This window comes from Protopterus annectens, chromosome 9.part0 (assembly GCF_019279795.1).
Source record: "Protopterus annectens isolate FY-2018-M chromosome 9.part0, PAN1.0, whole genome shotgun sequence".
NCBI lineage: Eukaryota > Metazoa > Chordata > Ceratodontiformes > Protopteridae > Protopterus > Protopterus annectens.
Window position 1 is genome coordinate 778,049,234 of NC_056743.1, and position 72,089 is coordinate 778,121,322.

Genomic DNA, 72,089 nt, shown 5'->3' on the forward strand with positions numbered 1-72,089 from the left:
AAAAATGCCAGAGAATTTGAAAAGCAAAGTATATGAAACAGTGGTGTGACCAGTACTACTATATGGTACAGAAACTTAGGAAGTGAAGGTAGAGCAGCTGAGGAAGTTATAGGTGATGGAGATGAAGTGTCTGTGATGGGTGTTAGGATGCACACTGTGGAACAGTTGAAGAAATAAGGACATCAGAGCAGAATCCTAAGTTCCAATTGCAGAGGTCAACGAGAATAGATTACAGTGGCCTGGACAAATGTGCAAGAAAGCAGATGACAATCTGGTGAAGATTTGGGGCAGACAGAAAGAAGACAAGAGGAAATGAGGGTATCCAGCAAACAGATGGATGGACTGTGTGACAGAAGACCTCTGACAGTCAGGCCTGACTGTTGAACTGAGAGAGATGGTGACAGTTGATGTGACACCCCAACCCCATGTAGAAAATAGGAAAAAGGGACTTGATGATGATGATGATTCTGATGATTCTAACATCAATGTCTACCATCATCAGTCTCAGCTGTTTTCCTCTGGTGATAATCATCTAAATACTGGCCCACTTATAGACAAGATTACTTTACATCCTAGAAAAGATAACTGGTTAAAAGTGAGCAGCCGAAACAAATCTCATGTCAGTGTCTGAACCATTCAAAACAAAACTCAGTGATCTACAACTGCATCTTCCTCTCTATCTTCCCTCTCTTTCAGATGAATATTTTTACAAATTGTGAAACATGGTTGAAACATTCAGACAAGGACTCTTACATTACTTCTCCAGGATACAACATTCAACAATGAGCAAGCTCTAGCACCCCAACGGACCTAGACAGCTATTAATTCACACAGACTGCAGAGAGGAAAATCCTGAGCATATCTAAACAATCCTACCTTGGTTTGTGATTTACTGTGGTGTTTACTGGTAAGAGAAGTTTTCTTTAAATTTATATTGTATTTGTTATCACTATTTGTAGGTAGGATGGGATAGCTTGCTAACAAGACTTACTTTGATTCATACTTTGTTGTTTTACCTTTAATTTCACTGTTGGTTGTTAGAAAGGGAGAAGTTTTAGATAGGCAAGCTCTAGCCACCCCAAGGGTCTTAGACAGCTACAAGTTCACACAGACAGCAGAGAGGAAAATCCTAAGCATATCTAAACAATCCTACCTTGGTTTGTGATTTACTGTGGAGTTGACTGATAAGAGAAGTTTTATTTTAATTTATAGTTTATTTGTTATCACTGTTTTTGACTGTTTGTATGTAGGAAGGGATAACTTGTTAACAAGACTTACTTTGATTTATATTTTGTTGTTTTACCTTTAATTTCACTGTTGTTGTTAGAAAGGGAGAGGTTTTAGACAGGCAAGCTCTAGCCACCCCAAGGGGCTTAGACAGCTCTAAATTCACACAGACTGCAGAGAGGAAAATACTGAGCATATCTAAACACTCCTACCTTAGTTTGTGATTTATTCATCCTTACTGTTAAAAGAAGTGTGACTGCGAGTGATAGTGAGCAGAAGCTACTGAGCGCCTTTGTGCATGACGTAAAGGGATCACAACATTTGTCTGGCTTGCAGAACTTGTATGGTCAGAACAACTTTACTGTACCTAATTTATTATTTAGTTGTATATTGCTAGTGTGATTTTTTTTTTTTGTCATAGTTTATCTAAATTCTCTTTGAATTCTGTGGTTACTGTTTTTGATTATTCTTTTCTTTTACAATATTTTATTCATTTGAAGCCAAATGTGGATTCCTTAAATGAGTATGAATTAAGGATTTGCTAATGCACAAATATCTTGTACAGTGTAATAAACGCCATGCATATTTAAAGGAAACAGCTGATAACACTGGTAATCTGTGTTCCTCGTGTCAAAAGTTGGATGATTTGCTTACCATTGCTAGAAGTAAATCTAGACTTGATGATGATGATTGCACTTGTCATGGCTTTGAGAACTGATGTTTCATATATTAATGACTGGACTGATGAAATAAATCTTTTTAGATATAGAGCAAACTTTGGATTCTGGATGCAAGTATTCAGCAATCTGAGGATACAGTTTGTTTAGAAGGAAACAAAAAAAAAGAAAGGAAGAAGTTCACAATAAATAAAGAAGAAAAAGAAACTGATGAATGACTGTAAAGGAAAGAGAATATGTAGTTAAAAGGACATCCCTTTGTTAGGTAACACACAGGTTACTGGGAATGATATTTTTATATCAGAAAACCTTCAGTCTACAGAAGAAGGCATTACTTTTCCAACAGAGAAGGTAGAAAAAAAGAGGCAAGGGGCAGGTGAATAGGAATAAATCAAAACTGAACATGGAAGGATGGAAGAACATTACCGTTAGAAAAAAGAAGAGAAAGACAGATGTTGACTGCATTACTCAAGCTGTGTATTTACAATACACACTGGATGACAATTTAATACACAATGAAAACAGTGGGATTAGTAAGACTAATGGTGAAGGAAGATCTATTCTTCATAACAATTAACAGAGCCGATATTACTGTATTAGAAGCTGAAGATGCTTCAGAGCTGACCAGCAAAGATATTCTTGTAATTGGAGATTAAATTATTAGAGGAACTGATACTTATATTTTCAGAGAAGATAATGAACATCAAATAGTGTTATGCTTGCCAGAAGCAAAAATAGAAGATGTGAGACAAGTCTTGGAATGCCTTAATGTAAGGAAGTATGGATCCATTTTTATTCATGTTGGTACAAATGATGTCATCCGCAAGGATTCTCTGACTGTTAGTAGGGAAATGACAGCTTAAGATAGTATAACTTGTACTGGTGTTAGGACATATTTTTCATGAGGTCGCGGCGGTGCAGCGTTAGTATTGTCGCCTCACAGCAAGAGGTTATCCCGTTCGATTCTCGGCTGGAGCGCCTTCTGTGTGGAGTCTACATGTCCTCCCCATGGTCGAGTGACATTAAAGACATGCAAGTAGGTGCGTGCGTGAATGGGTGTGGCTTCTCTGAAGGTTGGGCTTCGGGCTGGCAACTCGGCACCGTAAAAATTCACTGCCAATCATTAGTGGACCGGAGTTCCGCTGTGGCGACCCCTAACCGGGAAAAGCAGAAAGACACAACAACAACCTATAGAAAGGATAGTCAGGTCACTGTGAATGAAAAGTTTTTTGGAGTAAATACCCACATAGAAAAAATGTCCTTTTTTTTTTTAAAATGGAAATGTGCAGAGCATCCAAGCCTAGTTTTGGCCACACGTGTTCAGACAGAATGGCATTCATTTGTCAAGATCAGGGAAGAGAATTTTTGCAGCAGATATTTTGCAATATTTGACAAACACTAGGCAGGATTTCTGTCAGGTCAAAAATTTAACAGTTCACAGCAATATTTGATGCATCTCTGATGGTTGTTAATGCTAGGAGCATTAATGAAAGTTTTTTTATTGGAAAATTTACTACAGTCCCACAAGATTGATGTTATTGTTTGTGAAACATGGTTAAAGAACAATGACTGGAAACCAGTTCTGTCAGGGTATAAATGTTTTTACTGTAACAGACATTCTAGCAAAAAAATCAGGTGGAGGTGTTATGATGGGGGTTAAAAATAATTATGAGACCTGTGATTATTACATGTTCATTTATAACACCAATACTATAGACTGTGTAACTGAGACAATAAAGACAACCCTGGAATATGTAACAATTGTCAGTGTATAGACCACCAAAGTCAAGTGCAGATGACCTAGAGGACTTCATACATTTCTTGCATGAAACACAGGAGGGAAGAATAATATTAGATGGGGACTTAAATTTACCAGTAACAGACTGGAATTATATTGATTCAATGTTAGTAAGGAAATTATTCACAACGTATATTCAGGAACAACAATTGCTTCAGATTGTAAAAAATACTACAAGGGGACGGAACATATTAGATATTGTTTGTGTTCCTAAAGAAATTACTGTTATTTCAAGTTTTACCACCACTGATGTGCAGTGATCATGGGGTTATAAATTTTAAATTTGTTACTAGATAATTCTGCCAAACTGAAATCTAAATCAGTGCACAGAAGGTTAATTACAGATTATGTGGAAGCAAAGCAGTTACTATGTAAAGCTAACTGGAGTGAGGTGTTCAGTGGAAAAACTACAGATGGAATGTGGAAAGTTTTGAAAGAGAAATTGAGTGCAAAAAAATCAAAAAAATATTTAACATCAGGATCTAGGCATACAACATCAGGGGGATATATTTCCATAAGAACAAGATAACTGAGTAAGATGACAGATAAAAAAACTGAAATAAACAAGCAGGACAAAGAGATTAAGCATAGCGTGAGACACGATCAAGAAAATTTTGAAGAAAATGTATATAAAGATATTGAGCATAATAGGACATGTTTTATAGATACATAAGATGTGGAAGGAGTAAAGACACACAAACTGATAAACTGTGTGCAGATTCTAAAATTTATTCTCAGACACAACAGATTATAGATATGTTTAGAAAATCTTATGCAAAACATTTTGGCTCCACAAAAAGGGTAATAAGTTGTCCTAGTGACATCCAGATAACTCCAGATACTGGAATCAAATTAGATTATACTGAAAAAGAACTGTGCAAACTGGGTCCAAACAAAGCACGCAGAGGAGACGGAATTAGTAACAATGACCTGAGAACACTTCAGCAAGAACTTATGGTACCATTATATGTTTTATTCACTAGGCCATATAAATATGGAGAGATTCCTCAAGATTGGAGACATGCACTTATTAAACCTGTCTTCAAGGGAAAGGGGAGTAGGACAAACCCAGAGTCATATAGACCCTTATGTCTACTTTCATGTTGTAGAAAATTAATGAAGAAGGTAATATTGGATAAGTTATTGTCAGGTTTATATCACATAATTGAAATCCCAAAATATTGAAGACCATAAGCTCGAACTTGGAATTTCGAAATGTGATATAATCGAAAACTCAGAACAGCAAATATTTCCCAGGGACAAAATTCACTGTTCCGAGAAACACACACACAACACAAGCACACCAAAAAAGTAATCCACACATATACACTTAAAATCCTACTTCTAACCTTACACTAAACCGTACATACACTACTATCTATCCACTTACCTTAATCTAAACCCTAACCCTAAGGTCCCTAACTATCGCACACTCACCTTACCTGCTCCCTAACCCTAAGGGCCATAACTATCGCACACTCACCTTACCCACTCCCTAACCCTAACTAAGAGTAAAAAATCCATGAAGTCGCTACTTGATTTGATGACACATCTAGTGTTGATGCAAAAGCGCTTATCTTTTCTTTTACTTTGTATTAAAGTTTTATTCAGTATTTGCCATCTGCCTAGCCAATTTTTTATTTATTGTGTGTTTATTTTCCATTTTATTAGTTACTGCTCCTTTTTGCTTTGTATTAGATAGAAACCATGAAAAAGAAGTAAAAATCCTTAAAATTTCACGAGAAATAATTCCATCGAGTAATAAAACAGTTGGTTGTAATATATATAATATTTTGGGTAAAATAATCATTTAATTTAAATTAATCTTTCTTAAAATTGAAAATATTGAGATTATTATTGAAGACAATATTAACATTTGTATAAATTATTACACCTAAACACGTTTTCTTAAATATTTTTGATTTATTAATAAAAAATCTATTTTGTTCTCATTAAATTTAAGAGACAAATTCAATTAAAAATAATTAATTTCTGAAATAGATTTCTAACAGCTATTGTTAATAAAATATCAACAAACAGTTGACTTTTAGATTGGTAATTTGTTGAGATTTCAAAACCTTCAGTTAATTGATTAGCTGTAATATAGTTGCAAAGGGTTATATTACAACATCCAAATAATAATGGGGATAAAGGAAACTCTGGTTTGTTCCCCCATATATTGTGTTTTAAAATTGTGATATATATGGGTCTATTTTAATTTTAGTTCAAATCTTTCTGAAGAGATTTAATAAAAGTGATAAATTCTTCTGGGAAATTAAAGAGCATTAATGTTGCAAATAAATATGCCTAATCTACTGAGTCAGATACTCTCAATATCAAGAATAATTAGTCCTAATTTCTTATTATGAATGGCAAAATCTATTATAGTTATTACCCTTTTAATATTGATCCATGTTAGCCTGTCTGTTATAAAGCCCATTTATTTTTTATCATTCATATTATTTAGAATGCCTCAATCTGTTTGTTAGAATTATAGTAAATATTTTATAATCTATATTAAGTAGTGAAATGGGTCTAAAGGAAGAATAGTAGATTTTTACCTTTCCCTCCTTTTAATATTGGATAAATTAAAAAAACTATCTTCAAGAAGGTAGTATAAGATTTTTGAATAAGAAGAAAATAAAATGAAAGTTTTCTTTGATAAATTTTATAATATTAGAAGAAAAAAGTTTATAATTCTCCAACATTCTCTTAGTTAAACCTGGGCTTTCCCATTTTTACAGTGTTTAATAGTTTCTTTAATTTTATTTATTGAAATTGTTTATTTAATGTTGGCATTGAAAGTTCTTTGATAAGAGTTATAATATTAGAAGAAAAATGTTTATAAATCTCTGGCATTCTCCCAGCTAAACCCGGGCTTTCCCATTTTTACAATTTTTAATAGTTTCTTTAATTTTGTTACTTAAAATGGTTTATTTAATATTGGCATTTGACTACTATTCATTTTTATAAACATTTACTGTTTAAGTATTTATTTATTAAACTTAAATTTATTCAATCTTTTTTCTCTTTGTTTACATCATTATGAAATTTTAGAGTGTTATGTCATAAAGATGTAAAGTATATTTCTTAGTTATTGGGTTAACGTATCAATTTGTGCTTTTTTATTAATTGCCTTACTTCTACTTACAAGTCTAAGTAAGTTTTTGGAGACATTGCATAACTATTTAGTTTGATTTTTTTCAAGTGCTATTTCAGTTGTATGGCTCAAAAGATCTTGATATTCTTTAGTTAGCTTTGTAATCTCTTCAGAAGTATTTGCTTCCTTTTTTGTTGAACTTATTTAGCATTATGTAGTTTTTCTTGAATTTATAACAATTTCTTGTCCCATTCTTTCATTTTATTATGACACTATTTTTCTACCTTTTCTTTAATATGAAGCTTTAAATAAATAATCCTTTAAAATGACCTTAACTAGATCATTATCATTAAAAGATAAAAACTCTTGAATTTATTTATTTAAACATTACAATATTTTAGTTTAGTCATATAAGTGGGTATTCATAAGGTAACATTTTCTAGGAAACATTACTGAATTTATAATTAAAGCATTACAATCAGACAATGGAGAAATAAAGGTATTAAATTTACCTGTTTGTCAGACAGATCATTTGACATATAAATTGTATCAGTTTTCATTTGCATGTCATTCACATATGAATAATGCATGAAATAAAGGGAATTTATTAGTTTCAATCCAATTTTTAAGCACAATTTTGCTAGACTACTATCAGAAGTATCATTAAAAACAATTGAAATATCTTGCCATGACTAATCTCCTTTCTTAATAACTTTGTAATATTTCCAAGTGATCCTTAATACTTTTTCCAGTACCCAGTAAAAATTAGCATAAGAATATAACTTATTACTAAAATCCAACACAAATGATACTCTGGAGTCTCAGTGTGGTAAAACAAACACAATACTGTAAAAACAAACCATCAAAGGAGAAAATATCACACAAAAAACACTTATTTATTATACACACTGTTAAGCAGTTTCAGCCTCTCTGGCCTTCATCAGAACATCACTAATAATAAAATTAATCATTTAAATAACCTCTCCCTTGTCACCTGACCCTCCTCGTCATTCAAATGCTTCAATCAAAAAACTATAATAAAAATGTATTTCTTTGTCAGTTTTTTATTACAGCATAAAATCACTGAAGACAAATTAGAAGCACTACATGCTGCATTTAATTGCATTAAAGCTGCACTTTACCATAAGATATGAACTGTAAAATAGACTATAACCATACCATTTCCAAGTTAGGCATCGTAAACACCTAATACTTTGTAGTCTAGTCAATTATTTACTAAATATTTATTAGTCTACTAGTTTTTAAGCAAAAATCTTCTTGAACAGCTTTATATTTCCTAAATAATCTAATATTAGTTACCACAATCCATCTATTCATCCATTTAGATGTGTTTGTGGAAATATGATTAGATTCTAATTAACATTTCTATTTAAAATTAGTAAATAAACACAACATAAAATAATAAAAATAAAGGCAACCTGCAGAAATCAAAACTTCTTTCTCATTTCCAGAGTAATGCAATATGAATGCAATATGTATTAGTATTTTCAAAAAAGGTGCAATCTTTCTTCTTGTTTACTTTCTTTAGCTTGTAGCACATATCATGAGGTGACATCATGAAGTTCCTGTATATTTAATTTTTATTTCTTATTTTTGTGTTGAGATCTATGTTCCCCATTCATACCTCATGGACATTAAATGCCTAAAAATAATCAGTAAGTAAAACGCACGAAGAGCTGATTTTAGCAATCTGGAAGGGCTATTCCTATTTTTTTTTTAAATCAAATGGTTCAAGTATTCAATGAATGATGTAACTGTTAAATGCCAACTCAGTATCAAGGGGAAGTCAACATTTAAACATGTCAAAACAAAAAGAAACATAACTAGTTAATGATTACACATATATTTTTATCAAATATTAAATAAGTACTGAACAATCAAGGAACCGACAAACACATGGAAGTAAATATAAGAGCAGGTTAACATTTCAGGATCATCACATATCAACTAAGCACTGATAAGTGTTAGCTTTAAGGAACTTTGATGTTATAAGACTTATACTGGATTTATGAATAATTAACCAATCTCGTATTAAAAGAACTAGAATCAAGATACTTGTAGTATCAAATAGCTAATAATATTTAACATAAAGAAAATTTATTGACAGAAAAAACATCCTAGAACATGTTAAAGCAATAATCTGTTAGCTGAAAATTGCAGTAAGTTATTCTAGTAAGATATGAAAAATATACTTACATACATTTAGACTTGTTTCATACCAAAATAAAGTAATTAAAATAATTCAAAAGGATATGGGTTAATTTATTTTTCTGTACTATTGGACTTGACATTGGTTTTGCATGAATTATTTTCCCCTGTTTCTAAAACGATGAAATGTTCTAGTCTATTTCTTCAAAAGTAGCAAGGATTTTTTAATAAAGGCAGATGCTTCTTCTAATGTATCGTATATCGTGGACCCCTCCTCTAGACTGATTCTTATGCTGCAGGAAACAGTATGTTGCATTTTATACCTTTTTGTAGTTATTTAATTAAGGGAAGAAAAGCTACCCTTTGTGACATCACTTTTGTGGAATAGTCATTATTAAACCTTATAATGTCTTCTCCTATTTTAATAGGAGGATTTGATCATCCTGTCTTCAAAACTAAGTCTTTTTCCATACTGGAGACAAATATGACAATAATAGAAGTTGAAGGAGCACCTTCTTTTCTTGACTGGGATAAAAGGGATCTATGCACTCTCTCTTTGCTGAAGGAAAGTGACTCAGATAGGTTTAATGTTTTTATGAATCCATGTAGTAAAGTTTATCATGTTATCGCCTTCATATTTTTCTAGTATTCCATATATTTTTAAATTATTTCTGGGTCTATTTTCAATGTCATCAATCTTGTCTACAAGCCAATTATTCTGTTTTAACTAAAGTTCTATTCACATCTCATTCTCATTTTATTCTCCCCTCTTCAACCATACAATTTAGCTGTTCTCCATGATGAATTCACCAGATTGCTCAATAATTCTACTTGTTTTTAACAGTCTTCTTTGAGATTATTCATTACGTCAATTCATTCATTTTTACAGAAAGATCCTGAATACCATTCATTATAGCATGAATTTCTGTGTGCTGTGGTGGTGGTGCTGCGGTAGCGTAGTCGCCTCACAGTAAGACGTTGTCCTGTTCGATTCTCAGCTAGAGCGTCTTCTGTGTGGAGACATGCGTGAATGGGTGTACCTTAATTGAAGGTTGTGTGTCAGGGCTGGCAACTTGGCACGTAAAAATCTACTGCCAATCATCAGCGGACCGGAGTTCCGCTGTGGCGACCCCTAACCGGAAAAAGCCAAAAGACACAACAACAACATAGCTTGAATTTCTGTCTTCATAATGGATTCTTTACTGTTCTTTTTTGAATAACTGATAATGCTGAGATTCTTTGTAATGGTATACCAGTACATTCTGACTAGAAAAGTTGCTGATTCCAAGGATGAAAATTAAATAGTTTTTCTTGTCACTTCAAATTCTTGAAGATGAAATTAAAAGGACCGTGAAAACCTATGTATAAACTTAGATATTTAGTCAGGAAACTACTGAAGTTACAGAACTTTTGACAGCTGCTGTCTTCACTCAGCCATGTTGGCCAAATCTCCTGCTCCTATATTCTATCTGAAAATAATGACTCACTTGTCAAGGAACCCTTACTGGCTTTCTGTGATTATGATATCAGAACTCATTATTCTGGACAATCTTAACATTGATAGAAAACAGTCACCCATGGATCCTACTTTATGGCTTTAACCAGTTCATAACCTTCATGACCTAAGTCGACAGAAAGTTTGCAGAGAGAGCACTGTTGACTGTATTCTCACTAGTGGTCCCACTAGTTCAGCTGATATAGTTATTGGTCACTTATCATTATTTGCAATTTAGAAACCCTAACAATTCCCAAGTTCAAATATTTTTTACCAGAAATATGAGAAACTTCAATTACTTTAGTATTGACCTTGTTTTGAAATATAGTAACTGTTCTATTCTCTTCAGATTATCTTTAACTGAGGGACCAAGCTATTTTGGTTCTGTCATTGTCCACAACAGCATGGATCTAGTGTACAAATCATTTGTCACAACAGTAAAGCTACCACAGATCACTCCTGAGCTCATGGTTGCAGTGGCAGACAGATAATGCATGGGCAGTTTGTCACCGAACTAAACTGGACTATAATCACTTGTTATTGAGAGAGAGGATGTAGTAAAGTCAAGAATAGTGTCATGTTAAGTAAAAAGACTGAGTACATTAACGGACAGTCTATATGCTAACAATCCCAAGAAGCTCTAGAAAAGTGTCAGCCATCTACTCCATCCATATCATAACTCAGCACCAGCCCCTTGTCCTCAGTTTAGTAATATTGAGGTGGCTGACCAATTCATGCATCATGTTCATGACTCAGTGCAACAAGTTATGTCAAACTCACAACTTAGTCTGTTTTGTTTCTCTCTCATCCACTTTTCACTCTTACAGTTGTTGTTAATACAATGTACAAGGACAAGCACAAGCTCAAACCAGTATCCCTTGCCCTTGATAATTTGCTTCCAAAATTCCTGAAAATTGCTATAAAGGCCATTGTATTTCCTGTCCCTATCCTTATAAACCATTCTATCAAAGAAGATTATGTGCCTACTATATAGAAGCATATCCTCATTGTTCTATTACATAAAGCTGAACTAAACATTTATCCCTAATATCACTCATCGCCTCCAATGAAAATAGACTGTTATATTGCCCAGATTGTCCCCTTACTGTCCAGTGTCATGGCATGAAGAGCTGCGCAGATTTGTTAATGTCTGGTCAGCCAAAAATACATTTGTTGATACTCACTAACATGCTTTTTGTTAGAAAGCTTTGGAAGAATCACCCCTCTAAACCTGCATGTACTTCTGAGAAAAAAAAGGCTTCAAATCTAAATTAAAGAAACACCTACAGCTTTTTAAAATTTTAAGTGTGGCAATACTAAAGTCCTTCTCTGTCAATTTCCACTACCAAGGTTATCCTTTATATGTACATCACTGATCCCCATATTTGCAAATAGCTTATGTTTCCAGTCTGTATTATATTTTCAAATACTTTCTACCTCCTTTCTCATAAATCATTTATCCATCCACCTACAACCACTTTTTCACATTTTTGCACATGGGGTTGGAGTGTCACATGAACAGTAAAAATCATTTAGAGCCAATGTTCAGACCAATGGGTGGCTTGCCCTGATATGGTTGTTCACCCATACCAAACACACATACATGCATACTCACCCCATGGCCAATTTAGTGTGTAATCCACATATTGTATGTCTTTGGGATGTGGGAGGAAACTGAAGTACCCAGAGAAAACCCATGGAAACACAGGAAGGGCTTGTAAACTCTGCACAGAAGACATCCCAGCACAGAAGGTACCCTAGGCAAGAATCAAACAAAAGAACCTCTTACTACAGAACATGCTTCATCCTCCTGTAGTTTATGTGTTGTAATACTTTCAGGGTTTTTTGTGTTAATGTCCATGCATTTGTGCTATGTATGTGCATCAGCATCATCTGGTGCAATGCTTCTTCATTATTAAATGTTCGCCTTCACCTCCTAGTTTAATTTACTGTACAGATTATTTCTCATGCTCTGTATATATTGTAATTGATATCTTTAATTTGTACAAAATACATTTTGTGGTTCAAGCATATTGATACTTGCAGTATTTCTCTGCTACTTATCATTTTGTTTCTGTTTTATAAAGTCCTCAAAAAAATTAGAAATGTTCTTTGGAGTTAACCACTTTCCCTATGAGACACAATGTGGGACTTTTGAGGATTAAGTGAATGCACCTTTACACTTGCTTCACTAACTCCACAAACCTTTTAATGCACTAAGAATAAACAAACATTTTAGGATTGTGGGGCTTGCCATAGTTTAGTGCCAGTGTACCAGTTCTTGTTTAAATCCTTGGTAGCATATTCAATTTTCATGAATTACAGCCCTGGGAGATTATCATATCCACTAAATGAGTATGCATTCTAATTTGTTTTTTAAAGAATGAGTTAATCCCAAGAAAACTTCATGAACATGGTTTTGTAGATGTCTAACTCACAATTATTATAAGGACCACTAGAGGGCAGCATATGAACAGTAGTCAATACCTGATGAAACCATTCCAGTATATAACAAAAAGTAAACTTGAGCCAGGTCAGTGTTAAGTGTCTTAGTTTTAGTTGGGGATAGCTGCATATCATTTGTTTCTCGTTGCCAGTAGAAAATATATCATTCATAAAAATGTGCAGAATGACGGTATTTTGCCTGTTAGAGAAATCAGAAGAGATCTTAAAATATTTGGAGAGAAAAATGTTAAATAATGCTTACTATAATTGCAATATAGATTTACCCACCAAAGCCCAGATCTGTAACATTTAGGTAGGGAGGAAATGCTCTTCTGCCCTTGAGTTGCATACCATAATGCTGCACAACATTTGTACTTAAGGGATGATGATGGTAAGCTTTTTTCACAGCATTAAATGTGACTGCTGCCTTGTTCTTCATACCATTCAAGGAATATTGTGATGAGCAAACTACTTATTTTATCAGATAGGGCATACATCCCTTTAGGAGTTGAAGTGTGACATGTCTATAGCATTTCCATTTTCACTGACAGGTTCAAATCTATTGGACAGCCTCATGTTGTGGGCTCCAGCAGGTGGTATGAAAAGAGGGTTTCCTATCAGGTTCTGTATCAGACTAATTTATAAGTTTGAAAAATATTGCCTGATGAGTTTTACATAATGATGACTTAAGGTAAAGGAGCAATGTGTTCCTTACATGCAGAGACTGGACTCTTTATCTCTGGTTCTTATCTGTTCAAAAAAATAATAACATTCAGAATCATGTGGGCGGCCGCAGTGGTGCAGTGGTTAGCATTGCCGCCTCACAGCAAGAGGTTCTCCAGTTTGATCCTCAGCTAGGGTGCCTTCTGTGCGGAGTCTGCATGTCCGCCCTGTGGTTGCTTGGGTTTCCTCCGGGTGCTCCGGTTTCCTCCCACATCCCAAAGACATGCTGTAGGTGGTTTGGACACTCTAACTTGGCTCTGGGTGTGAGTGTGTGCGTATGTGTGCCTTCTGTGGAAGGTTGGGCGCCAGGCTGGCAACTCGACACAGTAAAACTCCACTTCCAATCATGAGCAGACAGGTGATCTGCTGTGGCGACCCCTAACCGGGAAAAGCCGAAAGAAGAAGAATAACATTCAGAATCATATGAGATCCCAAATATTCCATGGTATCTTGGGAACAATTTCAAGCTGAGTGTCAAGGGAAAATACTGAGCATCCAAATAGTTTCACTAGGCATCAAAGAAAATCATTCAATTTTTATTCATTCTCTGCTGTGCAGAAAACGTAAAATTAATTTGTATGGTCATATCTATATCTTCTTGATTACTGGGATAAACTTATTTTTTAAGTGAGCTGCTGAATAAGCACAGCAATCATATATGATACTTATTTTTGAGGACCCAGTTCTGAAACAAGGTCTGGCCTTCCTCAGAATTGTTTATGGCCAAGAAAGTTGAAATATCTAATAATTAGAGATGTATCACACTGTACAATTAACCTAAAAAGGCTGGTGGTTTGTGAACTATTCAAATCATCTGAATGTTTTTCTGCAACAGATATAGTTTAGTAATCTGAGCTGAGCATGCACATTGCCTTACTGACATGGCACATATGAATCACATTAATGTCATTATTATATTAACTATAACACAGTATATTACAGCATATTAGGCCACTTTCTATAATAGTTACTCTGAAGACAGTTAATGTCATTTTTGTTCACCTGAATGTTTTTAACTGTATTACCTGATTGTTAGTTCACAATACAATGAAAGCAGCATTCGTACTATGTGCTGAGCTAGTTTCAGAAGAAAAAAAAAAACAGTTATATTAGGAGAGAAAAAAAGAAGTGCTTCAATGTGTGGAAATCATGTCTAAAGAGTATCCATGGTATGCTGCTGATAAATACATCAAAAACTAAGCCTATGAGATTTGGGAGACATAAACTGAAAGGTAAATATTTAATACAGCACACAGTGATTGAAACTGTAGACTCGTTTAAGGACCTGGGTATATGGGTAGATTCAGCTATGAGTTTTTCTAAGCATATCAACCAATTGGTTAATGATAGTTATAGAACTATAGGATGTATAAAAAGATTTATAAAGTCTAGGAAATTAAAAAGAATGAAGTCATTGTTTGTTACATTAGACCCAAACTTGAGTATGGAATAATATGGAAACCCTATAAGAAGATAAGCATGAGTAAACTGGAAAGAGTACAGCGGAAATTTAACAAGGGCATCCGTGGATGTGAAAATCCAAGTTATTATGAAAGACTAAAATATCTGAACTTGTTCAGTGTCTCTTACAGATATCTAAGAGGAGATCTTATTCAGGTATATAGGGCATTTAGGGACAACTACCTCTGGGAATGTTCAGGGTTATCAAAAACTACTAGAGACTCATCAGACAACCTGTGTAGAAGATTCTATAGGAATGAGATGTGTACTAATTGGTTCTCAGAGTATCTGATGCATGGAACAGACTATCAAATTACATTAAAACAAGCACTAGTTTAGATGTTTTTAAGAACAGCCTGGACACTTATTATGGGAACAAGTGTTTTGGTATATTGTAAGCTAGAAGGGCATTTATGCCTGTGCTTGAAATATTTGTATGTATGTATGTATGTATGTATATGTATGACATATATCCTTTGGTGGGTGCTTCTAAAGCTGTATTTTCAGATTTACATCTTAGTTGTGGCACATTATTCATTCAGTATAAACATGTCTTGTGGACCTAATAAAACAAATAGACAACCTGTAATAGTGTTATGATATTAAATATGGTATTTCAAAGTACTCTTTTTTCCAGGTGTTGATAACTTGACTGCTGAATCAAGCCAAAAAGTGGTTAGCAGGTATTATACCATGACCCCCCCAAAACGTGCATGCTGATTGGCCAGCGTGCCCGTTGTAAATCGAGTTATACTAATGGAAAAAGGTCCGGTCGCCCGGACTTTTTTCCATTAGTATAACTTGTTTTTTTAAAACACTGTCTCGCTATGTTAAATGGGTTTAACATAGCGAGACAGCTTTAAAATAAGCAACCCGTTGCTTATTTTAAAGCTGTCTTGCTATGTTAAACCCATTTAACATAGCGAGACAGTGTTTAACGGAGAAAGCAAGATCTCCGTTGCTTTTTAGTTCGCTATGTTAAATGAGTTTAACATAGCGAGACAGTTTTAAAATAAGCAACGGAGATGTCCGCTGTTTATTTTAAACTGTCTCGCTATGTTAAACTCATTTAACATAGCGAACACTAAAAAGCAACGGAGATCTTGCTTTCTCCGTTGCTTTTGCTCACAGCTCTGATGTACCGCGCAGGCGCAGTACATCAGAACTGCCGGATGCCAGACATCTGCGGAAGGGCAGTAAACAGGCATTATACTATGCCATTATTTAAGAAAAGTAATAGTTTCTTTTCTTAAATAATGTCATGGTATAATAGCAATAACTCACTTCTGGGTGTGGGTAATGCTAAATTTACCCACGGTTGGCTTTGTTTGGTCCTCGGGCCGCCTCGGGACCAAACCACGCCAACCGTGGGTAAATTTAGCATTACCCACACCCAGGCGTGGGTTATTGCTATAGTAACAGCTGGGCTATAACTGACACATCACAAACAGTGGACTCAAATGCAATGATCTTACACAATTAACGTTTGGTTACACATGATGGCCAAAGCCATCTGCCTGAAATGCTACTAGTGAAGATGACCAGCTCTGATATCTGAGCACATAGCCTAAACATACTAAACATAGTTAAATCTGCTTTACAGTAAGTCAGACTTTTAACAGTTAAAGAAAAAAATCATAAAACTTCACCAAACTATTATTACTGGAATGTAGTTTGATTGCTTAAGGAAAGGCATATTGTCTGTCATTTCAGTCCAGCATGATTTAGTTTCATATCTTCTGCACAGTATATAGAAAATGTCCAGTAATCATATTCTGACACCTGGTTCCTAGTTGTTCATAAATCAGTGGCTACCTGAAAATATTTCTAGTTTTCAAGGGGTGGTAAGAGGGGTGTACAGAGTCTTTGCTTTCTATTATGAGCTACTGCTTTGACAAAGTCAGATATGATGCAGTGGTTTTTGTTAGTAAGGTTGAATCATATTTTTTTTAATAACTTTTATGCAACGGTGAGAACAGATTATTCTTTTTAAAGGTGGATGCAAAGAAATTGGAAATATCAGCTTAACTATGTGACCCTAAATGATGAATGCTGAACCCTATGGGGCTCTTGCAATCCTGCTAATAATGAAATACCTCAGAAGCATAGACATTCCTGCACACATAAGTAATAGCAGGGAAAGGGTGCTAAACCCCACCCCATACCACCTTTGCAATGTCTGTGTCTGTGTGTGGGGGTGGTAATGTTAGGGAAAGTGTAACTCTACCATTACCCCTTATCCTCAACTCTACACATTAGGTAACTAAACACTGTTTCCCTAACAGTACCACGATGCAGGCAGGTCTGTCTGCAAGTTAGTGGTCTTTTTTTTTTTTTTTTTTAGTCGTTATTTCTGTCATGGATCACAACAATTATATTCTTTAGTATCCTTTTGTGATAGGTGTCTGTTCAAGAATGTGCAACTTTGATTACATTTCATCAAAATGTGATTCATTGACCTCAGTGAGTGGGGGAACATAGACTTAACCTCTTCCTGACCCATGAAAGCCCATTCCCAAGGTTCGATCAGCAGTGGCTAGACTTTGACTGATGTTGTAGAGTTTCGAACAAAGTGCAAAAAGGTAACTATCTAGCTATCTCTAGATTATTTCATTCTTACTCTACATAAAGATAACAACATCATTTTATGAGTTAACTGAGAGAGCAGAAGATATTACAGGCTATACATTTAATGAGCAAAAGACAAAATTAATGTTTGTGCAATAGGTAGATTTCTTTATACCAAAAAGTTAAATTTTTGGAATGTGATACCTAGCAATTGTCAAGACAGCAAAGAGTGTTAATAATTAGACAATTATTAAATATTTTCAGCAGAGGATTAATCATTTGGTACTTAGGTACCTCAGCTGCTTTCACTTAATGGGAGGTCAAATGCAAAAAAAGAGATGATGTTACCCCATAAAATGGTTATTTGTTATATAAAATGAGTTAATATAATCAGTTCTCACAATTATTAATAAAATAACATAAAAATCTATGAAAGTTTTTTATTTTAAGGGGTGTGCCCTTCATATCCCATGGATCAACTTCTTAGCAAATCCTGTGTTTGGCTAGCCAGCCATTTTGTAGTAGAACCTGTGCATAAGGTGCCTCTTCACGTATTTGTTATGCTTGGATGGCCTGAAAATTGTGTACTCGAAGGTAAGAAAAGCATTGTGGTAGGAGTATGGGACTATCAGCTTAACCACTTTTTTTTTCTTTTATTGCCCCTCCCTCAAGCTTTAGAAGTCAATCTCTGGTACAATAGCCTTAACTCATTTACTGAGTCCTTTTCTTGCACATCTGTAGTCCTCCTCAGACAATTCTTTGAAGTCCTTTAAGGTGGGATCTGAAAGCTGCATTTAACCCAGATCTTCCTTTTTGCCTCTTCCTAAGTCACCTCATAGGAAGGCCAAAACATTCTGTTACCTTTCTTTGGAATGAAGGCTCACCAGTGCTACAAAGCACTTCACCTAAAGCAACCATCTTTCCTGCCACTAATAATATGTGGGCTTACACCATTTTATAACTTAATGCTTGACTGTGAATGACTGTATTTGCAGGATTGTTTGTGTCTTCAAGGACATCCTCTGTTAGCTCATCTGTCAGGATATCAAACTGTATTGCTTTGTCTCCTAATTTCCTGTCCAGAAAGATTTCGTTCAGTGTTCTATGTTAACATGCACCCCCGAGTTATTTAAATATAGTGGTCTTACTGAAACCCTTAGGAGAATTGATTAAGAAAATGGATGAATGGATGCCTTAGAAAAAGTTGTTACGGACCAACATTTCTATGTTAAAATATATATTTGTGATGCAGTATCCCTTGTCTTAGTAGTTTACTTTTCTTTCAGTAGTCTGGGATAGAGGAACCTTGCTGATTTGGATTTGTTGGTTCATAGGTGAATACTAAGTTAATTGCCCTGAGGGGTCATTTTGAGCCTAGCCAATATCTTGAGGCCAGAATCAAACAATTTTCTTTGTGTTTATGAGGCAAAGACCTTAACCATTATATAACCCCCCCCCCCCACCCCAAGAAGCAGATTATTCGGTCTGCCATTTGACTGAATGAATATGTTCACAGGCAAGCATTAGGGTAGCTGCCATTTCAGGCCATTTTAAGCCTAGCCAATTTCTCTCAGAGGTGAGATTATTCCCTGCCCAGAAAGATTTTCTTCAGTGTTCTATGTAAACATGCACCTCCCAGTTATTTAAATATAGTGGTCTTACTGAAACCCTCAGAAGGAGAATTACGAAATTTGCTGGATGGATCCCTTATAAACAAATGTTGGTCCTTAACAACTTTATGCTAAGATAGATATGTGTGATGCAGTTTCCCTTGTCTTAGTAGTTTACTTTTCTTTCAGTAGTCTAAGATAGAGGAACCTTGTGTGATCTGGAACTGTTGGTTCATAGGTGAATACTAGATTAACTGCCCTGAGGGGTCATTTTGAGCCTAACCAATATCTTGAGGTCAGAGTCAAACCCTATTCTTTGTGTTTGAGACAAAGACCTTAACCATTACACCAATCCCCCCCTCCAAAGAAGCAGATTATTTGGTCTGCCATTTGACTGAATGAATATGTTCACAGGCAAGCATTAAGGTAGCTGCCATTTCAGGCTATTTTAAGCCTAGCCAATTTCTCTCAAAGGTCAGAGTCAAACTCTGTACCTTGTTTCTGTGAGATAAACAGCTTAACCATTATGTCAAACCCCAAGGTAACACCCCCCCCCCACACACACACACACATTGTCTGTCTGAGGTGTAGTCCGAGATGCATAGTTTTTTTTCACACTAGCATTTTTCAAGTTTTCTTTTATCGGCCAATTGGAAATGTGAAGGGTGAGGCATACAGAGAAGGAAAACTGTTAGTGTGTATATTTAATTTCTAACATCCTTTCATAACAAGATGGATTCCTATGTGTTTTTCGCTATGTATCTGATGATTTTTTTCTTGCCTAATATTAGTAACTGCTGACAGGGTAGAAATGTAGAAAGTATTGTTCTCCATATAAAGTTTGATTATGGAATTCAGAACTCATACCTACTATGGAAAGTCATAAACAAGGAGTCAGGAGATCTTAGTTTGTAAAAATTAATGCTGCAGTGTTCATTCGTAACTGGTCAATGGTTGTGTTAAGATTGTTGCAATAATGTTGCTTTTAATCAAAGAAAGTATAAAACATTCCATTAATACGTTGCTTGAAGAGACAGGACTTTGATGTACTAGTCTCCCACGTATATGTTTCTCTTTGTAATAAAAGACATTATTCTTCTCTGCTGAACTGTGTTGTGTGAAAGTTATTGGGTACCTTAACAGAAATAAATTACATCCTTCCCTTTCTAGGCCCAAATGGATATTTAAGCACTGTATCTAACATCAATAACTTAATTACTCATGACAAATGGCTCATGCTAGCTTGAAAGGACAAGCAAATGTGAAACCTATGTTGGTCCAATAAAAGGTAATATATCATGCTTGTGTTACAGTGTCTTTGAGTTTAGGATGAGTGAGTTAATCAGGTGTGTCAGGTGTTTGGAAGGTAAAGGTATCACACTGTTGGAGATATATGTTTAGTATGACATGTCCTTTAGATGAGCAGCTGTAATCAAACTGTTTTAGTAACTATATTTAGAACAAGAGGTTTGCGTGATCAGTTAAATCAGGAGGAAGTGACTGCCATAGTTTTGGGGCCATTACAGAGAAGGAATGTCTAGTAGAATGCAATCTGAATGAAAGGGTTTGTACGGAAGGACTGGCTTTGGCTTGGCTTCTTAGGTGACAGGTTGATATCATAAAATTCAAATCCTTTTTAAAAAGATCAGAACAGTTTAGTGAAACCTGTTAAAGAAATTATATTGATGTTTTTTCTGTCTGTTGAAAAGAGCAAAAGTCATTAGCAACTAGTCACTGTATGAGAATGTTGAAACCAGTAGGAAAATTAAAATTAAAACACATTACATTATCTGCAGTTATTAAGGTAAGCAGGATTCTTTGAAGTTTTGACTGAGTTTCTTAGCTGCATTTGTCCCGCCTGGAATATCTGCATTTCCTGGCAAAAGAAGTGGTAGTGTCACTGAAAGTAATGTATGTGTCTTGAAAAATCATCATTATCTTCAAAATGCTTTAAGATGGAGCACTCTTTAGTCAATATTTGCCTTCAATTTATGAATTAATCATTCACTCTGTAATGCTTTGTACCCCATAAAGATTTCAGGCCCTATGGAGTTGTTTTACCAAAACAGCCAATCCTTTCTTGAAGTTATGCCTTACTGTTCTTCTCTTGGTGTGTGCATAAGAATTCTTCTTAGATCTTGCACTGTGTTTCTCGGTCTGATGCCTGTGGATTTTCAACAGTTTCTGATGCATGAGAGGTTTTATTTATGAACTGGTACTTTAAACATGACACTTACCAGCGTACTCCCTGTACTGGGATGAGCAGAACCCCACTAACCTCTCAGTGTTGTGAAGACTTATTGCTTCCAATAATTTTCTTTAATCTGACAAACCTGATGATGTTGCTGCTATTGCCCGTAACCCTTTCTAGCAAGCCATTTTGCTAAGGTCAAAATGGAATAATACTGTTCCTGTTTTGTATCCCAAGATTTTGACAAAATGGATTCTACAAATGGTGGTGTGACAGCCCAGACAGATGGCAATCTGAATCCAACTACTGCCACTCATCTGTGAGGTATGGCGGTCAGGGGTATGGTACTGTGAAGATCTGGACACTGTCCACCAACTAATTATCTGTAGCTTAAATCTAAAATGTGATGGCCACTAGTGACATAATTAATTGAGTTACTCATCAATACTACACAGAATAAAATATAAAAAAGACACACAAATATTAATCATTAAACAACTTACCAATGAAACTGGGCCTCAAGAGCATGTGAGAACTATGCATTGCTGTCCTGGGTACATGATGTAAACATCCCACTGAGTAGTCTTTAGCCTAGCTCCCCTGACCTCTTTCTCACCACTCTGTCTCTGGGTTTCAGTGCCTTGCAGTGCCCAAATGCCTACCTGATATTGTCACACAATTATGGTAAGCTTTGTACATTCCTTAACACAGAAAACTACACTCATGTTCAAAAATAATAACCAAATCCTCATCAATACGAATTTTGCATTGTTACTGTGTGGCAAAATAACAAGGTGGCAGACAGGCATCCATCATCCAAACACCAGTTTAACTGCCCATTTTATGTCTGGGAAGGTAGGTGAAAGGGTTGAACAAATTAGGCTGAAGAGCTGAATGTAGTTCCTTGGCTACAGGCTGGCCACCACTGAGGCATTCTCATTAACATGTTATTCAGAAAAAGACCATTTGCCCTCATAACCTTTTCCTTTTATTTTTCTTGTCCTACACTAGCTACTCTTTCTCCAGAATGTCCCACATTTTACTGCAGAAGCAGAATATCCTGTTATATTAAAAAATCACTTTCACATTGTTTAATACCTTACAAAATACTAAATCAAATTCTGTCTGAACTACGTTCTTCTTGTAAGTATAAGTTTTTTTGTCACTATCATCTATTTACCTTAACATATATCTTCAGAAACTTCTTTATAATCACTCCAATTTTCCTTGTACCTTCTTCAAAATGCTGCACACATATAGTTTTAGGTACCATAAACATAAAAGGACATACTTTATCAAATAGCTCATTTCTACCTGTAACACTTGTTAGAACATGTATAATAACCAAAAATGTTCTGTTTCTTTAAAAATATCCACAACTATTGATGTTTCGCATTCATCAACAATCACATCTTTTACTATAAAATAAATACTCATTTATTTATCATTATAACACTATCAGAGCATTCTTCTTTCCCAAGTGTCCAAATTACTTCCCCAATGCTACATTCAGCATCATAATAAAGCTACTTACAAATCGTACATCTATTTTTTGAATATGCATCTTGTGGAGGGGTGGCCACCATGGTGCGGTGGTTAGCATTGCTACCTCACAGCAAGAGGTTCTCTGGTTTGATTCTTGACTGGGGTGCTTTCTGTGTGGAGTTTGCATGTTCTCCCTGCAGTAGCATGGGTTTCCTCTGGGTGATCCGGTTTCCTCTCACATCCCAACGACATACTGTAGGTGGATTGGACACTCTAAATTGGCCCTAGGTGTGATTGTGTGCCTTCTGTGGAAGGTTGGGCATTGAGCTGGCAACTTGACACTGTAAAACCCCACTGCCAATCATTCTGCAGACCGTGTTCTGCTGTGGCGACCCTTAACCGGGAAAAGCCAAAAGAAGACCATATTAAAACTGCATTCATAGGGTCATAGGTTCATAGGTAGGTACTAGGTTATTGGCCCTAGGGTCTATACAAGCCTAGCCAAATGGTACCCTGGCTTTTGCCACCCAAGAAAATCATTTTCCTGTGCCCCTGTCAAGCAGAGCCACAGAAGTGATCCCCGGGGTGAATTTCCTATCTCCTATCCAATCATCAAGATTTTTCTTGAAGAGTGCTAATGAGGAGCTTTGTTTGATATAGATAAGTAGTTTGTTCCAGAGTATGGGAAGTCTCTGGGACAGGAATCTATCCCTCCAGCATGTTCTGTTTATTGTGGAGACAACTGGTTTAGGTCCCTAGAGCATGTAGCTTGGAGGGATTGGGATTTCTTTAAGTGGAGCATGTCCAACAGCTCTGGGTTTGACATAGCTTTGTATGTTAGGCAGAGATCGCCTCTGAGCAGGCGATATGTGACAGAGTAAAGCTGGAGTTTTTTTAGATGGTCTGTGTAGGGCATCTGTTTCAGGCTGGTAATCCTCTTTGTGAGGTATTTCTGCAGCCATTCCACTTGTTGTAGATGTCTTGTGAGGTACATACCAAAAGGGGTGTTGTACTCTATAATGGGTCTAATGAGTGATGTGTAGAGGGGAGCAATGACCTCTTTTTTCCTGAATGAGAAACCTTTTGTTATGAGGTGTGCCACGTAGAAGGATTTCCTGACTACTGTGGCGATGTGATTATCAAAGGTGAGACTACTGTCCACCTGTGTCCCAAGGTCTCTTATCACACTTTCGGTGTTAAGTAGACTACTGCCTATGGGGTAGTTCACGGGTACAGAGTTTTTACCAAAAGGGATGACAATGCACTTTTTGGCATTGAGCTTGAGGCCATGGCTTTGCCACCAGGCATCTGTCTCAGTGAGGCCCTTTTGTAGGATGGCCACATTGTTAGGAGTTTTGATTATGGCTCCTAGTTTTCAGTCATCTGCAAACTTTGTTAGCCAAAGACCTTCTGTGTTAGCCTGTACTTCAGAGAAGTAGATACCAAACAGGAGACGACCCAGGACTGAACCCTGAGGTACTCCATTTGTCACTGGTCTGAAGTTGGATTTAGAGTCTGCTACTTTCACTGTGTGGGTTCTGTCAGTGAGCCAGTTGGCAACCCATCTTGTGACATAGGGATTTATACCTAGTTTAGTGAGTTTATCTATAATTCCAGAGTGGGGGATGGTGTTGAAAGCCTTGGCGAGATCTAGATAGGCTGTGTGGGGTCTATATCAGACTCTCAAAGTCTGACAATATGGAACACGATATTGTCGACATGAGATTACTGAAAGCGCACAGCATCAAACGTTTAAATGGAAATCTCTGTAAGGGGAGATTTCCGTTTACTTCAATGTTGTGTGATCTCGGATTTAGTAAATTTAAGTAGCGGGGGTGTGGGGGGTCCAGGGGGGCTTGCCCCCTGCATAAACACTTTAGTTTGATTTTTTTTTGTTTTAGTTTTTTTTTATAACCGTTCGATGGTTTAAGACTTCGATGCATAAAGTTCGATCTTTATGCATTCAAAGTATTAAACCTTCGAGGGTATAATATAGACCCACTGTGTGAACCACCTTACCCTCATCTATGGCTTTGGTGACTGCTTCAAAGAACAAAGTAAAAAAATGACGCCAAAAAACCAACTGGAGACAATAAATCCAAACACAGGGCTGCAAATGTAGTATAGTTAAGCGCTTTCACTCACTTTAATTCACATGAGCTTCATCAGAACAAAATCTCTTTCAATCAAAATCCCTTATAAATGGTTACAAATTAAGTCACATGACTTTCATTGAGAAATCTTAAAGAAATCTTCCTGTGTAAATCTTAAATATGATAAATACAAATACAGAAAATCCACTGTAATAACAATTACAATATGAATATGCATAAATAAAATAAAAACAAAATAAAATGCTATGCTTTGTAAACATGTATATGTATGTATGTATGTATTGTAAATAAATCTAAATAATTATAACTACACTGTAGTGTAATTTAATAATTCTGTGTTTACTCTTTCCAAAACAAAAAAAGAGAATTTCTTAAAGAGTACACATTCTATAGCATGAACTGCCAAAGCATTATTACCATCTTTTTTCTTATGGCTAAACAGTGCTCATAAATCCTCTTGTTTAGTGCTCTAATAGTTTTGCCAACATAGAACTTCTGGCATGTGTCACATGTGGCACAATATACAACATTAGTAGTGTTGCAAGTGTAACGACCCCTAGCCGAAAACTTTCTTCCCAGATGTTTAAATTCTATGCTGGACACATTACTCATGTAGCTACACTGTTTGCATGTACCACAAGAAAACTCCCTACAGAACAGATCACAGAGCTCATAGTCACTTGATTATTCTTACACTCTAGAATTTGGTTAATACTAGTGATCTTGTAAGAAAAACAAGGTCTATCAACCAGAATCTTAACAAGTTCTGTGTTGCCCATTATTACTTTCCAGTGATCCAATAAAATCTTTCTTATGTGACCCATCTCATTACCTATTGGAATGGCAAAGGCTAAAGAAAAAGTTGAAAAGCCTTTGTTTTGAACACTGGGGGACACTACCCTAAAAGTGACACTATTATCCAAAATGGGACAAGCAGAGGTGACTCTAAGTTTCATTATACAATTCCTCCTCTAAAACGTGCACGCTGATTGGCCAGCCCAACCAGCGTGCCCGTTGTAAATCCCTCAATATACTAACGGAAAAAGGTCCGGTCGCCCGGACTTTTTCCGTTAGTATAAAACACTGTCTCGCTATGTTAAAAGAGTTTAACATAGCGACACAGGTTTAAAAAGCAACGCAGCTCTTCGTTGCTTTTTTTAAAGCTGTCTCGCTATGTTAAACTCCTGTAACATAGCGACACAGTGTGTAAAAAGCAACAGAGATCTTGCGATCTCCGTTGCTTTTAAACCTGTCCCGCTATATTAAATGGGTTTAACTTAGCGAGACAGCTTTAAAATAAGTAACGGAGATCTCCGTTGCTTATTTTAAAGCTGTCTCGCTATGTTAAACCCATTTAACATAGCGAACAGTAAAAGCAACGGAGATCTTGCTCCGCTGCTTTTGCCCACAGCTCTGATGTACTGCGTAGGCATGCGCAGTACATCAGAACTGCCATGAATACCAGACAGCTGCGGAAGGGCAGCAAAGAGGCATTATACAATGCCATTATTTAAGAAAAGTAATTATTTTTTTTCTTAAATAATGTCATTAGATATAGCAATAACCACTTCTGGGTGTAATGCGGATTTAACCACGGTTGTCTTTGTTTGGTCCCTCGGGCTTCGCCCTCGGGACCAAACCACGCCAACCATGGTTAAATCCCACATTACCCACACCCAGGTGTGGGTTATTGCTATAATACTCCCTGAACTATATTTTTGAGCCAAATCAAATCATAACCTCTCTCCTGAAAAAACGGTAACACCTTATCTACCTCATTTGAAAAGACTGAGTGTTCTGTGGTCAGTCTACTAATACTTTGGCAGTTCATGCTACAGAATGTGTACTCTTTAAGAAATTCTCTTTTTTTGTTTTGGAAAGAGTAAACACAGATTTGTTTGCTGGTCACTACAAGACTTATTTAGAGTGCAGAGAAAGCTTGTGGCAAATACTTTTGATAGCTGATGAACCTCCTGGCCTTAATGGTACTGTCAACATGAAATATTTTTTGCAGATGGCCAGAAATAGATAAGTTCATCAGGTTGATTCATTATTACCATTAACATTTTATTAAATTACACTACAGTGTAGTTATAATTATTTAGATTTATTTACAATACATACATACATATACATTTTTACAAAGCATAGTATTTTATTTTTATTTTATTTATGCATATTCATATTGTAATTGTTATTACAGTGGATTTTCTGTATTTGTATTTATCATATTTAAGATTTACACAGGAAGATTTCTTTAAGATTTCTCAATGAAAGCCATGTGACTTAATTTGTAACCATTTATAAGGGATTTTGATTGAAAGAGATTTTGTTCTGATGAAGCTCATGTGAATTAAAGTGAGTGAAAGCGCTTAATTATACTACATTTGCAGCCCTGTGTTTGGATTTACTGTCTCCAGTTGGTTTTTTGGCATCATTTTTTTTACTTTGTTTTTAGCTCGGTTTGAGTGTATACTGCTTCAAAGAAGTCTATCAGGTTTAGGAGACATGATCTGCCTTTTACAAACCCGAACTGGGTAGAGTCTAGAGTTTGGAGATTACCGATGTCATTGTTTATAAGTTCCATGATGATACGTTCCATAGCCTTGCTGACCAAGCTTGTCAGGCTAATGGGGCGGTAGTTCCTGAGGTCCATGGTGGCTCCCCCTTTGTGGAATGGGAGAACCATTGCTGTGTGACCTTCAGTGGGCACCAAGCCTGAGGTGAGGCTATGACTGAACATGATACTTAGGTGGGGTGCCAGTTCGTTCTGTAGATCATGTAGAACACAGCCTGGGATGTTGCCACGTGCCATGGATGCTGTGTTCTTGGCATTAGAGAGTGTATTTTTTACCTGTGCAGCCATGATTACAGGAACTTTGCATTCTTCCGGTATAGAGATGGGCCCTTTAGGGGGTGAGAGAGGGGTAAAGTTAGCACTGAACCTATCTACCAGGATGTTGGCAATATCAGTGTTGCCATTGAGATTCTTGACATCGGTATAGAATGCTTTGTGGTTGTCTTTCGAATCAGTGGCGATTTTGTTTTCGTAACTAGCTTTGGAGGATTTTATGAGAGATCTCAGCTTCTTACTGAGGCTGACCACAGAGTTCCTCCAATCATGGGATTTTACTCTTTTTTTGCAACAATTTCTTTCTTCTGTTGTAGAGTTTGTTTATGGCAGGGGACCACCAGATTGGCTTCCTTTTTTTGGTGGATAGCATCTTGGTTCTGTTAGGGGTTGCATGATCCATGCACTCATGTAAGTGCTTATAAAGTGCATTTGTATAGGATTCAGCAGTCGTACCTCTATTGTCCATCAGCATGGGTGTTGTGAAGTTTGCCACTTCTGTCTTAAAAAGTGTGAAGTTGGCTTTGGAGAAATTTTTTAAGGTGGTTTCCCTAATGAGGGGTGGGGGTGGGATGTAGATGTCTAGGGTGATTAGCTTGTGGTCAGATCTGACCAACGAGGAATTTACCTCTGGTGTGCAACACTGGTTGCCCATGTTGGTAATGACCAGGTCTAGGATATTGCTGCCCCTGGTGGGGGTGTGGATAAGTTGATCCAAGGCGTTGGAATTTATGAATTCCAGAAAACGTTGAGCACAAGAGTTGGTACATGAGTAGTTTTCCCATTTAATGGTGGGGTAGTTGAAATCGCCCATTATTTGGGTGTTAGGTTGTACCCTAATATTTTCCGGTGTATCAAGAAATGAGGAGTGGGAATCCTGGGGCATAGTGGGAGATCTGTAGCAAGCTACAGTTTGGATCACGGTCTTGCCCAGAGTTAGTTGCACTTGGATAATCTTGGATGTATTATGCTGAGCAACTAGCCTGGAGGTGTGGATATCCTTAATGAATATGGACACGCCTCCGCCTTTAGTGTTTTGGTCCAGACTAGGTGGATGAAAGGTGTGGTATGAATTATAGCCTGGTAATGCAGGGGTGCTCTCTGGAGCCTTGAACCAGGTCTCTGTCACTGCACAGATTTTGATGTTCTCCATTTTAAGGAGTGAGCGCATTTTGAGGTTTAGACTTCTAGCATTAAGTAGCATTACCCTCATATTTTGCTTGCTTGTACCTGTTACGGTGGTGAATTTGTCATTTGAACTTTGCCTAAAAAAGGCACTATAGGGGTGGTAAGAGCCTTAGCCAGTATCCGAAATCCCAAGGGCGACAGGTGCAGGCCATCTCTGGCAAAGCATCGTGGTTTGTCGATCATGTCATCCCAGGCAGACAGATACTGGATCCCCTTAGAATGACACCAGAAGCTTAGCCAATTGTTGAAGTCAGTCACTTTGTCCTTGTACTGTGGTATCATTCTGGGTGATGGCAGAATGCTACTCAGGGCTAGGGTCATACCTGCCTGGGCTACAAGATCGGAGAGCTCCTCCATGTCTCTTTTCATCTAGTCCAGGGAGGTACGTCTCAGGTCATTCACATCAACATGGACAATGACAGAGTCATATTTGTACTTGTTGTGGAGTGACCTGAGTGCTTGCATTATGTGGCGGATCCTGGCACCTGACAGGCAGCTGACAGTAACTTTCTCCTTGTTTAGCCTGGTGAGTGGAACATCAGTGTGCCTGAATATAGAGTCACCTATGACTAGAGTGTTGGGTACGTTTTTATGCCTTATGGGCTGTGGTTGCGTGGCACACTGAGTTTGTGGGCTATGTGTCATTTGGGCTGCATTGGCAGTGGAGGTTGCTTGCATTTCTGCTTTGGAGGTCCCTGTTGCTTGGGTAGATTTTTATTGACAGCCTTCGTGAATGTAGGTGTGTGCTTTGTGTTTCTATGTGTGTGTTTTGGTGGTGTAGGTTTTGAGGGACTATGTGATGAGTGAGGTGTGGTGCAAGTGTTTACCTTCTCCTCTTGACTGTCTAGTCCAGTCTTGGGTGAAGAGACCTTTGCTTCCAGTTTGGCTATATAAGTACATCTCTCACAGGTTGTAGTGTTGAGTGGTAGGAGGAGAGGGTTGTCTGTGTACATGAGGCAATTGCTGCATTGCCCCAAGATGCCCAGAGTCATCAGGTAGACAGGAGAAAACACTGGGAGCTGACCCATAGACAAGGGAGCCCGCAGGATTTTTTGCAGGGGGGTGCAAACCCAGAGACCCACCCACATAGCTCACCCCGCCCCCTGCCAACACAGCCCCGCCCAAGTCCACCCACCCAAGCCCCGCCCACACAGCCATTCCAGTGTCCCATTACTTGGCTATTTCTCCCCATTTACTGTAGACACTGTTCAAATCTGTGTGCATACTGTTTTATGCTTTAGTTCTACAATGATTACAGGCAGTTGGATTTAATTTACAACTTTTATTTCAAACATTATAGCCCAAACACTGAGACATTTACTAAACCTAAACAAAGCAATAGTCTTACAATGAAAACAGACTTGGCATTAAAGCTTCTCTACTTTTGAAACTCACATTCAATGAAACAGCATTGAAACCCACATTCAAAGAAAATGCATCTGGCCAGTGGCAGGTTATTTACCTTTGAACTGTTTTCAAGCAATAGGCTCCTTGCACACCGTTAGGGCCATGAAAAAGTTATTAGATTTACCTGATTGTATTAATTATAATATATAATTGAATTATAACCCTTGTATTATACAGCAGCACTTGTTTGAGTGACTCTGCTGAAGTAAAAGTAATCTGAATAATTCCACATTAAAGATATCTGAAACTAATGAAGATGTTGTTGCTGTATATTTCAGTGTTTCATTTACAAATTCAGTGCCTGTTGCCGTCAAAGAATAAATTGCCTATGTTAAATTAAAAAAAATGGTAAGCTGGTATATTGCAATAGAAAATGGATGACAAGCTGAAAAACAGGTTCATAGTTATTAGGCATCTCATCCAAAGGAGGGCATCCTGAGGACTGCAACATACAAATGTATATGCTGTAGGAATAGAACCTCAAGCCTTTACATTAAGATGCAAGTATTCTACTTGTGGTGCTACTAACATAGCTTTAAAACGTTATACCACAATAGAGATACCATTTGCTAAACAAAACAGTTGCACATTGTAAATAGACTTGGCATGAGCAGCAGTGAACTTAGCTTCCCTTAAAACTCACATTTCCTTGAAAATGCACTTGAAAATTCCACCTGTTAACTCTAACTTGGGCATTTCACTTTCTCACAAACATACCATACCCTCAAGGCCTCAACCTTAGTGCAAGAAATCTGGACAAAGCCTAAAATAAATAGGGACAGATTATAAATATGGCTCTCAGAAACTTAGAAAATTGCAAGCGTAACAGGATTTGTGTTGGTATGCATTTTTCTAAATGACATGACATCTAAAACTGAAATGTCTCATTTAGCAACTTCAATCCTTTTTAGGAGGAATATGGGGCAAAAATCTGGACAGCTGAGGGGTATGCTACCTCCCTCTAATACACACACCAAATAATTCTGGTCAGACAAATTAGTTCTGGGAAGGTTGCACTGAACGGCACCGTGCTTGAGCTGAAGTGGGTGAAATCCTGGTAGCCAGTGATAACTGATCTGCAGCTCAGCATTGTGGAGCATTAAAGCATTTTTAGCAGAGCATTGTTTCATCACTACCTATTGTGTTTGCACATAAGCTGTAGTTATTTTAAACATTTGCCTTTTTGATTACTACAGAGTACATTTACCCACCAGAGCTATTGTGTTTTGACTTCAGTGTGGAGCTAGTTGTTGCAGGGCTTGGCTTTTAAATAAGGTAGCAATGCTTATTTACCATATACCATTAAAGCCACCCTGACCCAACTACAAGTGTACTAACACACAGACACTGTTATAAGACACTGGTCTGCAATAAAATGTAATGAGCTTCTGAAAATACTGTAATCCTGTCCTTTTATTACAATGAATATAAAATACTTCGAAATAAGGTAAAAAAGCTCATAATCTTAAGACAGACAAAACTACTTTTCCACACTTCAAAATAATAAAATCAAACCCTCAGAAATTTTGGAAAGGTATCTCTACTCTACTTAGATACCCCTACCCCAGACCCAAACGCTCCTGACCAAGACTTGGCTACCCAATTTAACTCTTTTCATTGAATCCATTTCCAAATTAACGCCATCTTTCTCTAACACCACTACACTGCTACTACTTCCTCATTCCCATCTACTAACTCCCATCCCTCCACTCCTCCTACTACTTCATCAGCTTCATCTGCCCCTAATTCTCCCTCTTCACACTCCTTTTTTCTCATTTAAACCTATACCCAACTTCTACTATAAAGAAATTCCTTATGAAACTGAAGCCATGCACCAATGCTCCTGATAACATCCCTTCTTACTTTCTTGGCAAAGCTGCTGAAGCAATCGCTTACCCTATTAGCATTTTAAATCAACTGCTCTATCCAAGAATGTATAGTACCCCAAGTCTGGAAAAGGGCCTTTATCATACCTCTACATAAAGGTGGCAACAACAACAATGTTACTAATTTCCGCCCATCGCTATTCTGTCCCCATCTCTAAACTCCTAGAAAAGTGTATCCAACTACAACTCCTTCCACATCTTAGATAATCACCTACTAACTCCCACACATGGAGTCAGACCACATCATAGCATTATGACCGCCTCCTCTCCTTCCTTGAAACTGTAAATAAAGCCCGGCTCTGGCCAAATTGTTTCTACCCTACTACTCGACCTCTCTAAGGCCTTTGACACACTCTCACAGCCTGCTACTAACTAAACTTTACCCATCTCCCTCCTCCTTGAACTGGTTCTCCAGCTACTTATCTAACAGATCTCAAGCAGTCAAATGGAAAAGGCCACCTCCTCATTTCTAAATACTCCTACTGGGGTACCCCAGGGCTCTATACCGAGTCCCCTTCTCTTAAACATATTTATAAATGATTTCAACTCTATCCCATTCTCAGACATCATCCAATATGCCGATGATTCTGCTATTATCTGCGCTGCCACCTCTATCCCTCACTCCTAAAACTGACTCAAGATGCTTTTACAACAACTGAGCAATGGATGAAAAGGAATCACCTAGCACTCAATGCCTCTAAAACCAAATTAATGTTATTCATCCCTCTAAGGCAACTTCTTTCAATATAAACACATTCCACATCTCTATACAAAATAATCTACTCCTGGAACTGGTGTCAGAGACCAAGTTACTTGGGGTCCAAATTGATACCAGCTCAAATTCAACTCCCACCTACAGTTAAATATCAAGAAAACCCGGTATGCTTTACCGACAAAATCATTACCTTACACCTGCTACCAAAATCACCCTCTACCTCATTTCTTATCCTCTCCCTTCTCTATGGAGCTCCACTCCTAACTAATCTACAGACCTCCAACACAACTTTCCTCTTGCTACAACAAAATTGCCAAGTTCGCTACCAACCACAAGTCCTCCACCCACCACTGTTCCTCTCTCCAAAACTAAAATGGCTAGAGCTACCCAGTTATCTCACATATACTCAACTAAATCTTGCACATAAGCTCATTTTCAACCCCTCCCTTTGTCCCTCCCTTTCATCAGCCTTTAAAATGCACCTTCCTGCAAGAGTATCAAGATCCAACAATCAAAATCTATTAGAAGTATATAAACCAACTAGTCCCCAGGCAAAAATCTTCTCCTTGCATGCCTTTGGAACTCCCTACCACCTTCCATTCGCACCACCCCCAACCATTTTATATTTAAAAGATCTCTTCACTCACATCTAGTATCCCATTGGGAATGCTCTTGCTCCCACACCACATAACACTTGCAAACTCCATCTTCTTTCTTCCTCTGTTTCCTCCTGCAACTTTCCTAATTACCCACCCTAACTCATACATATTATTATTCCTAGAATAATCAGAAAGAATATACTAGGCCACACTTCCCAAGTATTGCTTCCCTAATACGTTATTGCTTCTCAGTACTTGTGTATTGCTTCCTAATATGTTATTATTCCTCAATATTGTCATGAAATGCTTCCAAATATGTTATTTCTCAGTGCTTTTGTGCTAAATTTCCCTTTAGTCTGTATTACCTATTAATTTCATCACTAGATTGTACTCGCTCTAGTTGTATTATTTTCAAATTGTTATTTCTTGTATGATTAACTTCTGTGTAATTGTATAATTTGTATATCTATTAATAACCTACTTAGTTTTGGAGCTTTTCTCCCCAGGACTCCATTGAAAACGGGTTCATTTGGCCCAATGGACTATCCTGGCAAACCAACTGCAAATAAAATAAATAAAACTGTCATATGCATTTCAATACCCAAGGCTTATACATTATCTAGTCATGTAAATATTCTCTGCATGGCAACAACGAAAAGGCTTTCAATGTTGGTAATTCTTTAACAATATACTTACTAAAGCTTACTTGCATCTTACAATCTCCGACAAGCTTACCTGATGTTCATTAAACCATGGCTACTTAAACAGAGCAACAGGGCACTGTGACAGCATACAGTTCCAGAATAAGAAGCATAAATCAACAGTACAAAAATCTGATAGAAAACCAGAACATTTTGCAAAATCAAGGACAGATGAAAAGCCACGGTCGTATTTGTGATCTACTTTGGATGGGGGAATACTCTGCACATTTACACTGCATAACTGCTCCTTGCCTTCCATGGACACATCCAGAGCCACTACAATGGGGAGAGTGGGGTGCAATAAGTATGTCACAATTTGAAATGTCTCTGGCAATAAGTATGTCACAATTTGAAATGTCTCTGGCTGACAGTGATGGCTCTGACACTCATGCCTCTCAACTTCAGAGCAAGAAATCTGGACAAAGCCATACATAGAACTAGAAGTGTGACAAGCCCAAAAATAAGGCCAATTTTTAAATATTGCTCTTATAACTTAAATAGAACAGGTAGATCTTGCATTAGTACAAGTTTTCTGAAGGGTATGAAATCTGAAACTCAAATGTCTGCCATTATTTTCTAACTTCAATCTTTAATGACTTGCCACTAATTTGCCAGGAAAACACAATTTTATGAAAAACGGACCAAAATGTGATGCAAAATACCTGTCAAAAAGGGACACCTTTTAATATTAACAGTTAACTTGAAGCAGCTAACAAAATAAGAGCATCCACATGCATTTCTGAAATAAAGGTAATCTATAAGTGATCATTACAGTTATATATAATTGTAAACCCTCCACGTTTTCTTCCAAAATTGCCATTTTGGAGGAGGGATTATTAGGGGAGAGCAACATTTTGAGCCAGAATTGGGGACAATTGAGATGTTTGGATATTCCTAATCTACAAAGTGATTTGCACGTACCTCTCAACCTCTTAATGCAGGAAATCTGAACAAGGCCAAATATATTGGGGAACATACAAACACTACTAAACATTTGCTCTTGTATAAACGTAAAGAGTCTTGCATTAGCATGCATTTTACTGAAGGTTATGACATCTGAAACTCAATGTCTGTCATTTAATGGCTTCATTCCTAAATGATTTGCTAGAAAATCACAAATTTGAGAACAAACCAAAAATAAGCAGCAAATATCTATTCATTCTGCAAAGATATGGACAACTGAGAGGTATAGTTCAACCGGGGCTGTCTGAGCTTGCTACCCCCCCTCACAAAATCATGGTCAAATGGAGCCTCCCCCCTGCAGCCATTCCAATGTCCCATTTATCATAAACACTAATGTGCATACTGCTTCACTTCTGCGATGATTTAGGATTTCATTTGAAAGTTTTATTTTGCATTTTACAGCACAAACCCTAATACATATCTGTTAAAGCAATTCTCACAATGAAAATAGACCAACATTAAAACTTCTCTGCTCTTGAAACTCGCATGCATTGAAACAGCACTGAAACCCACTTTCAGAGAAAATACATTTTGCCAATGGCAAATATTAACTCTGGGCTGTCTACAAAATCATAGGCCCCTCGAACATAACATACACATGCTCTTCGATACACCTTCCTGACTGTATTACATTATATTCCTTGTACAATACGGTACAGTTGTTAGAGGGCATTTTAAATTTATTGTTTTGAACATTTTTCCAGTAAACAATGAAACAAAAAGCATCCACTAATGACAAAACTGCCCAATTCAGAACATTTCCATCATAAAAAGTCTACTCAAGTCCACCAGTATCAGTAAAAAATATACACAATCTCTGAAGTAGTAAATTCCACATTGAAAAAATTTGTAACTAATAAAGAGGTTGGTGCTAGCAAACACTTTATATGTCATTGTTTAATCTACAAATAAAGTGCCTGTTACTCTTGAAGAATAAATTGCTTTTGTTGCATGCAATAAAAAAATGAAAAGCTAGTAATACCGCAATAGGGAATGGATAGCAAACTGTTAACAGGTTCATAGTTACTAGGTATCTTTGCCAAAAAGACTGCAGCATCCACCCCCTTTACAACACAATACAGCATCAGCAATGCATTTACCTACTGTGGGAGTAGAACCCACAGCCTTCAGCATCTAAAGCAAGTACACTATCTGTTGTGCTATTAACAATGCAAGCAGACTAAACAGAAGCAGCACTAAACTTTTGCTCCCCTGCAGCTCTCAGCTCCTTGTAAAATCTACTCCGACACCCAGCTGTATCTCTGAACTTTTCAGCACAAGAAATCTGGAAAAAGCCAAAATTTATTGGGGGCGGGGGGGACACAAAAGGCCAAAAACTAGGGACACATTTTAAACATTGCTTGTATAATGTTTGAAAGTTGCTAGAATAAAATGCTGCGTTACCACCATACATTTCACTGCCACGTCTTGAACCCAGGGGACCCCGTGCAAAACAGTCAGAGCAACATACCACTACACCAAATAAACTGTTTTGTGAAAGAGGAAGACTGAAACTTAAATAGCTACCATTTAGTGAATTCAGTTCTCACCATAGCACAGCTGTCAGCCTCTTAGCACAAAAGACCTGAACAAAGCCAATAATGGGTGACTACTACAACCACCAAACATTCAGTGAATTCAGTTCTCACCATAGCTCTCAACCTCTTAGCAAATAACACCCGGACAAAGCCAGTAATGGGAGAATATAGCCCCCAAACATATTCAGTGAAATCAGTTCTTACCATAGCTCTCAACATTAGCAAAAGACCTGGATGAAGCCAATAAATACCTGAACAAAGCCAATACTGGGTGAATACAGCCCTCAAACATATTCAGTGAATTCAGTTCTTACCATAACTCTCAACCCTAGCACAAAACCTGGACGAAGCCAATAATGGGGGGGGGGGGGGTACAGTCCCAAACACAGGGATACATTTCAAATATCCATCTTGTACACTTAGAAAATTGCTAGAATAAAAGCTTTTGTTAACATACACTTTCTGAAGAATATGAAGTCTGACAAGTGTCCATTTTTTTTAACTTTTGTTAACCAGGAAAGTCTGACTTTGAAAAAAAAAAAAAAAGCAGCTAAGTTTTAGCAGAGGCCCAGGGAGAAACACTCCAGACAGCCAAGAATAAAACCAGAGAACATGTAGCTGTCAGGCAACAAGGACACAAATGCAGAAACCACAGATTTTATGAGGAACAGAAAAAGTATGAGGGAAAATCCTGCAACATTTTCACAAATGGTGGTGGGTAGGGAATTCAGGCTCTTGCCACTTGGGCCCAAGGTACAGGGTTCAAGCCTTATTCACTACCCACCACCATGTACACCTGGCCCATCTTCCGTTTCACACACCTAAGTGTCAGGTCCCGCTCCCATCTTCTCTCTTCCGGTCGTCAGGTCCCACTCCCATCTTCCGGTCGTCAGGTCCCGCTCCCATCTTCCAGTCGTCAGGTCCCGCTCCCATCTTCTCTCTTTCTGAAAGTGCTGCCGCTTGCTAGGTCCCGCCTGTGTGAGTTCCCGCTCACAAACCTTAAACTGACAACGATGATGTCAGCACGCCTGCGACGGGACTATTTGGACTCCTTCTTAAAGGAGAATGTGCGTAAAAAAAAAAAAACTTTTTTTTTTAATTATCTAGCCGTAGCCGATTCCAGGGGGGTGCAAGTGCACCCCCTTGCACCTGCCTGCGGGCGCCCTTGCCCATAGACATGCCTAGATAGATGCTTATTTATTAAGTACTAAAAACTGTTTTCCTCTAGACAAGTGAGGAAAGTTGAGTGCTGTAGTAATTTGTAGCTTATTTAGTGTTTACAATGAGTTCTGAACAAGTGCTGAGCTCAAAGAAACAGATTTGAGTGCTGAAACTAGAAAACTGGCTAGTTCTAAGAAACAAAATTAAGCTAGAAGGCTTCCCTCCAGCACAGAAAAGCTTGGGGGCTCAGAAGCTTACAAACAGTCCTGGATACAGCAAATCTGTATCTGGACTAGGCGACTTACAGGAAAGGTAGGAAACAAGCTTAGAAAAAAAATTTTTTTCTTTGTACATCCGCCTTTATGCTGGGCTGCGGTGGTGGTGCTATGGTAGCATTGTCACCTCACAGTAAGACGTTATCCTGTTCGATTCTCAGCTAAAGCGTCTTACATGTGGAGACATGCGTGAATGGGCGTACCTTCGTTGAAGGTTGTGCGTCAGAGCTGGCAACTCGGCATGTAAAAATCTACTGCCGATCATTAGCAGACCGGAGTTCCGCTGTGGCAATCCCTAACCGGGAAAAGCTGAAAAATACAACAACAACCTCCACCTATATGCTGTTAACATTTACAGCTAATACTGATACTGTTTGTTTATTACTTTATATTCAGTCTTCCAATTTTTTTCCCCGCTAACCATTTTGCTAATTGTGGTCATTGTTTTTAATCTTTCTATCTCTTCCAAACTATATTTATCTTCTATTTCCTCAAATTACAGAACTGCATATCTATTTTTGGTTCCTACATTTTTATTCTCTTTTCATTTTACAACTATAGACACTTTTCATAAACTTTTTCAGCTACTTCCCCAGTATCATCCTCTGCCCGTTTCCACTAGTAAAGTAGTACTTTGTACAATGTTTCCCTCTTCCTCTTCACTGATATGTTCAATATTTTCAACAGTTTCTTCTTCACTTTTCACTTATTCACCTTATTTTATTTTATTTATTTTACATTTGTTGACCGGGCTAGTCTAGCTGGATATATGTCCATTTTCAGTAGAGGCCCGGGGAGAAAAGCTCCACACAGTTTCAACAATGTTAACATAAACAACATAATAGAAAAAAAACATATTTATACATTTTATACATTTACTAACAGGGAGTCTGTCACTTATGAGTACATAATAAGTAATGAATAATTTTAATAGGCTTAGAATAGTTAATAAGACGGTACATTTATGTGTTGCTAAAAAAAAAGTATTAGTTACAGGAAAGAAGTTAGTAAAAGTGTTGATATAGATAAAAGAGGAAGATAATGAAAATATATGGAGGGGTTGTTAGGTAAAGTGTGTAGTAATGATATGAGTCAGTATAGCATTGCAGTATAGCATTACCTTGTATAGCATTACAGTCAAACCAGAAATGATTGCCAGATTTACATAATCTTGAATAAAATTTGCAGTCACATTTCAAATTTCTATATTTTCCACATTAATAATATTTTATCACAATTATTCCCCAAAAGAAGACAATCCCCACAAAAATAACATCACTTAGATTGTCCTGTAATATATGCCATATAGCTCCCATCTTTGGCTCTTACATAAAAAAGCATGGAAAGATGCTCCAGAACCTAATTTTTCATGTGTCCCGACCCTCAGTCCATACCCCTCTTCTGTGCATTTTCTTTTTCAGGATTATCACTCTTTCATTTTTGTAACTCATTTTCATCATCCCCATCAACTCTGAAGTGAATGTATAAGTTCTGAATTTCACCCACCTTCCATGATATTACATCCATCTTTTGATTCCCATTTAATACAAAAACTAGCATATTAATACCTTCAGCTTACACTGTTACCCTTTCATTACATATTCCAGATTTTTCCATTCTTTCTCAATATACCTTTTAGCCTGGGTGATATCGAGGTTGTACAATCTACAAGTTTCATTCTCTCTTATCTTTTCTCTCTTTGCCTCTTCCATAAATGCTAGTACTTCCTCCTCTCCAATTATTGATAGCAGTCTAAGTTTCTCATTACCTGTAACCCCTGTCCCAGTTCATTACCATATATTCATGTTCACTTTTCCTGGCAGCCTAAACTTTAGGCTCCAACATTTCTCTCATCACTCTAATAACATAGGTGACAATTAGGCTCCAACACTCCTCAGTCACTTCCCAAGGTGATGCAGATGGGCGCTTGCCTCCCAACTCTCCTTTAATTAACTTCACCCAAATTACTCTAGTCCAAGCTATCTTTTCCCATTGTCTTACTTCTCTACTCCATTTCAATTTCTCTGTTCTCCTTATCTCAATTTTGTAAGCAGCCTAGGTGGCAGATGGGCAGCTCTATCCTCCTCTCTATTAATTTCAAGTAGCCTAGGTAGCAGATCATCATTTACGTCTCTTCTATCCCTGTATTCTTGCTCTTGTTTCTAGACAGCCTATGTGGCAGACAGGCTCCAGCCTCCCTCTCTCATTAATCCAATCAGAAGAGATAGCAGTTAGGCACCTATCTCTCTAGTTACCAAACTCTGCTCACGCTTGCAGGTTCTTAGGTCCATCTTTCCGCATTTCCTACACATCAATATAATTAACCTATTGGTGGCTGCTAAGCTTCAGGCATCTTCTTTTACACTTTACTGTCTACTTGTCATATGTTAACTTATATACTCCATCTAGTGCTCTATCAGGCAGTCTCTCATATCACAGATTCAATTAACTCTCCCCATTTGCAAGTATATTCTTCCCTTCATAAGATTCATTCAACATTAATATACCCCCTTCTAGCTCATTATGACTAATGTTAAGCTTATTCTGTCTGTATTCCCAACCACTCTCCTATCTACCAGCTGCATCTGGATGTCAGACAACCTCTATTCATACATTAAAAAACAATTACATTTAAATTACAATCAGACTTCGACATTCAAATAGGAATGCCCAATCTCAACCTATAGATCAACTGACATTCATAAAATAAAAAGGGATAATGCACATTTCAAACTCTCAAACAGTTAGTAATAACCCACCCAGAATCTATTATCTAAGCTTTATTTCACAACACTTAAAACACTCAAGGTAGGTGATGTCCATACAAATCCTGGACCCCCAAACAGTCTTCCCTCCTAAATCCCACTATAAATATCCTACAAATAATGAAATATCTTAAAATTGCCTCTCTTAATCTATGCAGCGTCAACAATAAATGGACAACTACTGAAGCTTGGCTAGTCAATGAGCAGCCCCATATTTTAGCCACCTCTGAAACCTGGATAAAGGGTAATATCTGCCCTTCAACCTTTATACATTCAAATTATACTTTGATTTCAGATGAATGACCAGTCTCTTGAACTGAAGGTGGAGTAGTCATTTTAGTTAAACAAAACACTGTTGTTAATATCATAACGACTATCATTTAAAATATTTCTAATGATAAAGCACCTAATGTAGTATCATGCCAGCTTCAGCAAAGCAAACACATAATCTGTTCATAACTTCAATATATATCCACCTTCCTTCCTCAGTTACAATAACACAGCTAACTATCCTTGATGTGTTCCTGATAGGCATTCCTAAAAATACAATCATATTGAGAAAGTTCAATCTAAATACAATTAGACGTGAAGGTAAGCAATTAAATAGAATGCTGCAGCAATATAACCTTTAACAGGTAGTAAAGACTCCCGAAATGCCCGACCTTCAAACAAATAGGGACTGTACTCAAGACCTCATAATTACTAATATTAAACACAGATGTGCTACCTTGATCATTCTACCAGACCACTTCAGCAATTATTGTCCTGTCTTTTCAAACTGATCATTTCGCTCCCCAAAAATGCCACCCCAAATTGTTGTTGGCAGATCCTTTCCTCACCAGAAATGTATAGATCTAAATGATATTCTTGCATCTATTGATTGGAATGATCTTTATAATATGTTAGATCCAACCACTGTAATAGAACACATTACCTCAACACTCTCAAGGATTTAAGACTCCCTCTTACCAATAACCTGCCATAGGCTCAGACAGCAGACATGAAACACAGACCATGTGTGGAAATCTTAGAAACATAACTACCTAACCCACAGGAAAACAACCAGAATTAATTATAAATACAGCTAAAGTTCAGTATGTAAGACAAAAGCAAATATCCTGTCAGTACACCCAAACATTTGTGGAGTGAAATAAATAAAAACTGAGAGGACAAATTACAAATTCATCCTCTACCTCAGCTTACATAGGGGCAACAAATATATAATTTGCTGAAGAGTACAGAACATTTCTGTCCTTTTTGATTCAAGATATAACCAATCACTTTCCTCTTCCTGGTCCTATACCTTAAACTTAAATAGCAATAACACTCCTCACTACTACCCATTAGCAGAATATGCAGACACATACTACTTTCCAGAGGTTTCTACAAAGAAAAACAAAAGCTATTTCAAAACTTAAAATTCCTACACAGCCAAATTTAGTGTCCTTCAACCCACCTTCCTAAAAAAAAAAACAGCAAACTATCTAACCTAACCAATAATGTTCATATTTAAGCTCTCCCTTATCTCAGACATTACTCTACCAGCTTTCAAACATTATCACCCTAATTAAGGTATCTTCTCCCAAGGATTACAATGACTACTGACCATCTCAAATTTATTTCCAATTGCAAAAACATTTAAGACACTTCAATATACTCAACTTTTTAAACATATTGACAGCTATGGCCAGTTGTCTTGAGCCTTTGAGTCTGTCAGCCATAAATGTTTATTACATAAACTCAAAATACATAATTTTGGGGACAATAGTTTACTAGCTACCTTTCTGACACAGCTTTTTAAGTCTGTTATAGCAACAAGTATTTCTGCCATGGTAGTCTTAACTCTTATGTTTCACACGACTTGATGTTAGGCTTACTTTTTTTCTCACTATTCATCAATGATTTAAGAATGGATCTACCTACACTTGAACTCACACTATAATTTTCTGAAGTAAAAACAAATACCAAAGGGCTGTAGCAGAATAAATGTGCAGATGGCTGCAAGCTAGGAGCAGTCATTGAATCCTCAAATGGCTCAGCCATCCTACAGGAAAGCTTGTCCCAAGCAAATAACTGGTTCTAAAATCACCGACTGAAACCTGAATGCTAAAAGATTCAATAGTTTCCTTTGAGAAGTCATCTCTCCTAGGGGAACTATCACATTACACAATACGCCCCTGAGAGTTGACCTAGTTGTTCGGAATTTGGGAACTTTTGTGAACAGTGACCTAACTTTTGACCAACATGTGTCCATTGTTGTAAGAAAGCCTCTCTATATTGCAACGTTTATAAACAAAGGGATTTTGTCTAGATCTAAGGATGTCATTGTCCCCCTTTACTCAGCCCTCATTAAGCAAATCACTGAATGTAATGCACCCTTTAGCATGTATCTGTCCAAGCACATTCAACAACTGGAATGCCAACAGAGGTGCCTTACTAAAAGGATATGAGGTCTGTCACTACACTCTGTATCCTACATACTGCTAAGATGTGACCTGTGTCTGGCATAAAAGGCATCCTCTGATCCAATACTGATGGATTTACTTCACATCATCAAGTCAAATGTCATCAAAAATACTCAGTCTAGGTATAAAAACCTCTTCTACAACATCAACAAAATGGTTTGGAGGGACAAGTATATCTTGCAGAGGATAGCGTTGCTCTGGGACAGACTCCCCATTCACATAAAATAAAGTTCATCCCTGTCCATGTTCAAGTGTAATTTTGGTCAATGAATTGGAAACATAAAATTTACCCCAGGACTTCCTCTGTCTACTGATGGACAGAGGCAGCTCCTAAAGGACTTATCCCATGCATGTGTCCCCTGCGATTATCCATGGTATGATCCCAATTATTCTCAATGGGGTAATATATAATTACTGACCATGGGATGAGATGGGTAAGGCCAATATCTAACCCAATGGGATAGGCTAAGTTGAGCATAAAAACGGATACTAGCTAGGCTTAAAATGGCCATCAAGTGCAGATAGCCTAGTACTTACCTATGAGCCTAGGAACCTATACGTAGATAACATTTTACTCCTAGAAACTAATAAATTATACTCAATGTAATAAAGACACAGGTTAAAGACTATTTTTCTATTTTATTCAACTTATCTACAGATAACAAACAATTAATCCATCCAAAGAAAACCAATTTGAATCTATTTACTTTTACTCAAAAAGTATGAAGCTTATCCCAATTTTTGCTGAAAGACATTCAAGGTAATATTATCCCTAATATCTCGGAATACAAATAGTTATGCATTACACTAGATCCTGCACTTACATTCACTGCTCACATAGATAATGTTACAGAGTCCTACCTCAAAGTTTGCTATAAAATGTCTTACCTGCTGGCTCCAGTAGCTAGACCTGCAGGGTTGCCACCTTTTCACATGTCAAAAATGGGACATTTTTTGTATAAATGTCAGATTTTGCAAGACAAAACATACCCTTAACTAGTACAAAGGATAGAACTTCACTTTTTTTGCCAAAATAACATCTTATTTTTTTAGCATTTGAGTTGCTTATGCTATTTCATATAAAATTTAGGTATTTCAGAAAAAAAACAACTGTTTTATGCAAAATATTTTTATCCTAAAATCTCAAGACATTTGCCATTTTTTTTATTTTTTTCGCAGGACACAACTGCCCAAAGAGGGTCTGTCTCTTGCAAAGTGGGACAGGTGATAACCCTAGACCTGCTTTACCAAAGAATGTTCTCCCCAAGCTTGACTATCGCTTAGCCTTACTAACTCTACACTCATAGCATAAGATCCAAAGAATAGAAATAGTTTAAAATAAAAGCTTCAGATATGCATTACTAGCAGACTCCCACACCCACCATTCTGATGTCATTAAGAGACTCTACTGAGTACCAGTCAATGACAGGGTTCCCTTGTTTTCTCATTGTCTTCTATTCAAAATACAAAAATTAGGATACTGCTCACTGTTAAGATCCAAACTCTCATCAGAGATCAAGCTAACCTTAAGGTACAGTCAGGGAAATAAAACCAGGAGAAAAACAGTCTCATATCTTGACCCAGCCACCTAGATCCATCTCCCTAAAAATATTAAAACACTAGATGCTTTACAGGAATTAAAAAATTCCTTACATAAGTACATTATTAACAAATCTAACTTCAGTTGTTTCAGAGACAATGGCTAGCAACCTCCAGAACCAGCCACCTCTACAAAGCAGGGGTAGATAAACACTCATCAAAGGAAATGTCAACACTGTAACGTACGGATTCTTCTTCAGCCTCACCTCCACAAAGCAGGGGTACATAACCAGTCATCAAAGGAAATGTCAACACTGTGATGTACGGATTCTTCTTCAGCCTCACCTCCACAAAGCAGGGGTAGATAACCAGTCATCAAAGGAAATGTCAACACTGTGACATACCACTCATCAAAGGAAATGTCAACACTGTGACGTATGGATTCGTCTTCAGCCTCACCTCCACAAAGCAGGGGTAGATAACCACTCATCAAAGGAAATGTCAACACTGTGACATACAGATTCTTCTTCAGCCTCACCTCCACAAAACATGGGTAGATAACCAGTCATTAAAGGAAATGTCAACACTGTGACATACGAATTCTTCTTCAGCCTCACCTCCACAAAGCAGGGGTAGATGACCACTCATCAAAGGAAATGTCAACACTGTGACGTACGGATTCTTCTTCAGCCTCACCTCCACAAAACATGGGTAGATAACCACTCATCAAAGGAAATGTCAACACTGTGACATACGGATTCTTCTTCAGCCTCACCTCCACAAAGCAGGGGTAGATAAACAGTCATCAAAGGAAATGTCAACATAGTGACGTACGGATTCTTCTTCAGCCTCACCTCCACAAAGCAGAGGTAGATAACTACTTATCAAAGGAACTGTCAACACTGTGACATATGGATTCCTCTTCAGCCTCACCTCCACAAAGCAGGGGTAGATAACCAGTCATCAAAGGAAATGTCAACACTGTGACATACGGATTCTTCTTCAGCCTCACCTCCACAAAGCAGGGGTAGATAACCAGTCATCAAAGGAAATGTCAACACTGTGACATACGGATTCTTCTTCAGCCTCACCTCCACAAAGCAGGGGTAGATAACCAGTCATCAAAGGAAATGTCAACACTGTGATGTACGGATTCTTCTTCAGCCTCACCTCCACAAAACAGGGGTAGATAACCACTCATCAAAGGAAATGTCAGTACTGTGAAGTACAGAGTCTTCTTCAGCCTCACCTCCACAAAACAAGGGTAGATAACCACTCATCAAAGGAAATGTCAACACTGTGACATACAGATTCTTCTTCAGCCTCACCTTCACAAAACATGGGTAGATAACCAGTCATCAAAGGAAATGTCAACACTGTGACGTACAGATTCTTCTTCAGCCTCACCTCCGCAAATCAGGGGTAGATAACCACTCATCAAAGGAAATGTCAGTACTGTGAAGTACAGATGCTTCTTCAGCCTCACCTCCACAAAGCGGGGTAGATAACCACTCATCAAAGGAAATGTCAGTACTGTGATGTACAGATTCGTCTTCAGCCTCACCTCCACAAAACACGGGTAGATAACCACTCATCAAAGGAAATGTCAACACTGTAACATACAGATTCTTCTTCAGCCTCACCTCCACAAAGCAGGGGTAGATAACCACACATCAAAGGAAACGTCAACACTGTGATGTACAGATTCTTCTTCAGTCTTACCTCCACAAAGCAGGGGTAGATAACTACTCATCAAAGGAAATGTCAGTACTGTGATGTACGGATTCTTCTTCAGCCTCACCTCCACAAAGCAGGGGTAGATAACCAGTCATCAAAGGAAATGTCAACACTGAGACGTACAGATTCTTCTTCAGCCTCACCTCCACAAAGCAGGGGTAGATAACCACTCATCAAAGGAAATGTCAACACTGTGACGTACAGATTCTTCTGCAGCCTCACTAGTGTACTTATAGGCTTGGCTATGCTGCATACTAGCTTGCCATGTCTGCACTCATACTTAACATTATGCAATCCTCTTACTCAGTTTTATTTCCACACAATACATTAATCATTCTGCTGAATTACTCTCTTTAACTTTATACTGTATTGTCTTGCACAACTGAATTATATACTATTACCTAATGCATGGTCTTGTTCAATTTAGTGATATACTATTAATTGCTCTGTGAACCTGGGTCATAGCTGAAAATAGTCAGTATACCAGCCCACCAACATGCAACAAATAAAAACATTTAAATAAAATAAATAAAATTTTCATCCAGATACCAAAAGTCTCAAAAGTCACACCTAAAAATGTCTCTTTACCTCTTTGAATAATACAGTGCATATCTCTTGTAATGAATCCCTGTGGCTGTACAAGAGAATACCACATGAAATACCCATTAAACTCAGAAACATCAGTGCCTTTGTAATGTATGCTCATCAAAGGTCTCTTAATCCTAGCAACACTTCTATACCTCTAGATTCCTTTGGAGTAGCAACCACAATCTGACATAAGCAACTACAATCTCACCTCTTCTGGAAACAAGGTGTACACCAGCATCCTTAGCAACAGTAGTGTTTGGCTGCAATTTCACCGTTATTTGCTTAACATGACAAACTCTACCTTTGTACTCATATTCCTGCAATTTTCTAGACTCCGAGATAGGTACATTTGTAAGCATTACACTTGCTCAACACCTTTACAAGGGGGAATCGGGTTACTCCTCTATCATCAGTTGTAATACAGTCTTGTCACTGAAAATGTCTTTCTTGAATGTGTTCAAATTATATCTTTTTTGTCCACTACTGAAACAATTGCAGCAAAATCCTTTGTAACTTTAATATCATTAGTCTTATGACCTTTCCTAACCATTACTCCCTTTCGTAGCTTGGATCCTCCCTGCTCTCCCATGAAACAGGAAATAGTAGAGGAAATCACAGGTATGTTGTCCAAATTTTGCCTAATCTGTATGATACCACCTCAGCTGTACCATGAAAATATATCAACAAGACATAGATGCATTCTTGCATTCATAAATAAATAAATAAATTATGCTGTTTGTCCAGTTACTTACTTAAAAGGCTTTGTCTAATAACAATGCTCCATGGTAATGTCATCTAAGGGTATATTCAAAAAAAGTGAAAATTATATTACTGGCTTAGGGGCAGTGACCTAGATTTAGTAGTTTAAAAATATGTTGCACAGCATAAAAGTGTCTCTAGCAGTGATAGGTAACCACCATGCTATTTTAATTGTGTTCTAGCAATTCTTAAAAATGGCAACATTTTAAAAATAAAGTTTAAGAAAGAATTTAGAGTATATTTAATTCTCCTTCAATCAAACTATAGGAACATTTAAAAAATATGCAATACTGAAATTAGATCCCTTTTAATTAGGAAAAAAACTGCTCTAAAAGGACTAAGAGGCAATTCAGATTTAAGGATAATAAAAGCTGACAAAGGGTAGGGTTGGTTTTGATGAATGTGTGTAAGTATAGTTCATATATCAGGCCATTGTTAGCAAATTAAGTATTTTACAGGAAAGTATTAATACATTGACACTGTTTTTTGGAGTTATGTGAAAACCAAAAACTATCTTCTGAAATGTATATCTCTATCATAAAATACATGCAACACTAACAAGTCTCTGTTTCAGTCCACAGTTTCAGTGAAGGGTTCAAGAACCGAACCACTGGCAATGTAGTTGAACTAAATTGTAAACCCAGTAGCACAAAGTTCTAGAGTTATCCCATGAAGCCCTTGTGATTTGTTTATTTATTTTTTTGTAAAGAATCAAATAGATCTGTCATTATGTGAATGAGGAAGGAATCAGTTTTGGCTCCCTTTGAACAACTGCTGGGGTTTTATGGTTGTTTTACAGATAATATTCTTCTCTTGTGGTGAGGTGACACTGAGAACTTTGAAGAGTGTATTTCATACATTACCACCACCACTACATTCCTTGAATTTACTGCGTAATGTCTACAACTAAAGTACAGTTCCTGGACACTGAATTTTTGATTGAACACGCAAGCAATTTATTTCTAATGTGTACAGAAAAGAAAAAAGAGAGAGTGTCAGTAAAGATGAGGTTTTATGTTTTCTGGGCAGATAATTAATGATGAAAACACCTCAGGAAAATGAACAACATGATTGATTTTTTTTTAAAAGAAGGATACAGAGTACAAAACAGATGCAACTAATTCTAATTTCAAGAGGTGAAGTGCAGAAAAGACAAACTCCTTCCCATTTTTGAATTGCAAGAAAGTATACTAACCCCAGATGGCAATCAGGAGAAGAAGCTAGTAATCTGTGTTTGGATGCCATAGAGTGTAGAACTGATTGTTATGACATTAAAATATCCTTAACTTAACTAAAAAAATACTCCAAGGTAATTATGAATTGTTTCGATAGTGGGTAATGACCCCTTCTTCATTTTCAAAAATGATTTGAATGTGAAAAGTATTTTAGAAAAAAATTAAAAAAAAACCAAAGAGGTGAGACACAAACCCAAAGGCACATAAAAGTGGCATGCGCACGTAATGCTGTTTTAGCAATGAAGGTTCAAATGTCTTTACAAAATGGTTCTTGCTAGTGGGTTAAGGTAATATACACACGCATCTCTACAAGACCTGTCTGTCTAGTCACTTGTGCAGCTGAAAGGTGTTCTCCATAGGTAGGATGTCTCATAAACTGTCTTGCAGGACTTATGAAAAAAGTGTATGCTGTAAAGAAAAATTATACAAGAAATGCTTATGTAGACATTACTCAGTGTATCAGGACTTAAGGAAATGTAAGTTCTTTGTCTTGGATCAAGTGGTATTAGTAGGGGAGGAGATTATGAAACATTTTTAATAAAATTAAAATGTAATGGCAACTGAAATTAAATGCAAATAATAACCCAGGACTAAATTACACAATTACTATTAAAGGGATTCTGAAACTCAGGTCACTTAAATAAGAGATTTAAAACAGAGGCTTAAACACCTTCACAGATTGACTAATAGACTCCATACGACATGTTTTAAAATGTTATTGAAGGTGGTTATTTTACTTTTTATAATATTCTGAAGAAGTTTCAGTAATTTGAGATGAAAATGCTAAATAAAGGATTTTGATTTTATTCCTGTGACTCAGTAAAGTGTTTGGGTTTTATCAATATTTAAGAATCTTAAGACCTTGTCTTTGTCAGTGACACTTATAATGTGGAATTTGAAATAAAAAGTTGGTCAAAACCATGTACTTGAGTAGCTATTAAGCTTGTACCCTTGAAATGCAGTTGTTTAAGGGATCATGAAATGTCAGCTCTGAAGCATCTTTCAGGCTCTTGGCTGTACTGGTCTAGACAGTAAGAATGTGTTTTGCTCATATATACCCTTCTTAAGGATTTCTGCTTTATTTTATTTCTGTTTTTCCCCTTGGCAACATCTAATATGTTGCCACAGTAATACTGAATTAAATGAGCTTATACAAATTTCTGCTTTATGCATTGCTTATGACCAAGAAATTTTATAATAATGCAATATTGTGTTATATTGTCTATTTGAGCACCCTTCTGAGCAAGTGCATATTTTTTCTTATTCTGTCACCATGTGGTTTGCAAGCCTATAATTTTGTACCAGCTAAAATTAATCTATATTATTTAATAGGTACATAAATGTGTGTGCTTGTGTCAAATTCTGCTATTTGGTTCCAAAAAACATATCTGATCACTTGTCTGAACTACATTCTGTACTGTTTCATTACAGTGTCTTGTTATGCACTACTCATATATATATATACATATTAATGTGCCTATTTCAGATTCTATTTTTGCACAATTTAACTAGGTAATACAGTTTATTTTACACAATATTAATCAAAACACAGTGCTGCCTAGCTAAGCAAACTTTTATGTGATACCATTGCAGTGGCTTATTCTACCTTATTACAATTTTGCAAAATGCCATTGCTTGACATTGTTCTACCTTAGCATGGTTTATACATGCAAAGTTCATACATCTGTCCCCAACTGTCACTCACACTTTTCTATGCAGGATTTTGTAAAAAAAAGGTTGTCATGGGGGCCATATACAGTTGAATGGTCAAGGTTGGTGGCGGTGGTAGGGGACACAAACACAAAGCAGAATACAAGGACATATTTTTAAGTTTGTCAAACTGCAGTTTACTGAGATCCAGTTTGATAGTAAAGATTCCATGAAAGATGTGATTCCTTGAAAGAAACTGCATATGGGGGAAATTACCATTGTCCTGTAGCTGGTCATACCCTCACTTAAATATAAAAAAACTCCAAAGCTATCTCATGTCTACATTCTAAAGCCAGATGCTAAAATAATGTTATTTATCATTTTGCATAGCCTCCATAGAATTACAAATGTCTTTGAACAATGCCAGTCTGCTGGCTCATCGGCAGGTTGTCCATATGTAGTACTGGTGACCCAGGACTGACTAGCAACCTGGAAAGCTGGAGAGCTGGTTGAGAAGCTAGGCATGAGTAGCTATTTGCCAGCTTGTCTATGTCAGGGGAGGGTGTTGGATTTTGCAGCAAAATCCTGCTCTGATTCAAGGATAGAGAGCAGCATTAGTGCCATGGAAATACTCATGCTTGCAGAGTGGAGGCAGGTGTCAGGCTGTCATGGGTGGGAGTACTCATGAGCACATGTTTATACCATTGCATGCTCCTGCCCTTAGGGAAGTTAAGAGTATAACAAAATACGTGTAGTCAGGAGCAGATGACACAGGGCTGGGGGATCTTAATCTCCCCTCTCCTTTCCTCCTCCTCGCCTTCCTCTATAGATGGTTGACTGTTCCTCTAGCTGTAGCCCCAAAGTTGGTAGCCCCAGTCCATCCTGGCCAGAGGGTTTGTATAATTGTTAAGGTGTTTATCTCACAGACAGGTGATACAGGGTTTAATTCCTGCATTTCAAATGGAAATTGGATAGGCTTAGAATGCCAGCAAGGGCAGCTAGCCTAGTGCTTGTCTATGAACATATGAATGTATAAGAGGCAAAAATTGTGTGCAAATTTCTTTTTTATGAGTTTTCTTTTTTTTCCCCTGTCTGAGTCCTCAATGTATCTCTTTAGGGATTTTGCTATTTCTAATATCAGAAGTAATATTAAAGCAGTCTTAGTTTTTCCAAAGCTGAGAAAGCAAAGCACATTTGATGGATTTATATTGGCACATTAGGTTTTAACAAATACATATACAGTCAGACATCCTCTATGATTAATGTTAATCATTTAGTCTTTGTTAACTAGTTAGGAAGGGCACACTAAAAATAACTTTCTGCTGGAGAGATAACCAAGGAGTTTGAGCTCATTAAACAGACCACTATGGCAAGAATATGAGAACAAAAACAACTTTTTTACAATGGCGTTCCATGAAGTACGGATGTCTACAGAAGACATCTTATTATTATTATTATTATCATTATTATTAATTATTATTCGGCCATAATGAATTGTTTTTTGGAAAACTGTCCTCTTCTCCTGGCACACTCTGTTTTCCAAGAAAATGAATTTTTTTCTCTACTTTCCCCTTCAGGCTGTCTTTTCCATTCACGGAGAATGGCGGTATTCAAAGTTATTGCTTATTTTTATAATCCCTGGACAGAGTGACAGAGTTTTTCCTATAACACTCTCTGATATATGTTCTTTATCATCATATTTTAAATATGATGCAATGAGCCCTTTCTTCGTTGGCTATACAACACTGCTTAAACTACATCGTGCATTTGTAAAGCTTTGTAAGACCATAAGCTAGTTAGCTGCTGGGTATGAGCCCAAAATACACAGAAGCTCACAGATGTGGATTTATGAAAAGATCATAAAAACACATAGTGGTAAGGTGCTGGTTACCTGACTTTTCTTTCTTCCTCTCTCTTTTTGCTGTTAGGTGTTGTAGCATATGAGGTGGAGGAGACAAAGTGAAGAGGTTGCAAGTACACAACAAATGTATGCTTTAAGGCAACATGTGTCTATCTGATCTGTGCAGCAAGTGATGAGTACCTTAATGATTCTGAAAAGCAATACAAGGTGCAGACATTCATGGAGTTGATAAGTATGAATGTACCATGTACTTATAAATAAAGCAGAGCATCAGATGTTTACTATGTGTTCTATGCAGTTTCATTGCAGTACCTGACTGCTGGTTGCTTTCTTTACTGATTAAAGTACAGAAAAATGAAGATTTTTACTAGAGAAATTTAAAAGCACTCAGTGAGAGTTATCAAACCTTTTTGGTGTTATAATCCACTTAAATAAAAATGTGCATGCTGTTTAGTGACTGCAGATAGCTAAAATCTTTGGAGAAATGTAAACCATGCTTGAAAATCACTATGAAGTGCATATAAAACAGGAAACTTAAAACATAGATTAATAGCACAGAATGGCCTGGAAAATGACAAAACTGTCAAAACAAAATTATGCTTTAAAGTAAGAAGAACATTTATTTATTTATTTGCATTTGTTAACCGGGTTGGTCCAGCTGGGTAAGAATTACCCTTTTTCAGTGGAGACCCGAGGGGAAAAGCCCCAAACAGACATACAAATACATACGAATAGAGACAAATTAACAATGTTACAGCTGGGGAATGTACTGAACAGTGATGAAATGCATTTAGATGTTGTTATCTATTCCTTTTACACTGGTTCAGGTTGGGTCCAAGATAGTAAAAGGTTTTCAAAAATGTCATGGCAGGATCCAGGATTTGAGTATGTGTCACTTCCAAGGTGCACATATCTCAGTCTTTTAGTGATGCCATAATAGCAAGTATATATTTTTGGTTAAGACCCAAATCTGTGCACCATTTTCATCAATAAGACATGGCATGATGATTATCATACAAGTGACAGTTATATGACTATTCCTAAATCCAAGCTTGGAGGTATACAGGATTACTAGCTGAAATTGAGAGCAGAGGGGAAATGCATCACTGTGGCAGACTGAGAGAGAGAGAGAGAGAGAGAGAGTAGGTAATTGGAAAAAGGAGTCTCACATGGTATGTAAGACAGGAAGGCAAGCATCAAGTTGTTAGTCAGTAGGAAGAAGAGAAAATTGGTAATAAGGTGTGTGAAAGTCAGTGGTGGATGAAGGGACTGAAGCTGATGTGGGCATTTATTATGTCCTTACTCTAGACATAGGTAGAGAATGTAAGTTATGTTGGAAAACAGCACTAAATGAAGCAGAGAGACACATAGGAAAGCTGAGGAGAGGAAGAGGCATCAGAAATCTGTATGGAAGTGCTGTTCACACACACCAGAGGGAAGTGGAAAGATGGACAGCTGAACAACATGTTAAAAAAGTGTAGTATATCTTCAGAAGGATGCGATGAAGGTAAGAGGTTTGGACATTCACCCTGTCTAGGAGTGCATGTGCAGAACCATTGGAGTTTATGACTGATTTGTTTAGCATATAACTGGGAGAAAATAACAGAAGTGGCAGAGAAGGATGGGAGTGAGTGAGTGAGTGAGTGAGTGAGTGAGTGAGTGAGTGAGTGAGTGAATGAGTGTGAGTGAGTGAGTGAGTGAGTGAGTGAGTGAGTGAGTGAGTGACAGAAAGTCATTCAACACAGAGATGATATGATACCATTTATTGAACCAGTATAGGTTTTACAATATAGGCAATTTAAGCTTTAAGACTACAAAAACCCTTTCAGATACCAAGCCCCTGATGAAAGTGTCATAAAGTCTAAAAGCTTAAATTGCTGCTAAAAAAGTATATAATATTACCTTTCTGTTCTCAAAAGGAAGTTTGTTAGCTTAGACTGACAGCTGTTACCAGTGACAGAATAAGGCAAAATAAGAGCAGCACAATTTATGAAAGGTGGGTCAGGCATTCAAATAGTCGTGTCATGGGGGGGGTCTGATATGAGGAAAACCTTACCATTAAATTAGGTGAAACTCATCATAAGTGCAACAAGAGCAAGGCCAATTGCTTTAGGAGTGCACACATCAGCGTATTTGGTCAGTTTTATACTGGGTGTCACAGGTGATGCATAACAGTGTAAAAGAGATCATAAGTATAGAGCTAGTAACTATCAATAGCTGGCGACTATTTTATCACACACATTAGAGTTACTTTACCAATAGCTGAGAAGTAACAATTTCATATGTTCGTAGGTAAGTATTAGGCTAGCTGCCCTTGTGGGCATTTTAGGCCAAGCCAGTTTCCCTTTTTATACTCAAATTAACCTATCCTATATGTTTAGAGACTGGTCTTACCCATCTCATGGTCGATAATTATATATTACCCCAAATGAGAATAACTAGGATCATACCATAGATAAATGGAGGGACCCATGCATGGAATAAAGCATTTAGGAACTACCCCTGTCCATTAGTATTACCGAAGTCTGTCCTGGGATGTATTTTCTGTTTCCTATTCATAGACCCAAGTTGGGCTTGAATATGGACAGGGATGAACTTTGTTTTATGTGGATGAGGAGTCTGTTTAAGAGCAGTGATAACCTCTGCGAGATATACCTGTCCCTAAAAACTGTTCTGTTGATGTTGCAGAAGTGGTTAAGATCCCTAGACTGAGTATTTCTGATGCCAATTTACTTGCTGATGTGCAGTAAATCCATCAGTATTAGATCGGAGGATGCCTTGTATGCCAAACATAGGTCACATCTTAGCAGTCTGCAGGACACCAAATATAGTTACAGGGCTTTGAGTCAGTCCATGTAGGATATTTTATTTAGGCCTAGAATCCTTTAAATAAGGTATCTATATGAGTGTTCCAGTTGTTGCATGTATCTAAACAGATACATGCCAAAGAGGGCCAATGACTGGCCTAATGAGGGCTGAGTAAAGAGGGCCAATGAAATCCTAGATCTAGACATAATTCCTTGGTTTATAAGCTATGCAATATACAAGAACTTTCTTTCAACAAGAGACATATGTTGGACAAAAGTTAGTTCACTGTCCATGTAAGTTTCCAAATCCTGAACAACTGGGTCAGCTATAAGGGGCATATTGTCAATGTGGTAGTTCCACAGGGTAGATGACTTCCCAAAGGATGTAATAATGCATTTTTTTGCCATTTAGTTTCAGCATAAGTCATTTATTTGAGACAGACCTTCCTGTAGGATGGCTACGTCATTTGGGGATTCAGTAACTGTTCCTAGCTTGCAGTTATCTGCAGATGTAGTCAGTCAGAGGCCCTGGGTATTGGCTTTTACTTCAGAAAAGTAGATGCTAAACAGGAGAGGTCCCAGCACAGTACCATGGGGGATTCATTGGTCTCTTTGTGGAGGTAACTTCCCGTATTTTGATTTCCTGCATCCTTTCTGTAAGCCACATTGCAATCCAGTAGTGTTTATTCCCAGTTTATTTAGCTTTTCTACTATATCTGAATGGAGAATTATGTCAAAAGCTTTGGTTATGTCGTGGTATGTAGTGTGTACTTGTTTTATCTTTGTTACTATATTCACTACTTCAAGTACAGTTAGGTTAGACTCTGATTTCCATTTTCTAGTAATTGCTTTTTTGGCAACCACCATAATTAGACTAGGCAAGGCCTTACTATGTCAAGACAATTCTGATTCTGTATCATAGCTAAAAAAAAAATAATGTCCTTAGTTATACCATTTTGCTTACCCAGTATTTCTGAGAGTAGTCTGCAAGGATTTTCTTAAAGTCTGCCAACTAATTACACCCCCCCAAAATATGTTCCCGATTACTGCTATCCTCCTCATCATACCTCAAACATTTACAGTCTAACTCAGGAAAAATTCCTTGGAGTCTATGTGGGGTATAAATTAACAACTGCTTCTATTCTAGATTCTACTAAAAACTCCACCAGTACTGGTCTTTCACTTAGGATCCCCCTATTTCTTTCTCTTTGTCTATAATCTGATATTAATCCCTGATTGGGAAGGCAATCTCTAGCCTCCAGTCAGAATAAATTCTTGGCCTCTTCCCCCTCTATTTATTTATTTATTTATTTTATTTTTATTTATTTATTTACATTTGTTTACTGGGAAAGTCCGACTGGACACAGATCCATTTTCAGCGGAGGCCTGGGGAGAAAAGCTCCAAGAGAAATACAAACATTAGAATATAATGCAGTACAAAACAGAAACAGAAACAATATTATAGTGTATTATAATATAGGAGAGAGCCTTAATAGCTTTCACATACATCAGTGAAAAACAATGTAGCAGAGATTAACAAGTTATACAGTAAACCATGTAATACTATGTATACATAGCTGAAGTTCTGAAACAATTTCTTGGTGTGGATTATCCTGGGGAGTTACATGCACTGTCCCAGATACAGCCTATGATGATGATGATGATGGAGTTACATGCAGTGTATGCAGTACAGAGGTATTGAACTCCTGTCACACTGCATGAAAGTGCTTGATAGGGTGACTGATAAAAAACGGATTTATATCAGAAGATCAAAAGCTGAGAATATTGAAGTTCCAAACCTCGAACTGTAAACCTCGAAACCGGAAAACATTGAAGCATAAAGCGGAGATCGCCATAGAGTACGGGAAGGGACGATTTCCCTTTACTGCACTGTAGTGCAATCACAGGGTTGGTATATTTAACTAGCGGGGGTGTGGGGGGTGCAGGGAGGCTTGCCCCCCCCCCTGCATAGAGCATTTTTTATGTTGTTTTGGGTGTGTACTATTTTTTTTTCACATTCGATGTTTACCAGTTTAGAGGTTTTCAGTTTGAGGGTTGGCGCTTCGATATTCTCAGCTTTCGATCATCTGATATAAACCCATAAAAGACTATGTAAAGTAGTAGAAAGTAAGATGGGAGATGGACAGTTTGATTTCAGGTCAGGATGTAGCACGACCAACACAATATCTGTAGTGAGACTGATACCGGAGAAGATGCTAGAGATGAGGAAAGAGTCCAACACATGCATTCTTAGACTTGGAGAAAACATATGATAAGGTCCTACGAAAGCTGATTTGGGCAGTCCTCCAGTGGTTCAAAGTTCCAGAAACATTGGCAGAATTAATGCAGGCTATGTACAAGGACCCAGTGATAGAAGTATAAACAATGTTTGGATTCACAGAAGGGATCCTTTTGGGGAGCAGGTGTACATCAGCATTTAGCTCTGAGACCACTGCTGTTCATATTGGTGATGGACTGGATTAGCAAACATGTTGGAGGGGACAAATAAACAAACTTGCTGTATGCAGATAATGTGACATTACAGGCAGACTCTGAGCAAGGGCTTCAGCAAAGGATGGGGAATGGAATGCAAAACTGAAGGCACATGGGATGAAACTGAGTACAGATAAGACAATTGTTTTGGCAACTGGAGAAAACAGAAGATGAAAATTGATGCAGAAGGAGAAATAGTGGAACAGGTTAACAACTTCAAGAATCTGGGAGGGGTGATTGAGGATAAGAGAAATCTGAATGAAGAGTTCAAGGCTAGAAGATTTGGGACAGACAGGAAGAAGGCAGGAGGAAACAAGTGTATCCAGCAAAGTCATGGATGGTTTGTGTGAGAGAAGACCTTCAATACCCAGGCATGACTGTCGAGAAAGTTAGGAGAGTAGCATTGAATTAACGTAGATAGCAACAGTTGACTCAACACCCCAACCCAATGCAGAATAGGGGGAAAGGGGTTCATAATGATGATAATGGTGTAGTACAGAGAGAGAGATGTGTATATCAGGGTATATCTTACATTCCTGTACAAAGAGATGTGTGTACTAGTGTATACCTTATAATGCTGCAGAGACTGACTGTGGCTCATGGCTGGAGGTGTAAGATGAAAAGAAGTCAGCCTTGAAGGAAAAATGAGTTAGATGGAGAGACCTGCACCCTAGCTTGAAGTTAGGCAATGGTGGGTGCAGGGCAAATCTCTTTCTGAAGTGGTAGGAGTTCCCAGTGAAAGTGAACAGAACACATGATAGGTTATATTAGGCACAGGAGTGCTTAATTGTTGAAATCTTGTGGATTGTATTCACCTGTTAAGTTTAGGAGCTAATTCACATATGTTGATTGGTCCTTCTCAAAGTTTGGAATTGGAGTAATACCTGCTTGTAACAAACCTGTAACATTATGCAGTCGTTATAATATAACACTGTTTCAAGGCACTGAACTTACTTTTCATAAACTTTGAGTGAATGTGTTTGCTTGTGGCATCTAAATACATCTGACATAGCTATTTAAAACTACTAAAAAGTGCATGGTGAGATGTGTAAGCTTATACCTATACATATTTCCATACATGCTTAGTAAAGGTCTGTAATTTTTAGACTATAACTCCTGATATTTGTTAGTCCTGGCTTCCACCACTGCTTTAAGTAAAAAGCCTTCTAACTCAAACATTTTCAGTCTCTTTGTGGTTAGGGAAAATTTATAAAATAATCTGTTGTTACAGAGATATAAATAGCCAAAGCCTGCAGTACAGTTACATATTAGTCTATTTGCTCCCAATACCTTGGTTCCTTTGCCAGTTTTCACCAGTAAATTCTAGCCTCCTCTTGCCTATTGTCTGTATCCCAAATTGCAGTCATCTCTATCAGTAGAATCTCTTTTCTCCATTCCCAAGTTGGCTTAGTTCTTAGAATATTTTCTGCTACTTTATGAATATAATATTCTGTATGGTTATTGTTATTCTCCTTAAGGATCTGCATCTAAAATCCCAGTGTCTCCTTGTTTCTTGAGTTTCCTTTCATCATCATCCCTTTCCAGTTTGAATTTTATCTTTCTGCTCGTACTATGTATAGGAGCCTTAACTGTGTAATTCTGAAATACCCCTTCAAATCAGGTAATCCCAAACCACCTTGTTCTATTGGAAGGATCAAGTTATCCCAATTGTCTCTTGACATCTTCCCTTCCCAGATAAAATCCTTCAACTCTTCATTAATTGCTATCCACAACTTCTCCTCTGGTTGATAAAAATATTCCTGACCAGTGTATAAAACTAAGAGGGCTAATAACATTTTGACTGCTTGTATCATGCTATCTATGTCCATAAAACAGAGCTTCCAGTTTTTCATTTTTGTTTTATCTTTTCTCTTCTTAGTTTTTGTATTATCCTTTGTTTAGTCTCTTCCCAAATATCCTTAGCTGCCATAACAGGATCTGTTAATCTTGTCAAATGTCTGCCTCCCCTCCACAAAACCACACTGATCCATATCTAGCAGTTTTGGCATTACCTTTGCCATTCTTTTAGCCATTATGGACATTAACACTATATAATCATGGTTTAGACTTGAAACAGGCATATGCGAAGCTGGATCTGATGGGTCTACCATATTTAGGTATTACAGCTACCACCACTTTCTTCCAGGATGTTGGTACAGCTCCTCCTTTTAAAATACTGTTAAGCAAAACCTTCCAGACATACCTCTCAACTGTACAGATTTTTGCAGAATGTCCAGATTTTTGCCTTATATTTTTGGTTTGTTCCTCATCAAATTTTTGTTTTTGATAAATCACTGGGATGATCTAAGAACTAAATTCACTAAATAATGACATGCATTTGAGTTTCAGACTTCATATTCTTCAGAAAGTGCATACTAATGCATATACTGTTATTTTAGCAACTTCCTAAGTTTGTAAGAGCAATATTTAAAATGTGTCCCTATTTTCAGCCTTTGTCCCCCCATTATGTCAGGCTTTGTCTAGATTACTTGTGCTAAGAGGTTTACGGGTATCCTTCTGGATCATTATCAGTTTCTTCTCTCCTAGCTTCCAAGATTGGTTATACATCACCATTTTATCTCATCTCATCTTATTTTAACTGTTAGTAATAGAGCCTCATCTACCTCCAACCTTGGCATATTTAATTCTTCCATAAACATTTCCATTTGTACCTTTTATTGATTTTCATATCTCTTTGCTTTATACAGATTTCCATAACATTTCTGAAATATTTCTAATACATCCACAGGATCTCTGGTTATCACCCTTATTATAGGCTCCCCAAGCTTGGCTACAACCCTTTCTACTTTCTTTTGTCTGAGTCATAGTGCTAAAAGTTTTTGTGCTCTGGAGTTATTATTAAAAAACAGTTGCTTAACAGCAGTCTTTCTAAACTCATTCATATGATTGAGGTAATCCCTTATTTTCTGTTTAGAATTCTGCAATTGCTCATCTTCTTGTTTATGATATTCAACCTATTCTGCAATATGTTAACATTTGTCAGTCCCTCTAAACAATTCTTGTTACTTTTTAACCATAGCTCTCTTTCATTTATTTCCACCCATTTTACTGTTATTTTATCCCACTCCCTACCTATACTTTCAGAAAAAATTTTATCTTTCCTAATAACTCCTGAATAATTTCCTCTACCCATTCCTTAAATTCCTCTCTTTTAATATATATGTAGGAAAGAGCCAGTGTCTCATTTTTGTTTCGTTATCCTGCATATTTTTAGTTTCATTATCCTGTATATTTTTAGTTTAGTTATTATTGGTGCATGACCCAAAAGAGTTATTGGATGTGTATAAAATCTTTCAGTTGAATGCAAATATTCCTATGAAATATAATTTCTGTCTAGCCTAGCCCAGATTTTTCTACCTTGGGGAATAGCATGTAAATTCATTCCGAACTCTTCCATGCCAAATATTTTCATAAATTTCTTCAATAAATCTACCCTCTTTAGTTATATTTTCTCTTCTGGCCCCACATATACATTCTCCCTGCTGGAAATCAGATTACAGTCCCCACCTATAAGTAATATTCTCTGCTGAAAGCTGATTATTTTTCTCAGAATTTTCTTAAGCTCCATTATAGCAGTTTTAAGTGGAATAAAAATAAATGCCTGTGTAATCCTCCTCCCTTGCCAGTAGCCCTTTAGTACTACAAATCTACCATTATTATCTTTTTTTCCTCTTCTATCACTATTGTAGCTCCTCTTGCAATTAATATAAGTACTCCCTTTTTTCCTTTGTCTGAGATATTGTGCTAAATAATCCTTTCTTTACGAAATTCACATGCTCAGTTCTTTCCAAATGTGTATCCTGTAGCTTAGTTACTTCCACTCTGCATTTTTAATATAGTTCACTACTCTTTCATTTTTGTATATATCTGTGAGACCATTCACATTTAAAGATAATATGGAAAGTGTTGTTACTATGTTTATAAGTTATTATTCCACCTGCTATGTGTAACAGCTTTCTCTTAAATGTCTAGTTTCAGCTTGTGTGTTACATACATATATTAATGTCTGTCAGGTTGATCTTTTATACAGTTGTTTCTTGTCATATCCATTTGAACCTATGTCACATCTTACAAAACTTTTTGTTTAAGTGGAAAACCCTCAGCGCACACACACTCACACACACACACACACACACACACACACACACACACACACACACACGCACGCACACACACACACACACACACACACACACACACACACACACACACACACACTAGAACACCCCTAAAACTTATTAACTTAATACAAACACACACATCTATGTAGATCTTTAAATATTGAAGTTTAACCCTCCTAATGGGTACACTTGTCCCCGACTAACAGCCACATTCTCAGGCTTCAATTAACCTATAATGAAGGTTATCCATTCTAGGACACATGCTATAACCTGTGCTTCTACTTCCACTAAGTGCTGTCTGTGTTTGTCTTATTTTTATTCCTCTCACAGATTAGAAAAACACTTGAATGCTAAACATTATGTCCTAGCTATTGAAAGATTGCCCCTTATCAGATTTTCTCCATAGATACATGAGAATCAGATATACAAGTGCCTCCACTATAAGCATTCATTTATTTGCTGTAGGAAAACTTTTAATAATATTCAGTGTTTTTATTTATTTGCTTCTCCTTAAAACATGTTACTATATCAAGTCAAGGGCCTTAATCCAGTTGTTCCTCTATGCAAGAGTAAGAAAAAGCACAAAGTTTTATTTTATCATTCTTCTTTGTTCGGACTTTTCTTCCCTTTTTACAATGTGGTGCCTACATTTCTTAAAACTGAACAGGGAGAAAGAGAAGAATGGAAAAACAGGGGTACTTATTTACTTTACTAACCCTATTTCACTCAAAAAATATATGAGAAAGCTTTACATTGTAGCATGCAGGTCATACTATGCATTATAAAAATACCAGTGTTAAGAACAAAATTTCATTTTTCTTAAAGTTAACTCTTTCCTTCCTCTTCTCCTCTCCTAAATATTCTTCCAAACATTAATGACATGAAGAAGGGCATAGCTCTGTTGTTCCCTACAAGTTTAACAAAGTCAAAGAAGTCCAATATTTCCATGTTTTTTTGTTCTGTCATGTTTCACAAATATAGAAAAATAAAAGAGCACAGCGTTGCGAGTCCGCAATCTTTGTTTAATGTTAAAAAATAATAAAACAAACAGGTTAATATTCATAAAGATAACTGTCTATTCTGCTATATGAAATATGTATCTCATTTTTGGAACATAAAGAGTAGTTGTCTGTTATAAATAATATACTTTGCATGTCATTGATGTAGTCTTCTGACCTATATAAAACAGCATATTTCATATAGCCAGAATAGACAGTTATCTTTATGAATATTAACCTGTTTGTTTTATTATTTTTTAACATTAAACAAAGATTGCGGACTCGCAACGCTGTGCTCTTTTATTTTTCTTGGTTTGGTGTGAGCACTTATAGCACCATTTTTTTTATATTGTCTGGTCTTTTTGGTGCTGGTTGCTATGGGGTCCCCAGAATCGTTTAGTCTCTCTCCCATTGTGGATTCAGGCCAGGCTGATATTATATCCTTGAAGAAGGATGTGGCTGAACTGAAGGGAGAGCTTACTAGGCTTATAGAACTTTTCACACAGCCTAGTAAAAAAGATTTTGACTGTAATGTTGCTTTGGATGGCTCTAAAAAGGGCGATGGAGCTGTTGCTGGTAATGCTTTTCGTTTTGATGGTTCTAATTCCTCCTGCCACTTTAAGAAAACGGATGACGTCATCACGGCAGCGCAAATTCATAATGGCGGTGAGAGAAGGCGTTCTCCTTGCAACGCTAACAGTTTTATTGAACTAAGTGATGTACAGGAGCCTGTTTGTTGTAATAATGGGCATCAAAGTAATTGTGTGGTGCAGTTTGAAGGAGACATCGAACCTGCATCATTGGACTTTCCTAATATAAAGAAAACCTGTCGCAAGGAAGGTTTGCCTAAAGGTACTGTTCATACTAATACAAATAGCAAGTTTTTAAATGGTAACAACTTGTGCACCAGTAGCAAGGTTACTGGAAGAAAGGAATTTTCGAATTCTAACAGAAACTGTGGGTCATGCAACTGTAAAGAAGCTGTAACTTATAAAAATTATGAACGTTTTGGTAACCTACTTCATAAGCATTTTGTTTTTTCTGGCGCAAGTCCACAAACGAGTAATGGAGTACCTGTTAACAGGAAAACTGGACAATATAATTTTGAATCATCAAGAGACATGGTTTATGCCTTTGAGAGGAAATTGTTTAAACTAAAAATGTGCCAAATGGAAGTGTGTTATTTAAATGAATGTATCAAAAGAGAAATAGTTCCACAGGGATTAAGAGTTTTCAAATTTCCTTATGGAATATATTATGATGCTGATATTGTCAAGATATATACTGATATGTTCAACAAATGGGGCTTGGAACTATTAGATAATACTGTTTCCTTTTATGAGGCAATGGAAACTAGGTTATGTGATGAAGTAAATGCATTAAATTAAAAAATTGTCACTGATTTGCTGTTTGAGCAGTATGAAAAATTGTATTATAAAGTTATCAGTAGGGTAGACCAAAAATGTGATGATATCTTTAAGAAAAAAAACAGAAAGTTGGATAGAGATGTTAAACAGTATCAAGCCCATAAGGTATATCCTACTGAAAATTTAGTTTTTCAGGAAGGAGAACATGGAAAGGTTAAAAGTGATGGGAATAGCAGGGCAGCACCCAATAATAATTGCAATTTTGAAATGGGCAGTGGGGAACTAGACCCTGAATATTCTGTTGATTTTCAGGATTTTCCGCTTCCCAGACGCTCAAAGAGAATAGCAAATCGCAGACAGGGTTTGTACAAAACTTACAACAGGACAATGCAGTAAAATCAGGAATATGTCAAGTGAAAGGTCCTGTAACTGAAATAGAATGTCTAGATAATATCCAATTCAGTTTCAATGGCTTTAATATATATAATTATTCTGATATTCCCATTACAATAGATCTTTTTTCCTTATTTTCGAAGGGCTTCAAATTTGTTCCAACTAAAATACCTGACATAGCTGGAGTAATGGTTGATTTGCAGTTATATTTAAGAAAATTGAATTTGAGCATCTTGTTTTCAGGGAAGTCCCCCAGTGCTGTGTCAAAAGATACTCTTAAAAGAAGTAGCACCTTTAACCCTCCTTTGCATCCCCTGGTTGCTGCTTATGAAAAGTTAGTAAAAGACGACTTATATAAAGTTTGGGGAGAGAAAAGAAGACTATTCAACAATTTAACTCATAATGAGAAAAGTTTATTAAACTATTTAAAGGATGACAAGGGTATAAGAATTATGGCTCCAGACAAGGGTGGTGGAGTTGTTTTATATAGGTCAGAAGACTACATCAATGACATGCAAAGTATATTATTTATAACAGACAACTACTCTTTATGTTCCAAAAATGAGATACATATTTCATATAGCAGAATAGACAGTTACCTTTATGAATATTAACCTGTTTGTTTTATTATTTTTTAACATTAAACAAAGATTGCGGACTCGCAACGCTGTGCTCTTTTATTTTTCTTGGTTTGGTGTGAGCACTTATAGCACCATTTTTTGTATATGTTTCACAAATATAATTAATACTTTGTAATCCCACATTTATTTGTTAATTTCCAAGTTGCTGATTTTTTTCCCTCTTGATCTCCATCTCCCAAATCCAGTCTCGGCTTCATTTCCAACGTACTCCTGGTTCTTCAAGTCAAATTTTGTGCTTTTTTTATCTGTCAAGCATTTTCCTTTGAAACATTGGAAGAGGTTTCACTAACATAGTCTGTCTATGGGATTTTTTACCAGAAGAACAAGAAGCAGAATCTCCTTCTGTTTGATAGCTCATTTTTTTTGGGGGGAGGGGCAAACTTTTGCATTTCCCCCTTAGCGTGTTCTGCATCAAAAAATTATTTTGACCCTTCAGGTAAGAATATTCTGAAAATAGCTGGATACAGCAACTTGAATCTCATGCCTGCTTCTCAACATTCCCTGATTACTGAAATAGATTTACTCCTCTTCTGTGTGGTATACAGCAAGTAAACATTTTCCACAAACCCTCTGCTGTCTCCCACTTTTATTACTTTGTCCTTCTGCCACAGTTTTGTCAGAATCAACTTTTTCTGCTGGTAGGATTGAATCTTTACTATTAAAGGTTTAAATTGCTTTCTCATAGCCAAGTTTGGAGCATACAAACAATAGGTCCTTTCAACTAACAACCCCTGCTGTGGAATACCAGTCCAGTTGCTTATTTGTGCTTTCATAAAATTATTACAGTCTGTTTCTTCCAGCTTCTCAGGTACAGTAGAAAATCTCAGGTTTTCCCTACGTGCTCTGTCCTCTAATTCTATTATTTTTTAAACATCTCTTCTTTAGCAGCCTTATACTTAGCCAGCCTTTATTTCATTTTGACCTCTGATTTTGCAGTTTAATCACCTCATCTGAATATCTATTTAAAGCTTCTTCCATTTTCCACTATTTTGATATTTGAGTTGATATATTCCATCAATGTTTTGTTTATTGCAATCAGCTCTGAGTACGTTTGACTTATTTTTCCTCTAGGTTACTGAAAGTCATGTCTACCACCAAAGCTGGAGCTTGCACTGAATTCTTACCAGTCAGTGATTACTCCTCACCTTTTGTGATTGACTATCTTTCCAATTCTCCGAATTTATTTTTTGCCGGTATCCAGGCAGTGCACTTACTAGGCAGTTACTGAAATTTATACCCAAAAAACAAATGTTCTGGTTCTCTTTTCCAAGTTTTCTGTTTTACACTGGGAGAGCTGAAATTAAGCTGCTACTCAGTGTGCTTCCATTTTGGAAGTGAGTTTTCTGACTTTTTATTGTTTCCTAACAAGTAACACCTGAAGACCTAAATAAAACAGACACAATGGTAAAGGACCAAAATGATTACAAGTTTTAAATCCCTGGATTGTAATTTAGGGCAGAAAAAGTAGGCATGCACTTCTAATCTTTTCAGAGAATTAACTGAAGGTGTCAATGGTAATCTCTAGTTCTTTTAGACACTATTATGTATTTAACTCCTTGTTTGACTGCAGAAGAATGTATCATTGATATATTATAGAAGTGAAGATGAAAGTTGGTATGGTAAGGGTCCTCTTGAAAATTTTCTGATACATTAACTGGTTTTCAGGATGGTTTGTCCCTAGATATTATGGAGTTTACTTACATCAGCAGTTTCAACGTGGGATATATAAATATTCTTGCTAAAAACTGCTATATAGCAGCAGATCAAACAGAAAGGAGCTGTTTATAACTTCTTGCCTGGCAATCCATTTATGGTGGTAAAATAAAACTTAATATACAGAACATAATTCTCTTCCTCACAGACAAGACTCCAGTTTAACTAGTTAGCCAAAGAATCACCACTGGAATCATCTGCCTTCATGGTCACCGGCTGAGTCCCAGTAGGCCTGATTCTAAAGAAAATTGTAGAAGATGCACCACACCACATGGAAAACATAGCCCTCCAGAACACCCACTATCACAGCACTCACATAAAAACACAAACCACACACCCACCTTCAGGGAGGCACTCAAAAGAAATTTACCCAAACAGCAGAGACCTCCAAGACAGAAGCAGACTTGACCACCACAACACAGCATAAACCACAGGACACATAGCTCACCTTCACAGTGTGCCCCTCAACCCAAGCCCCTAAGGCTAAACCCCTTGCCCAATACAGTAATCATAGGTGACTCAATAGTGAGGCACACAGATGTCCCACTCACTAGGTTGAATAAGGAGAAGGTAACAGTCAGCTGTCTATCAGGTGCCAGAATCCGACACATAACACACACACTCAGGTCACTCCACAACAAGTACAAGTATGACTCTGTCATTGTCTATGTGGGTATGAATGACCTAAGATGCACCTCCCTGGCCTATATGAAAAGAGACATGGTGTATCTCTCAGATTGTGTGGCCCAGGTAGGTATGACGCTAGCCCTGAGCAGTACTCTACCATCACCCAGAATGATACCACAGTACAAACAAAAAATGATTGACTTGAACAATTGGCTAAGTTTCTTGTGTCATTCTAAGGGGATTCAGTATCTGTCTGTTTGGGATGACATGATTGACAGACCTCGATGTTTTGCCATAGATGGCCTGCATCTGTCACCCCTGGATTTCCAAATACTGGCTAAGGCTCTTGCCACCCCATAGTGTTTTTTTAGGTGGTGTTCCAAAGACCAAATTACCACTGTAACAGCTATAAATAAATGCAATCTGTGGGTCATGCTGCTCAACGCTAGAATTCTAAATCTCAAGATGCACTCGCTCGAAGCACTCCTCAAAATGGAGAACATCGACATTTGTGCTGTAATGGACACCTGGTTTAAAGCGGCAGAAAGTACCCCTGCACTACCATGCTATAACTCATTCCACACATTTCGGCTTTGAAACATGGACCGAAGCTCCAAAGGCAGTAGTGTCTCCATATTCATAAAGGATATGCACACCTCCAGGCTAGTAGCCCAGCATAATGCATCTGAGATACTTCAGATACAACTAACACTGGGTAAGACTGCGATCCAGGTCATAGCCTGCTATAGGTCCCCAACCATTTCCCTAGACTCTCACTCCATGTTCCTAAGAACCCTGGAATCTATCAAAGTCCAACCCAACACTATCATACTAGGAGACTTCAACTACCCCTCCATCAACTGGGAAGACTACTCAAACACCCATACACTGGCCCAATGCTTCCTGGAATTCATCAATTCCAATGCCCTGGACCAGCTCATTCTGACCCACATGAGAGGAAGCAACATCCTTGACCAGGTTATTACTAACATGGGCGACCGTTGCTCTACACTAATAGTCAATCCCTCCCTGGTCAGATCCGACCATAAACTAATCACCATGGAAATCCACATCTCACCCCCCCCCCCCCCCCCAAAGTTAATCACCTTGAAAAACATCTCCAAAGCTGACTTTGGACTCCTTCAAACAGAGGTGGATAACTTCATGGCACCCATGCCAATGGAAAACAGCTGCATGCCTGCCGAATTATACACCAATGCACTGTACAAACATGTACATAAATGCATGGAACTAGCCATACGCAACAGAACCAAGAAACTCTTCAAAAAAAGGAAGCCAATCTGGTGGTCTCCTGTCATTAATAAACTCTACAACATAAGGAAGGAACTGTTACAGAAAAAGGTGAATTTCCAAGACTGGAAAACTCCCTTATTAGCCTCAACAAAAAGTTGAGATCTCTCATCAAATCCTCTAAAGCTAGCTATGAAGGCAGAATTGCGGCAGACACTAAAAACAATCACAAAGCCTTTTATAGTTATATCAAGAACCTTCACAGCAATACCCAGATTTGCTCTGAGTTACTGCACAATGGTACCTCCTATACTGAGCCAACAGATATTGCCAACATACTGGCCGACAGATTCAGTGCCAACTTTACCTCCCCAAAGGACCAATCACAATACCGAAAGAATGCCAGGCACCCAGCATTACTGCAGCCCAGGTTAAAGCTGCATTGTCCAAGGTCAAGAATACAGCTTCCATGGGAACTAATAATATCCCTGGCTGTGTTCTACATGAACTACAATGTGAACTGGGACCACATCTGTGTGCCCTGTTCAGTCACAGCCTCACCTCAGGCTTTGCCCCTACTGAATGCTACAGTCATCCTTCTCCATAAAGGGGGAGTGATTACAGACCCTGGGAATTATCACTCCATTAGCCTGACAAGTCTGGTATGCAAAGCTATGGAGTGCATCATCATGGACCTGATTAATAGAGATATAAAAAATCTCCACACTTTGGATCCCACGCAGTTTGGCTTTGTGATAGGGAGATCATATTGTAAAAAATATATAAAGAGTGCCACTGGTGTCAGACAAACCAAAAAAGTATATGCTGCAGCAAAAAAAGTTGTCAATTGCTGAGAGTAGGATAAAACACTTTAAATTCTTTAATAGTCCACAAACAAACAGTATAGGTAAGCGCTTTCGCAGTTGCCTGCTTCCTCAGACCTTAATACAAAGACAATTAATCAAGATGCATTTATACATTACTACAGCCAATGATACCACTTTAATTAATGAGGCAGATTCCTTTTCCTAAGAACAGGTTTTAAAGAGACAGACCTGGAGGGGGTATATGCTTTAAAATCAATTATCCACCTGAGTTCCACACATTCTGTTTCATTACTCACATCACCTTCTCTTACATTTTCTAAGATTTTTTGTAGCATTAAGAATTTAAAACTATGGTTGTCTCCTGCTTCACCAGTGCAATAGTCAGTTTCTTATTACGTATATCATTACGGTGTTCCAGTACCCTCTCCTTCACCATACGATTAGTTTTTCCAACATAGAAACATTCACATAGGTTACATTTAGCCATGTATACTATGTTTCTAGTGGAACAATCTGCATAGAATGAGAGTTGTATAGGCTCCTTAGAAATGGGATGCATCACCATATAAACTGGCCAAATACTAGGGCAGGCTTTGCAAGCTATACATGCATGAGTTCCCCTGCGTTGTGATGCAAGATGTTCCTTGCGTCTGTTCTGCTTGTAACAAAAGTCACTGCTTCAGGTTTTTACAGTTTTTAAAACTAAACCTAGGGGTAGACTCTATTACCATGCTTATTTTAGGGTCTACTAACAAGATGGGGCAGTTTCTTTTCACTACCTCACAAACTCTACTAACCCCTGCTGAATAAGTCAGACACATCCTATTCTTCACATTCATACTAGATGTTGTCCCTCTCCCCTCATCAATGGAGGTTTGTTCTGAATAATATGGTCTAGTTTTTGTTCTGTCCAGTTTATCAACCTCTTCCATACCCTTTTTTATTTCCTCAGCTTTATAGCCCCTGTCCATAAGGTCAGATGTAAGTCTGTTCAAAGCTTCCCTTAGGGGTTCTGCATCTCTATGCAGTCTCCTACACCTTAGTACCTGATTCTTAACTACATTCCTAGTAGTATGACTGGGATGCATACTAGTACGATGTAGTATACTATTTTTCCTACATTCCTTCCTATATACCATTCCTCACTCGAGAATTATTAATAAACTTACCAAACTAGGCATCAACCCCTATATCACTAGGTGGGTTGCAAACTGGCTCACAGATAGAACACACAGTGTGAAAGTAGCGAACTCCAAGTCAGACTGCCGACCAGTCACAAGTGGAGTCCCACAGGGATCGGTCCTGGGTCCTCTCCTGTTCGGCATCTACTTCTCAGAAGTCCAGGCCAACACAAAGGGACTCTGGCTGACCAAGTTCGCAGACGATTGCAAGCTGGGAGGCATTATTAACTCCCAGAGTGATGCAGACATCCTACAGAAAGGTCTCTTTGAGATCAATGACTGGTGTCAAAACCATGGCCTTAAGCTTTACGAAAAAAAATGCATCGTCATCCCCATTGGTAAAAACTCAGTTTCCACTAACTACCACATCGATGGGAGCCCACTGAACACTGAAGGTGTTATAAGAGATCTGCGGATGCAGGTTGACAGCAACCTCCCCTTCGACCAGCACATTGCCACTGTGGTCAGAAAGTCCTTCTATGTGGCACATCCCATTACCAAGGGTTTTGCATCCAGGAAGAAAGAGGTCATTGTCTCTCTCTCTCTAATCTTCCCTCAAAAGACCAATCATTGAGTATAGTGCCCCATTTGGCATGTACCTCACTAGACACCTGCAAAAGCTAGAGAGGCCACAGATGTACCTTATGAAAACGATCCTAGGCATTAAACACATGTCCTACATGGACAGACTCAAAAGACTCCA

General features: G+C 37.4%; 1 long non-coding RNA gene across 1 annotated transcript; it reads left to right on the forward strand.

The window, feature by feature from the left end:
- Positions 1 to 37,638: 37,638 nt before the first annotated feature.
- On the forward strand, positions 37,639 to 37,982 carry LOC122810908. Its single transcript, XR_006366147.1, has 2 exons — positions 37,639 to 37,777; positions 37,832 to 37,982. It is a non-coding gene; the product is annotated as an uncharacterized LOC122810908 (long non-coding RNA).
- The last annotated feature ends 34,107 nt before the right edge of the window (positions 37,983 to 72,089 follow it).